Genomic DNA, 72,089 nt, shown 5'->3' on the forward strand with positions numbered 1-72,089 from the left:
AATGTATTGTTGTTCAGTCAATTGCTTGTGTGTGATTCTGCAACCCCATGAACTGCAGCATGCCAGGCTTCTTTGTCCTTCAGTATCCCCCAGGGTTTGCTCAAATTCATGTCCATTTAGTTCGTGATGCTATTTAACCATCTCATCCTCTGGCCACCTCTTTTTAATATCTTCTGCTTCTGTTAGATCCATACCATTTCTGTCCTTTATCGAGCCCATCTTTCCCTGAAATGTTCCCTTGGTATCTCTAATTTTCTTGAAGGGATCTCTAGTCTTTCCCATTCTATTGTTATCCTCTATTTCTTTGCATTGACAAAGGGGCATAGACTTGGATTACCATGATATGAATGGTTTGCCTTGGAAACGAACAGAGATCATTCTGATCTCCATTGCACTGATTGCTGAGGAAGGCTTTCTTATCTCTCTTTGCTATTCTTTGGAACTCTGCATTCAAATAGGTATATCTTTCCTTTTCTCCTTTGCTTCTCCCTTCTCTTCTTTCCACAGTTATTTGTAAGGCCTCCTCAGACAGCCATTTTGCTTTTTTGCATTCCTTTTTCTTGGGGATGGTCTTGATCCTTGTCTCCTGTACAATGTCACAAACCTCTGTCTGTAGTTCATCAGGCACTCTATCTATCAAATCTAGTCCCTTAAATCTGTTTCTCACTTCCACTGTATAATCAGAGGGATTTGATTTAGGTCATACCTGAATGGTCTAGTGGTTTTCCCCACTTTCTTCAATTTAAGTCTGAATTTGGCAATAAGGAGTTCATGATCTGAGCCACAGTCAGCTCCCGGTCTTGTGTTTCCTGACTGTATAGAGCTTCTCCATTTTTGGCTGCAAAGAATATAATCAATCTGATTTCGGTGTTGACCATCTGGTGATGTCCATATGTAGAGTCTTCTCTTGTGTTGTTGGAAGAGGGTGTTTGCAATGACCAGTGTGTTCTCTTGGCAAAACTCTATTAGCCTTTGCCCTGCTTCATTCCATACTCCAAGGCCAAATTTGCCTGTTACTCCAGGTGTTTCTTGACGTCATACTTTTGCCTTCCAGTCCCCTATAATGAAAAGGATATCTTTTTGGGGTGTTAGTTCTAAAAGGCCTTGTAGGTCTTCATAGAACTGTTCAACTTCAGCTTCTTCAGCGTTACTGGTCAGGGCATAGACTTGGATTACTGTGATATGAATAGTTTGCCTTGGAAATGAACAGAGATCCTTCTGATCTCCAGTAATATGATTAATATTAACAGAATTTTAAAATTTTGAATGGAGCTCAGGTTACCAAATTTTTATGTTACCTTTACCTAACCCAAGTTCATGAAGGCGTTTGCCTATTTCTTTTAGAAACTGTTTAGTTTTAGCTTTTAATTCACATACCCTTTTGTTGCAGCACTGGTTACTGAATCTCTTCTTTCTCTGTTGAATTACCATGGTTTCTTTTCTTTGTATAGGATTTTTACTCTGATCCATTGATCTTTCTATTCATAAATATCACTGTACTGGTCTGATTACTATTGCTTCATACTTAGATTTGAATTTAAGCAGTTAATATCTTCCTTCTTTATTCTTTTTTTTCAAGTCTGTTTTTGCTATTCAAGATCCTTTATATTTCCATATAAATTTTAGAAACAACTTTCAAAAGCATGTTAGAATTTTGATTCAAATTGCATTGAATCTACAAATCAATTTGGGGATAAACATATCTTCAAAAATTGATTTTTCTAACTCATAATGTGATACATATATTCATTAGTTACAGCTTTAATTTCACTTCAGCATTCTTTTGTAGTTTTAAATGTATAGGTTTTGTACTTAAATTTATCACTAAGTACTTTATGGTTTTAATGATAACTTTTTAAAATTTCAAGTTCTAATTATTTGCTGCTAGCATACATAAACACAAATGACTTTCATATCTTGACCTTGAGTCTTTTGACTTGCTAAATTTAAGCATGTTTTAGCAATTTTTTATATACTCAGGATTTTTCACATAAGAAATCATATTGCCTGTGAATAAAAACTATTTTACTTTCCTCTGTCCAATATGTATTTCTTTTAAAATTTTTATTGCTTTCGTTTGCTGGTTGTGACCTCTAGTACAATGATAAATATAACTAGTGAAAGAGGACACATTCATCTTTACCCCAGTCTTGGGAAAAAGCATTTAGAAATTTATTATTGAATGTGATGGCAGCTGCATAATTTTATAGATGTTCTTTATGAGGTTGAGAAAGTTGTCTTCTATTAATAATTTTATCTTGATAAGACTATGAAATGTGAAATTTCATTAGATGAGTTTTATAAATTTTTTGTTATAATTATAGGATTATTATGTTATTCTTTTCATTCATAGATAAACTGATCAGTTTCAAATATTTAACCAAACTTGCCTCTTCAAATAAATTCTACTTTGTGATAACATATTCTAAATTTTCATCTGTAAGATCTTTTGACATGTGTCTTGGAATGTAAATTCCTTGTCTCAAATTTCTAACTCTAGTTAAGCAATATCAACTGTGTTTTCCAAATTGGTTCCAGAGAGCATAAAACTTTGCTAAGTAGATAAGAAGGAATAATGCTCACCATATTCTATCTACTACCAACATAGCTTTCCCCAATACTGAAGTTAGGGAGGAGTGTCGTTGTTCAGTCACTCAGTCATGTATGACTCTTTGCAACCTCATGGACTGCAGCACACCAGGGTTCCCTGTCCTTTACCATCTCCTGGAGTTTGCTCAACTCATGTCCATCGAGTCAGTGATGCCATCAAACCATCTCATCCTCTGTCAGCTCCTTCTCCTCCTGCCTTCAATCTTTCCTAGCATGAGGCTCTTTATCAATGAGTTGGCTCTTCGCATCAGGTGACCAAAGTATTGGAGCTTCAGCTTAAGCATCGGTCCTTCCAATGAATATTCAGGGTTGATTTCCTTTAGGATTGACTGGCTTGATCTCCCTACTATCCAAGTGACTCTCAAGAGTCTTCTCCAGATCCACAGTTCAAAGGTATCAATGCTTCTGTACTCAGCCTTTTATATTATCCAGCTCTCTCATCAGTGAATGACTACTGGAAAAACTGTAGCTTTGGTCCATAGATGGACCTTTTTGGTAAGTAATGTCTCTGCTTTTCAACACTCTGTCTAGATTTTTCATAGCTTTTCTTCCAAGGAGCAAGTGTCTTTTAATTTCATGGCTGCAGTCACCATCCACAGTGATTTTGGAACTGAAGAAAATACAGTCTGTCACTGTTTCCATTGTTTCTCCATCTATTTGCCACGAACTAATGGGACCAATGCCATGATCTTCATTTTCTGAATGTTGAGTTTTAAGCCAGCTTTTTCATTCCCCTCTTTCACTTTCGTCAAGAGACTCTTTATCTTCTCTGCTTTCTACCATTAGGGTGGTGTCATCTCCATATCTGAGGTTATTGATATTTCTTCCCACAATCTTGATTTCACCTTATGCTTCATCCAGCTCAGCAGTTTGCTCTATGTAGTAGTCTATGTAGAAGTTAAGTAATCAGGGTGACAATATACAGCCTTAACATACTCTTTTCCCAATTTTGAACCAATCAATTGTTCCATGTGCAGTTCTAACTGTTGCCTCTTGACCTGCATACAGGTTTTGCAGGAGGCAGGTAGGGTGGTCTAGTATTCCCAACTCTTTAAGAATTTTCCACAATTTGTTGTGATCCACCCAGTCAAATGCTTTAGCATAGTCAGTGAAGCAGAAGCAGATGTTTTTCTGGAACTCTCTAGCTTTTTATATGATCCAGTGGATTCTGGCAATTTGATCTGTGGTTCTTCTGCTTTTTCTACTTTCAGCTTGTACATCTGGAAGTTCTCAGTTCACATACTGTTGAAGCCTAGCTTGAAGGATTTTGAGCCTTACTTTGCTAGCATGTGAAATGAGTGCAGTTGTGCAGTAGTTTCAACATTCATTGGCATTGCCCTTTGGGATTGGAATGAAAACTGACATTTTCCAATCCTGTGGAAACTGCTGAGTTTTTCAAATTTGCTGTCATATTGAGTGCAGCACTTTCACAGCAACATCTTTTAGGGAGGACTATATTATTAATTTTTGACCAATGGACTGGGAGGAGAAGACACCAGTGTCATTTTCAAGCCAAAGCATCAAGGAGCTTATGCATGACCTTCTAGCTCATTTACTCCTCCCCTACAAATGATGAACATGGAGTTCTCAAGCTCTAGAGGGTGCAGTTATAAGATAGTGGTGTTGTTCTTAGCCTGCTTTCCAAAAATCTGTATACAGCAACACCCCACCCCCAAATGGCTCACATTATGTATCTACCATCAATAGAAAACACTTTATTTGATGAAGTCACTCTAGCTTTAATATTGTTGATTACTAAAGTATAGGGCTGCCTATTCTGACTAATATTATTATGGAACTTGGGTATACAGCATTCATATATATCGTGAATGCAGCCATGAAATTAAAAGACACTTGCTCCTTGGAAGAAAAGCAATGACCAAACTAGACAGCACATTAAAAAGCGACAATGGTCCATCTAGTGAAAGCTATGGTTTTTCCAGAAGTCATGTACAGATGTGAGAGTTGGACTATAAAGAAAGCTGAGTGCCAAAGAATTGATGCTTTTGAACTGTGGTGTTTGAAAAAACTCCTGAGAGTCCCTTAGACTGCAAAGAGATCCAACCAGTCAATCCCAAAGGAAATCAGTCCTGAATATTCATTGGAAGGTCTGATGCTGAAGCTGAAACTCCAATACTTTGGTCACCTCATGCGAAGAACTGACTCATTGGAAAAGACCCTGTTGCTAGGAAAGATTGAAGGCAGGATAAGGGGATGACAGCGGATGAGATGGCTGGATGGCATCACTGACTCGATGGACGTGAGTCTGAGTGAACTCCGGGAGTTGGTGACGGACAGGGAGGCCTAGTGTGCTGCGATTCATGGGGTCGCAAAGAGTCAGACATGACTGAACTGAACTGATCACAAATGAAATTAAAATAATTGATCTTTGCATAGATTAGTGGAGGATTTTTGTAACACACCATTCAGAGATGCACACTGAATAAATATCAATAGCAGCAATGAGATCAAAGCATAATGATAGAAATAAAAGTCATATTTAATTGCTAACAATTGTGAAAGTTTATAGATCTTATATTTGATGCAGTAATAAACTATCTCCAAAAAAGAATTTTATTTATTATTTTATTCAGCATATATTTATCAGTTACTGACTACATTCTAGACTACTTTATTAACAAAATAAATGTTCTCACAACATACTTTGTGATATAAATATTAATACCTCTGTATTTCAGTGGAGCTCAGTAATCATGTATAGGGACAATATAAACACAAAAAATTAACCCACAACTGATCTCACTGTTTTCTTTCCCACCATATTTTTAAAGTTTTCATGGTTTTATTCCCTAAAGCCTTTCTATAAACAATAGTCCTAAGGCCCAGTGAACTTCAGTTCAGTTCAGTTCAGTTGCTCAGTCATGTCCAATTCTTTGCAACCCCATGAATTGCAGCACGCCAGGCCTCCCTGTCCATCACCAACTCCCGGAGTTCACTCAAACTCACGTCCATCAAGTCAGTGATGCCATCCAGCCATCTCATCCTCTGTCGTTCCCTCTGCTCCTGCCTCCAATCCCTCCCAGCATCAGGGTCTTTTCCAATGAGTCAGTTCTTCGCATGAGGTGGCCAAAGTACTGGAGTTTCAGCTTTAGCATCATTCCTGCCAATGAACACCCAGAACTGATCTCCTTTAGGATGGACTGGTTGGATCTCCTTGCAGTCCAAGGGACTCTCAAGAGTCTTCTCCAACACCACAGTTCAAAAGCATCAATTCTTCTGCACTCAGCTTTCTTCACAACTTTCACATCCATACCAAAGGATAAAGGGAAACAACAGTCATGAGTACTTCACTGTGTAATTGGTTCTTTAAAAAGACAAGGATTGACTGAAAATTATAAGCCTGCATTAAAATGACCTGCTGGGCTTCCCTATTTGGCTCAGTGGTAAAGAATCTGCCTGCCAGTGTGGGAGAATGGGCTCAATTCCTGGCCCAGGAACATGCCATGCAGTGACTAAGCCCTTGTACCACAACTACTGAGCATGTGCTCTAGAACCCATGAACTGCAACTACTGAGCCCACACACCACAACTGCTGAAGTTCATGTGCCCTAGAACCCATGCAGGGCTTGTGTTCTTCCACCACAAGAGGCCACCTCAGCAATGAGAAGCCTACATACCACAACTAGAGAATAGCCCCTACTTGCCGCTATAGGAGAAAAGCCAGTGCAGCAATGAAGACCCAGCATAGCCAAAAATACTTAAACAAATAATATGTTAAATGCATGCATGCTTAGTCACTTCAGTCCTGCCCAATTCTTTGCGACCCTATGGACTGTAGCCCACCTGTCCATGGGACAGCTCTTCTGTCCATGGGATTCTCTGGGCAAGAATACTGGAGTGGATTGCTATGCCCTCCTCCAGTGGATCTTCCTGACTCAGGGATCGAACCGGTGTCTCCTGTGTCTCCCTCATGACAGGCAGATTCTTTACCACTGAGCCACTGGGGAAGTCTCAAAGGTTCAATACTTATTTTTAAAAATGACTTGCAATTCAGAGGCAAACATTGTAGCCACTGTGAAAAATAAAAACAATAGGTATAAACTTCCATAAATTTTTCCTTCTTTAATGACCTTCACATGAATTAAACTACTTCACCAGTTCCCTGGGGAGGAAATAAACATCTCTTGTTAATAACCAACTTGTGTCAATGTCTGGTTTTAGTTCTAGTTCTAATCTATTAGTGGATAAAGGAAGGCCCAAAGGTAACGATGACCCTTTCTTTATTATTGTTCTTAATTCATTTTACCTTTAATATAGTTTAAAGATAAATAAGATCACCTGGACCTGCCACTATGCTAGATAAACAATAGGGCTCAAAATATGGCAAATGTAAGATTGCTAAAGCTTCAAACATCCTTGCTTCCAGTTTTCAAATTATAGACATTGACTCTGCATGTGATTTTGTTAGTCGCCTGGGTAAACATACTCTGCATATATATGAAATCTATATTGCGCCTGTCTATCTGTGAGCTGTCAAATGATGTCAAACTTGCTAACTTCATGGACTATTTATCTTGATGTTTACATGCCAACAAAATGATGGCTGTTTAATTTTACTACAAATGAGTTTTGCCAGCCAATTGTATAGCAGATGTTATTTACTCCCAGAACAACTGTCAAAAGACCAAAGCAGCATATCTAACAAATCAAAATGTACTGTATTGAGTTACATTTCACTGGCAGCACCCTTTATCATCTAGCCACAAGGTTTGCATTATGATGGGATGGGTAGCATCATTGAGTATAATAGTCAGAAATCTGCTTGTCAAAGTAAGCGGGATTAAAAGAGATGTAACTGAGTATACCCTACCTGGAGTGGAAACAGGGAACTGGTAATAAACATTTATAAAATCCTTCTAAATTTGTGTATTAGAGCTAAATGTTATGTATTAGAGCATTCACCAAGTAATTCCATGATGGCAGATGGGAAGAGGAAACACTCATCTTCTCTATTTATATGGTAACTGAACTGTAGTCAATGAAACATATTTTTCCCACCAAATTTATGATCCTATAAAGGTAGAGAAAATGCTAAAGGCATCTAGATAAAGGCTGGATGATACTACAACTTGAATTTAGGAAGTGTGCTACAATAAACTTGTTCTATGTATTGTTTAAACTTTTCTAAGCTTGTGGGAGCATTTAATTATGTGTAACACTTGCTTCAAATATAACTTGACAGAGAGCTCTGCTGTGGCCCTCTTTTATACAGTATGCTGGTATCATGCCAAGGTTTTTAATAAGGAGAGAAAATAAGAACTCTTAAAAGTTTAAAGCCCAATAATCTAGGAACTAAAATCTGATTAAGTAAAAAATAAACTTTCTACAATTAAATGATTCAGTGGCAGATAAAATGGAAGCAGAGCCCAAGAAGTAACTCTTACCAATTTAATTTTGCACACTTCAACAAATTGGGATGATGTCTCTTTGCTTAGCACAGAAGTATTGAGGCAAAAATGGGCCCTCATTTCTTTCAGCCAGAATTTATTCTACTGAAAAAGGTCAATGACTTGCCTTTCTTACTGGAGGCAATGCAAAAGGTCTTTCTTTAGGACCACTGTCCATAGCTCATTTCTATATAACATACTTGTTTTATGAAGAAAGAAGTGATTTATAGACCACTGATGTATTTTCATATATCTAACCTATCATATTTCTAGTTTCTGCTAAGTTTTCCTAACTTTGGAAACAGACAAAAAAAAAAAAAAAGCCTTGTTTAGCCAGGAGACATAGGTAGCCTACGATTTTGTCTCTGCTGGTATTTCTTGCAAGGTTCCTCATGTCTCAGACACAAGCATCTGCCAACTTAGAAAAACAGTCTGGCAGGAAAATGGAACATCTAATACTAGAGATGAGGAAAGCTGTCAGATTTTCAGGCATTTATTTTTAAATTCCAAATTAAAATGATGAAAATGTATTCCAGTCAAACTCTTACCTTGGCATCCTTATCCTCTTTTTTCTCATACATGTCTCTCATATATTATTATTTTATGACAAGAGCATAATTTGCTAGCTACTAATTTTTATAACCTGAAATTATTCTGGGATTACATGAAAAAGAAGTTACTTTTTTAACTTCATTGAGGTGCAAGGTACTACTTGAGTGAATATTAATAAAAACATTAATTATTTTCCTGATAATACTGATGAATAAAACTGACATTTATAAATCATGTTCTTGCCATAAAAAAATCACACCTTCATAAGCATCTTACATAGACCACTGTATTTCTCTGAATTTATGAACCCATCTAAGTCTTTTCCTATCAGATAGTAGATTTCTTGGTCAACTTTAGTTCACTTAAACATGAAATTATCAATAGCTACGATCCCCTTTTCCTTTTCATTCTTTCCCCCTCCTCCTATTGTTGTAAAAACAATAATAAATATGTATAAATATTTTATTATGACCATGAACTCTAGCATAAGGCAATTACCATAAGACAGCTGCTTAAACTTGGAGGTAAATGATAAAATCTATAGTCTTAGCCAATTATTAGATTCAGGACACTCTACCAACCACTCTTAATCTATCTTTGACTCACCTGATATTGATTCACCTAATATTGACTCACCTAAGAGGCTACATGGTAGCACCATACACAGGAATTTATAGAGAGTAAGTACAATCTCTACCACTGAATACTTCACAGCTAAAAACTTTAAATATTAAGATATAATCTAAGCATTGAGTCAAACAGTGTGTATATTCCTGAAGCACAAGCTTTCTCAAATTAAAAATATTATGGCTCAAATTGGGAAATTAAATAATTTCAGTACTGAATATTTTAGGATATTTTTATATTAAAAAATCTGTTTTATATTAAAAATTTTTATATAAAAAATTTATATTAAAAATTAAAAATGTTTTAGTGTAAGAAAAAGGCTCTTAATGAAATGCATTATCTAGAAGTGAGACAGAGACATTATTTTTGTAAAGCTCCATCTATTATTTTGATGCACAATCTAGTGTAGAATATAAAATCCATATGAACATTTATGATCAAATGTAAAAATAAGAGATTAACCATTGATGGAGAGCTGACCATGATCTTACACTGCCAGTAGAACTGTCCTGTTGGAGATGTTTGAGGAGAATTTACTATTGAACACATTTCAAAATGCATCTACTAGCATGCATTTGATCCAGTTAAATAAATTCCTCAAGACGGAACACTTAGGAAAACTGGTAGAGTTAGAAGAGTTCAGACCTTTCAAACCTAGGTCTGAAGAGTTCGGACCTAGGTTTAAATGTTTCCTTCTGATCTACTGGTTGAATAGCATTAATTAAATTATTAAGACCTTCTAAGCCTTAGCTTCCTTATCTTTAAAATTGGAATATATTGCCTACTTCAAAAAGTTGTAAATGATAATTGAATAAGATAGTGTTAAGTGGTCTGTTCAGAGAAGGCAATGGCACCCTACTGCAGTACTCTTGCCTGGAAAATCCCATGGACAGAGGAGCCTGGTAGGCTGCAGTCCATGGGGTTGTTAAGAGTCGGACACGGCTGAGCAAATTCACTTTCACTTTTCACTTTCATGCATTGGAGAAGGAAATGGCAACCCACTCCAGTGTTCTTGCCTGGAGAATCCCAGGGACGAGGGAGCCTCGTAGGCTGCCATCTGTGGGGTCGCACAGAGTCAGACACGACTGAAGTGACTTAGCAGCAGCAGCAGCAAGTGGTCTGTTACTCTAAAATGGTTCAACATATACAGTGTGATAAAACATTTTCTGTATTAGTTTTAATCTGTATCTTAGGGGTTGTTAGACATCCTAATCAGGTATATTTTGTTTAGCAAACATTTGATCAAAGGTTTCTGGAGGATTTTCATTCAACAGAGTGACATTGTGATGAGGTTTTCTTTCCTTACTAACTTTTCCATAGTTTATGCCTGTCTACAGACGTGTTTAGCAACATAGGGTGACTTAGAAATAAAATTCCTGATTATGACCTTCAATGGGATTAAATAAAAATCACAGAAGATCTAATTCCAAAATCAGCTAAATAGTAAATCATTATGTGCTGGAATAATATGGTTGGGATGAAAATAGCACAAATAGGATGTAAGGATTCTTACTCAGATTCAACACTTTTGCTTAATTGTGTTTTCCAAGCTTTCTTTAAGTGAAATCAACCCTGTGTTTTGGAAGTTTTACCATTTTGTTAATTGACATAAGACAATATGTATTTTAAAAGTTGTTTTTTTACTCTTAATATGTCTGTTTGTATATATAGCACATTCTTCTACATATGTGAGGTGTAATGGACTCATATAACACAAATTTATCTAAGGTCAAATAGTAGAAACATAACCAGAAACTCCAAGTATCAGGAACTAAAAGCTTGTTTTTATTATATTGTTAAATTTATAATACTCAGAGCTGTTTCAATGGGTCATCAAGAAAAAAAGGCAAAATATCTTTTCATGGCCATTAAATAGAGACTATTTTCAAAGGATATACAACAATAAGCTGCAAATATAGATTAAATCACTTTTATATATTTCTAATATTTTTCTCAAAATTCCCACCCATTAGTAAGAGATGGGATCCATCAGGAAACACAGACAAAAAGGGGAAAAAAAATAGAAACAGTCACTCCTCTTAATTTGACATTGGTCTACTTCCAATTAAGGACAGAAATGGTATGGACCTAACAGAAGCAGAAGATATTAAGAAAAGGTGGCAAGAACACACAGAAGAATTGTACAAAAAAGATCTTCATGACCGAGATAATCACGATGGTGTGATCACTCACCTAGAGCCAGACATCCTGGAATGTAAAGTCAAGTGAGCCTTAGAAAGCATCACTACGAGAGGGAGAGGGTGGGAAGATTTGGGAGAATGGCATTGAAACATGTAAAATATCATGTATGAAACGAGTTGCCAGTCCAGGTTCGATGCACGATACTGGATGCTTGGGGCTGGTGCACTGGGACAACCCAGAGGGACGGAATGGGGAGGGAGGAGGGAGGAGGGTTCAGGATGGGGAACACATGTATACCTGTGGCGGATTCATTTTAATATTTGGCAAAACTAATACAATTATGTAAAGTTTAAAAATAAAATAAAATTAAAAAAAAAAAAAAGAAAGCATCACTACAAACAAAGCTAGTGCAGGTGATGGAATTCCAGTTGAGCTATTTCAAATCCTGAAAGATGATGCTGTGAAAGTGCTGCACTCAATATGCCAGCAAATTTGGAAAACTCAGCAGTGGCCACAGGATTGGAAAAGGTTAGTTTTCATTCTAATCCTAAAGAAAAGCAATGCCAAAGAATGCTCAAACTACCGCACAATTGCACTCATCTCCCACGCTAGTAAAGTAATGCTCAAAATCCTCCAAGCCAGCTTCAGCAATACGTGAACCATAAACTTCCAGATGCTCAAGCTCATTTTAGAAAAGGCAGAGGAACCAGAGATAAATTGCCAACATCTGCTGGATCACCGAAAAAGCAAGAGAGTTCCAGAAAAACATCTATTTCTGCTTTATTGACCTATGCCAAAGCCTTTGACTGTGTGGATCACAATAAAGTGTGGAAAATTCTGAAGGATATGGGAATACCAGACTACCTTGGAGAAGGAAATGGCAACCCACTCCAGTGTTCTTTCTTGGAGAATTCCAGGGATGGGGAGCCTGGTGGGCTGGCATCTATGGGGTCGCACAGAGTCAGACACGACTGAAGTGACTTAGCAGCTTACCTGCTTCTTGAGAAACCTGTATGCAGGTGAGGAAGCAACAGTTAGAACTGGACATGGAACAACAGACTGGTTCCAAATAGGAAAAGGAGTACATCAAGGCTGATTATTGTCACCCTGCTTATTTAACTTATATGCAGAGTACATCATGAGAAATGCTGGGCTGGATGAAGCACAAGCTGGAATCAAGATTGCTGGGGGAAATATCAGTAACCTCAGATATGCAGAAGACACCACCCTTATGACAGAAAGTGAAGAGGAACTAAAGAGCCTCTTGATGAAAGTGAAAGAGGAGAGAGAAAAAGTTGGCTTAAAGCTCAACATTCAGAAAACTAAGATCATGGCATCCAGTCCCATCACTTCATGGGAAATAGATGGGGAAACAGTGGAAACAGTGTTAGACTGGGGCTCCAAAATCACTGAAAATGGTGATTGCAGCCATGAAAGTAAAAGATGTGTACTCCTTGGAAGGAAGGTTATGACCATCCTAGACAGCATAGTAAAAAGCAGAGACATTATTTTGTCAAAAAAGGACCATCTAGTCAAGGCTATGGTTTTTCCAGTAGTTATGTATGGATGTGAGAGTTGGACTGTAAAGAAAGCTGAGCACCGAAGAATTGATGCTTTTGAACTGTGGTGTTGGAGAAGACTCTTGAGAGTCCCTTGGACTGCAAGGAGATCCAACCAGTCCGTCCTAAAGGAGATCAGTCCTGAATATTCATTGGAAGGACTGATGCTGAAGCTGAAACTCCAATACTTTGGCCACCTGACGTGAAGAGCTGATTCATTTGAAAAGACCCTGATGCTGGGAAAGATTGAGGGCAGGAAGAGAAGGTTGGATGGGGATGAGATGGTTGGATGGCATCACTGACTCAATGGACATGGGTTTGGGTAGACTCCGGAATTTGGTGATGGATAGGGAGGCCTGGCATGGTGCAGTTCATGGGGTCGCAAAGAGTCGGACACGACTGAGCACCTGAACTGAACTGAACTGAACTTCCAAATGTCTCTTTGCTATTTACTTTTGAAGTCCCCAGGCAATCTCATACTAAAAAGGTCCGAAAAGAAAATCCACTCTCTTAGTCCTGCAGCCCTGAACCTAGGATTCATCTTAGACTCCCTTTTAAAATCTCTAAATCTCGGTCCATCTTGTGTGTCTCACAGTCCCCAGGCCCTGTGGGTAAGGCAGTTTTACATTTCTGGCATTTTGTTGTTGTTGCTCTCTGCCTTACCCCACCTTGCCACTATTTTCTCAGACCTTGGTTGGATTATTATATGTTTCCTAACTTACCTCTCTGCCTCAGTCCTGCCATCCATACTCCATTCTTTAACCTATTGCAAGAGGCCTTAAATCCTTTCATATTACCCTGAGTTTGACTTCCTGTTAACAAAGAGAAATATATCTGGCTGTCTTCAACTATAACAATTAAAGGTGTTATCAACAACTGTGGGATAACCTCATAATATAATGCAATAAAACTACTGGTAGTTTCCTTACCAAAAATATATAACTAAAACCTAATCAGGAAGAAACAATCTTTCAAGTTCAAAATAGGGTACCCATGCACTTCCCAGGAAGTACCAGTGATAAAGAACCCACCTGCCAGTGTAGGAGACATAAGAGATGAGGGTTCAATCACTGGGTCGGGAAGATCCCTTGGAAGAGGGCATGGCAACCCACTCCAGTATTCTTGCCTGAAAAATCCCATAGACAGAGGAGCCTAGCAGGTTACAGTCCATAGGGTCGCAAAGAGTCAGACATATCTAAAGCAACTTAGCATGCACGGAAGAAAATCAGCTTTTCTTTCTCCTCCAAAAATCAATAGCAGGAAAAAGTCTAATCATTATAATGAAATCTGGTTGTTTGCCAAGAAAAGGGGACATACAATTTGTTTCCCTTTTTTTATTCCTTAGTCTTCAAACTACTGAATGTGAATTTTATTTTGTGAAAGGTATTGGGTTAAAAATGTTCAGAGATATGCTGAGTTTTTGGCACGCAGTACTTGTCTGGAAGAAATGCATCACTGGTAGCTTCTCACGAGCAGAATGCACTGCAAACATTACCCACAATGAATGTTCTGTCGCAGAGGGGACTGGGCAGGAGCATCTGTTAGACTCTTTTATGACAGATCAGTATATAGGCAATGTTGCCAGCAAGGGTTTTTCTCCATTATAAAACAACAATCTTCAGTAGAATCAGAGTCCCTAAAAGCAGGAAAACAGCTTGCTTTATGAAAGATGCTACCTTTTCTGCAGCCAAGAAATCACCGATCTGATGTTAAGTTCCTGCTATTAGTCTTTCTTCAGCTGCACAGGTGGCAACCGTTCCATGTTCCAGTTCAGCTCCCCAAGGTTACAGCTGTGAAACTGGGTAATGGCTGTGTTTATTCTCTGCCAGCCTTAAAAGTCTTCAGGGTAATGCTTTTTTTTTTTTTTTTTTGCTTTTTCTTGCTGCTCATTGAAAATCCCTTCTGGAGCAGATGTGCCTCTCCTCATCTTCTATGGTTTCTGTGTTTTGGGTTAAGTTGAACATTTTGGTTTTGTTTGTGGTCTTATTTTTTAACTGCTAATGGCATAGCCAGTTTTGAAGTTTGTTTCTGTATATCTGATGCTTCATCTCTTGTCCCTAATAAAAAACATTCATAGTAATCTTTTTTTTTTTTTTGTAGTAATCTTGATGTCAAATAGCTTATGCCCCAAGCGTTCTAAACCATTGTTGTTGTTTACATTGTAGTCTCTGCTACTGCCACAGCAGCCTGGGTTTTAAAACCTGGATTACAGGGGCTAAAATAACACTTACCTGCACTGCTTTGTATACTTTTCTGGTATGTGTTTCAGGCCCTCCAGCTCCTGTGAAGCAGCCTTCTCTAACGTAGTCATTTCTGGGAGGCTGTAAGCGGTGTCTCATAGTTGCTCTTGCATTAAGCCCTGTCGTTATATGAGCGGCATCATTTCTTTTCTCTCTAATTTTGGTCTGCCTCAGGTACAACAGGCATCTTCATTTTTGAAGATCCTACCCTCTGAGATTCTATGACCCCCGCAGATCTCTAACTAATTACAATATATTGTCTGGAGTCCAAATGCACCAAAGCCAAGCTGTCGACATAAAGAATATTTCCCTCATTTACTCCTCTCTACCTTCATTTCTACCTGCAGTTACTAACCCATCACCACTACTAGAAGCTTAGCATTGTGCTAACACTGGAGATAGAATAATTTACAAGAATGACACAGTCATGGATTCATGCATTTGATCTAAAACAAACTGTGTTATAGTTGAAGGATTATAACATGCCTTTGTTACACCAAATACCAAACAAATTGTTTGGTAATTAAAAAGTTACAGGGTGTGATGAAAGCAAGTACATTGACTCAAGGGTCAATGGCCCAGAAAAGGCTTCCCTGAGGAAACGGAGAACACAGAGAATATATGGTAGCTAGGTGAAGAGGAAGGGTAAAGTATTCCAAATAGAAAAAAAGGTACAAGGCCAACCTATCACTGCATCTGCGCAAAGTTTGTAGCCAGCTTTTTAATGCAGTGAGGTACACGTGCCAATATTTCATAGATATTTTTTAGTAAATGCTTTGTTAAATTTCTGTTTGCAATAAGGGAAAGAGTTATAAAATGAACCCCTACACGTATATGACCCATTTGTCAGTCTGATCTATTAAATACTGACTATAGTCCATTAAAATCTCTACTTATAATGGTGGAAATATCCTTTTATTTTATAGTAATTCCCATGTTGTAAAGCTGTGTTACACGAATTCAAGTTTGAATATTTATGCAATTCTAGTGAAATTAGTCCTGTGCTTATTCAGTAATGTTTTAACCTAAATTCTCTCTTTCTAAACAAATATAGCTACATCAAATTTTAATTTTGACCTTTTGGAGTCTTTATATTTCAGATGCACCAAATGTAAAGAGTATATTGGCAAATCTCCTTTCTTAAATTAGTCTGGAAAATAACTGTCTTTTCCAATGTCATGTTTAGTGTCATGATTATAACTGTTGATAGACACATACAAATTTCTACTGTTCTATTTTGGGGATTTTTCTTATGTCATCTTTTCTATATATGTTTAATTTTTCCTTTGCTGCTTTCTTTTGAATCTTTTCACATTTTTTATTCTATTTTGTTTTCTATTGTCACTTTTGGTAGTACCTTCTCTATTCTATTTATTTGGTGTTAACCTTAGAAAACTTTTTATACACACTTAATTCAATAAAAAAGATCTTATATCTCTCTTTTCTATTAGGTACCCTTAAAATTGCAAGAATGTTAGAGTTCTTTAACCTGATAATCCTACACCCCATTTAATGACATTGTTAAGAATTTTAATTTTTATTTATACATAATTAAATTATAATAATAAAAATATATTATTATTGTGATATTACATGGTAAAGTTTGTTTTTTACCAACATATTAATTTTTTTCTTCACTATTTCTCTTTGCAATTTAGAATTTCAATCTGAGAATCCTTTTTGTTCTGCCTTAAGCTTAGTTTTCATAATTTGTTACCAAGAATCTATGAGAAGCCAGAAGCTTTTATATTCTAAAAAAAAGTTTTAATTATGCCCTCATTTTTAAAAGGTATTTTATGAGGTATATAATTCTAAAGTTGAATATGAGATTTTCTCAATATACTTAGAGTATTTTATTAGGTTAGAAAGAAATTAACTATCAATATAATTTTTCTATTATGTAGACTCTTCTTTTCTCTTTAGTTGGTTTTGTGGCCTTTCAATCTTGATTTGTCTAAATATGGATTTCTTTTTATTTGCTATGATGCTAATATACTGGGTTTTCTGGACTGAAGATTAGTGTCTTGCCACAATACTGCAAAAATCACAGCCATTATCTCATTAAATTTTGTTTGTATTCCACTTTGTCTATCATCCTGTATTATGATAAGATAAATGTTCACCTGGCTCACTCCATGGTGTAGGTGTTTTAATTTTTCCTTCATATTTTTCTTCTTTTTTCTTTGGATATATTCTAGATAATTGCCTCAGATCACAACTCCAGTTTACTAATGTTCTTTTCAACTTTGAATACTCTGCCATTTAATATATCCTTTGATTTTTAATCTTTGTATCTTCTCATTTCTATACTTTTCATTTGGTCAGATATATTGGTCATATTTATAGCATCTTAGTTCATGCTTTTTTATTTTACTTTATTCCAAAGAATTTTAAAAATTTTATTCCAAATAATATAAAATGAATATGCTTTATAATCTAAATTTTATCATAATCCAAAATACATTCATTTTATATTCTTTGGATAATCTCAGTGCAAGGAGCATTTTGCATGTCTGATTCTTCTATTTGTTTTCCTGTTGGCTCAGGTTTATAAGGTTTTGCTTCCTTTTATAATCCAGTAAGTGATGATTCTCATCATTCATGGATCCTTAAATGTGAATATGTCTACTGAATAATAAATTTTATTCAGTAAATAAATTTGTAACCCTAAATTCAATCCTCAAGGCACTTTCATGGTCATAGGTGGACATGCACAGCATGGCAAAAATTTTGAGTCACCTAATGAATATATTCCCAGCTGAGGTCCAACAAGTTGATTCTCTGCCTTCTTATGTCAGCTGTCCTACTAAAAACAAGTGACCAGTTTGTAGTCTGTTTAGTGCCAAACTCTTGCATTTTTGTTCTTGTATCTGTGTATATGTTTTCACACTTTAAAATGGCCCTCAAACACAGTATTAAAGTGTTTAGTATGTTTAAATGCAAGAAGACGTTGGTGTGCCAATAAAAATAATTACATATATTAGATTACTTTCATTCAGCCTTGAATGACAGTCCTGTTGGTTATGAGTTTAATGTCAATGAATTAGCTATATATAAAATACGGTGTCTTTAAACAGAAACTTACATGACAAAAAAAAATAATGTATTGATTGGTTAATGAAACATTGTGACTAGAGTCTCACAGAAACCAAACCCATCCCATTATTCCCCTAGAAGCAATAGGTCATTATTTGCTAATTCAGTGTTCACAGGTAACTTTATAGACCAAAAATATCATAAATAATGAGAATCTATTTTATTTATCTATTTATATTTTTCTGTGACTTCATATTTGTTGGGCTTTATCTGCTGAATTGTTCCATGGAAAAGTTATATTCCTCCAGAAATGGTTTGTATTTTCTTCTTCTAGTTGCCTGGTAGCAATACAATCCCAGCATGACTTTAAATAAAGCTATCTTCTTGAGGTTTTATTACTAAACATTTTAAATGAATTCAGGCTACACAACTTTGCAAATAACTATTTATGTTTACAAATTCTCAAGAGATTTTTTTGTTTTACTTTTTACTATGGATCATGTTGGGGAATTCATCTTTCCTTTTATTAACATTTGCTCAGAAGGTGTAGAACATTGGAGGTCCCAGATTTTTGTGGCAGCTTACTTCCTGGTTTAGCCAACAGATTTATCATCTTCCACAATCTGCATAACTGCATGACTATTGAAATTGAATCTCAAACTTATCAACTTTGGCAGAATCCCTTCAGAAACATTCTGACTTGGTAGTTGTCTCTATCTCAGGATTCTCATTTTTGCTTCTTTTTTTTTTTTCTTTCTAGATGTGCTACTAAGTATAATATTAGGGACTACTGTTAAAAAAATACAATTTTTTAGCTTTTGTATTTCTTTTTCTCAGAAGATGCACTCAATATGGTAGAAACACAGTTCCTCTTCTCTGGGAAGTTCATAATTCCAAGTTAGGGCCAAAATTTTAGATTCAAAAGAACTGTCAGCATAGAACATATCTCCCAGCAAATCCTGTCCCTAATGCTGTCTTGCTTAAGACAATTTGACTTAAGGCAATTTCTAAATTCATTTATTTCCTTTATTTATTCACAATGGTAGGGTAGGGATCAGCATACTATGTGAGCTGTAATGGGCCATCAAATGAGATAATTCATGTGAAAATATATATCATCATGTTCCTATATGCTTGCATATTAATTGAAGGAGGGGGTGTGATCCAATAAATTCCTGAGATTTAGACCAAGAAATACCTGATTTTTATGCTGCTGCTGCTGCTAAGTCACTTCAGTTGTGTCCAACTCTGTGCGACCCCATAGACGGCAGCCCACCAGGCTTCCTGTCCCTGGGATTCTCCAGGCAAGAACACTGGAGTGGGCTGCCATTTCCTTCTCCAATGCATGAAAGTGAAAAGTGAAAGTGAAGTTGCTCAGTCATGTCCGACTTTAGCGACCCCATGGACTGCAGCCTACCAGGCTCCTCCATCCATGGGATTTTCCAGGAAAAAGTACTGGAGTGGGGTGCCATTGCCTTCTCCCCTGATTTTTATATCATCTTGTAAAACAACAAAGAATAAGGTGAGTGTCATTTGCTTAGTTCAAAAAAGATAAAAATCTCACTTCTTTGAAAGACTTATATACAATCAAACACTTTATACCTAATTTGTTTGTAAAGTAAGGAGAATCAAATTATGAATATTTTCTGCTCACCTTGTATGAATGCTGCTAATTCAGTACTTAAACTTGAATACCTTTCTGTTGGCTGTGATGGTGACTCAAGTTTTTGTTAGGTTAACAGTAGCAGTAATTGTTATAGTAAATCTTATGTTTACTAAAATAATGATAGTGAATATCACTGCCAAGTTCACATTCATTATTCAATTTTTATAGTTGAATACAAAATAATAAATGTTACACTTCTGTAGGCTATAGTATATTTAGAACCAGGTGTGTAAAATGACTTGAAGTTATATCATAAACATATTACCATCCAGTATGAATTTCCCCACTTGGAAGACTTTCCTCCATATTGTGATTCAAGGAATCAGATCCTTTCTATCTTGTGGTTTTAACAGCTTTCAGAGACTTGATATTCAAACCAGTAAAGAAGACAGTAGTCAGTAGGCATACCTTCTTAAATCTTCTAAACTGTTTTTACTCACAACATTTCTGACTCTAAATGCGTAGCATTATTCCCACCACCAGAAAATTCTCAAATCCTTCGGTCACCATCAAAGTGTACAATTAAATTCAATTCTGTCACTATTGGGAATTAGTGTGGATCCTACAGGTTAACGGTTCAGTCCGACAGGACTCTGCAACTTTAGATGACCATTGCAAGTCCAAGGTTGTCAACTACACTTCTGATCAACCATCTAAAAATCAGGGGTTCCCATGATCCTCTCATCAGGTTTGATAATTTGCCAGAATGGTTTCCAAGTACATATTTTCCATTACTGGTTAATTACAAAGGACACAACTCAGAAAAAGCCAGTTGAAAGAGATGCTTAGGGCAAAGTATGGGGAAATGACACAGAGCTTCCATGCAGTCTCCAGCACCTTGATATGTTCACCAATCAGGAGGCTCACCATATCCCATCATTTATATGCTTTATGGAGATTTCATTAAGAAGGCAAGTTCAATTAAATCACTGATCATTGGTGATTCACTGAAACCCCAGCCACTCTCAGGCTAGGGGCTCAAAGTTCAGGGATCCGGGGTTGGAATGGAAAGATCCAGTCCTCTGACATGGCTTGGTCTTTCTGGTAAGCAGTTCCATCCTCAAGCTAAGCACCCTGCACGAGTTAACTCATTAGAACAAAAGATTCTCTTAGTATCCTACCACTTAGAAAATTCCAAGTGATTTAGGAACTCCATTAAGAACCGAGGACACAAACCAAATACAGGTATCCTCCACTATACTCAGCATCTCATCAAGCCACCAAAGCTTTGAACTGTGCCAGTGAGAATCTGCATTTATCTCTATCCCTTAGATGTGTCTTTAGGTATAGTCTTTGCTTTACAACACTTATGGCTTACAAACGGCTTCACAGAACTGCTCTATTTTTGGATAGTGGGGGATGCTTATGTCTATTTCTTATTGTAACACAAAGTCCTTGAACCAAAAATGGTGCATGTAATGTCTACTCATATTTTTGGTTAGAACCCAGTGATATGGCCAAACCAAAACACAAAAGAGTTTGGTAATTTTACCCTATCTGTGTATCTCAAAAGAAAAAAAATCATATCTTTTGGATCAGCTGATATTTTCTGCCAAACCAATGACAGGTAATAGTAACTAGAGTTAGCAAAGTATCTTTTGCTACAATATCTGAAATAGCACTAAACCACTTCTCTATATAACCCAAAGTTAATATTAATGTATAATATATACTGATTATTAGAAAAATATATTACAGTAAAAAGTATTCTTTATGGTACTTAAATTTCTGCTTTAGGTAGCATGTGAATAGTGAGTTTAGTTTATATAATTTGTATATTATAGCCTTGATTTTGAATAATCTTAATACTTTTATAAGTGATTATAACTTCTTAAAGAAAAACTGCTTCATTGATGGCGTTCCCTGATCCTGGATGTATGTGAATAAAACACTTAAAACGGTTCTAATGCTTGATAGCAGAAATCGAAATAAAATTCCATTTTTTGGAAGGGTTTTTAAATTAAAATTCCATTTAAATCAAATGCCCAGCACCATACTTGGGCACAAACAGATGCTATACGTCAGCTAAAGGAACATGTTTTAACAATAGCATGTCATTTTGTCAGGGATATCTTAGTAATCACTAAGAAGCAGGTTAATAGGTGATTAGACAGAAAGCTAAATATGACAAAATTACAAAGCACTTTCCTAATGTCATTCCTGAGATATGTGCATGGCAAATACTATCTCTGTTTGGTAGACTGAAAAATGAAATAGTTTGTGTATTCAGAAACATTTTATCAGTATTCTAAAACTCATTTTTGGCCCCTTTGTAATTGGAACCCAAACTGGTACCTGATTTTTTACCATCTGAATTTTTCAGCTATTGATAATTGCAAAAATACTCAAATATATCATTTTTACTTATTATAATAGAATAGAAAATGGAAAACACATTATTTGAAGTTACATGTTAGTACTGCATACTTCTGCATAAAATTAATGGAATTCAAAGAGCTTTACCAACCTAAAACCACAGTGCTCAAAGGTCAAATTTATGTAAGTAACACATTCTAATAGCAAGGATTGTCTTTCTGTCAAGTGATGGGCTGAGGTTTGGGGATCCTACTAGTCTCATTTCTGATCACTGTAATCTTCTCTTGGACCCCTCTTAAGGCTGTACTCTTCTACATTTTGTCACCTAACCAAATTATTTTACTCTGTATCTAAAATTTATGAATATTAGTAACAATCTTCTGAGTTGGGAAGAGAGCTAGAATACATTTTTATAAGTGCTATATGATACATATATTTACTATTCTAATTGGGGCTTTATTCTATACTCTGCTTCTGTGATTTGCTGAAGGTTTACCAAATTTCTGTGAAACCCAAACAAATTTACATGAGTAGCCAAAATGTCATTTGCTCCTATCAGCACCTCTAGGAAAATAGAAAGGAATTTTATCAAAAGTGATTATTTTACTCTCACTTTTAGGAATCAAGTACATGACTACAAAAGTACAACAACAAAAAATGTGTGTTAATAGCAACTTATATAAGGCAATTTTAAAATGAATTTAATTAAAACCAAATTATATTATCTTTGCTAGCCTTCATATCCCTTCTGAAACAATTAGTAATCATCCATCTTTACTTAAGAAATAATGCAATTTGGGTTTATAATAGTTTCTGTCAAATGCAGTTTGTAAATCTGACATAATTTTAATAATAATAAATTATGCATTGCTTTGTATAGAATGGAAATTGTCAAAATGAAAACTTGTTCATATGTGTGATAAATATTCAGTCTTCAATATTAGTTACATCTGCTTAAAGCTATTAATTATCAATTAAACTATTTTCAAAAGCAAATGAATCTTTAATACACATAGCCTTCTGGATTCCATAACTACTTTTTTCCAAGCAATATTTATTTCCTTCCTTTGTCCATTGTAATTAACTTTAATGACTTGAAGATTTAGTTATTGCAAACTTTGGATTTTCTCTCTCCTTGGATTACATTAGCAACACTTGTGTCTTAGATATTTGTGCTAATTTTATAATTTGTGTTAGAATTCTCTGTCAGTTGCACATGAAAAACTAGCCAGTTATCATTAATTGGTTAATGCCCATATGTCGAGAATGATTCAAAACTAATTTTAAGTGGATTTATAAGTCTTGTTTACCTTTTGGTCTTTTCCATCATCATCACAGGAGTTGACTGTCACAGATTCCGTGCAGAATTTGAGGTAAACGGCCCCCTAAAAATATAAAAGAGATACAATTTGATTTTATATTTCTATGTTTTATCTTCATTTCTCTCCTTGATTAAATCTCTAAACTCATTACCACAATCCACTTAATCTAGATTTGCCAACCATCTTCTTACCCTCTTTATCCAGAATGTGCACAGTCACTCTTTCTAACTACAGCTAGAGATACTGCTAAACTGGATAAGATCATAGAATAGTTGGTTTGCAAACTTCATAGCTCAGTCACAAAGGAGGACTAACAGTTAATAAATGGAGAGTAGGAAGATGAACATCACCTCAGTGAGATATAGAAATAAGTTTAGCATTTCCTTTACAGTAGATTTAGGATTGGAATGCAAAAGTAGGAAGTCAGGAAACACATGGAGATTCAGGAAAATTTGGCCTTGGAATATGGAACAAAGCAGGGCAAAGACTAATAGAGTTTTGCCAGGAAAATGTACTGGTCATAACAAACACCTTCTTCCAACAACAAAAGAGAAGACTCTACACATGGACATCACCAGAGGGTCTGACTTAAATTGAAGAAAGTAGGGAAAACCACTAGACCATTCAGGTATGACCTAAATCAAATCCCTTATGATTATACAGTGGAAGTGAGAAATAGATTTAAGGGACTACATCTGATTGAGAGAGTGCCTGATGAACTATGGATGGAGGTTCATGGCCTTGTACAGGAGACAGGGATCAAGACCATCCCCATGGAAAAGAAATGTAAAAAAGCAAAATGGCTGTCTGGAGAGGCCTTACAAATAGCTGTGAAAAGAAGAGAAGCGAAAAGCAAAGGAGAAAAGGAAAGATATAAACATCTGAATGCAGACTTCCAAAGAATAGCAAGAAAAGAAAAGAAAGCCTTCCTCAGCGATCAATGCAAAGAAATAGAGGAAAACAACAGAATGGGAAAGACTAGAGATCTCTTCAAGGAAATTAGAGATACCAAGGGAACATTTCATGCAAGATGGGCTCGATAAAGGACAAAAATGGTATGGACCTAACAGAAGCAGAAGATATTAAGAAAAGGTGGTAAGAATACACAGAAGAACTGTACAAAAAAGATCTTCACGATCCAGATAATCACGATGGTGTGATCACTTACCTAGAGCCAGACATCCTGGAATGTGAAGTCAAGTGGGCCTTAGAAAGCATCACTACGAACAAAGCTAGGGGAGGTGATGGAATTCCAGTTGAGCTATTTCAAATTCTGAAAGATGATGCTGTGAAAGTGCTGCACTCAATATGCCAGCAAATTTGGAAAACTCAGCAGTGGCCACAGGACTGGAAAAGGTCAGTTTTCATTCCAATCCCAAAGAAAGACAATGCCAAAGAATGCCCAAACTACTTCACAATTGCACTCATCTCACACACTAGTAAAGTAATGCTCAAAATTCTTCAAGCCAGGCTTCAGCAATACATGAACTGTGAACTTCCAGATGTTCAAGCTGGTTTTAGAAAAGGCAGAGGAACCAGAGATCACATTGCCAACATCCACTGGATCATGAAAAAAGCAAGAGAGTTCCATAAAAACATCTATTTCTGCTTTATTGACTATGCCAAAGCCTTTGACTGTGGGAATCACAATCAACTATGGAAAATTCTGAAAGAGATGGGAATACCAGACCACCTGATCTGCCTCTTGAGAAATCTGTATGCAGGTCAGGAAGCAACAGTTAGAACTGGACATGGAACAACAGACTGGTTCCAAATAGGAAAAGGAGTTTGTCAAGGCTGTATATTGTCACCCTGTTCATTTAACTTATATGCAGAGTACATCATGAGAAACGCTGGATTGCAAGAAACACAAGCTGGAATCAAGATTGCCAGGAGAAATATCAATAACCTCAGATATGCAGACGACATCACCCTTATGGCAGAAAGTGAAGAGGAACTAGAAAGCCTCTTGATGAAAGCGAAAGTGGAGAGTGAAAAAGTTGGCTTAAAGCTCAACATTCAGAAAAAACGAAGATCATGGCATCTGGTCCCATCACTTCATGGGAAATAGATGAGAAACAGTGGAAACAGTGTCAGACTTTATTTTGGGGGGATCCAAAATCACTGCAGATGGTGACTGCAGCCATGAAATTAGAAGACGCTTACTCCTTGGAAGGCAAGTTATGACAAACCTAGATAGCATATTCAAAAGAAGAGACATTATTTTGCCAACAAAGGTCTGTCTAGTCAAGGCTATGGTTTTTCCAGTGGTCATGTATGGTTGTGAGAGTTGGACTGTGAAGATAGCTGAGCACCAAAGAATTGATACTTTTGAACTGTGGTGTTGGAGAAGACTCTTGAGAGTCCCTTGGACTGCAAGGAGATCCAACCAGTCCATTCTGAAGATCAGCCCTGGGATTTCTTTGGAAGGAACGATGTTAAAGCTGAAACTCCAGTAGTTTGGCCACCTGATGCAAAGAGTTGACTCATTGGAAAAGACTCTGATTATGGGAGGGATTGGGGGAAGGAGGAGAAGGGGATGACAGAGGATGAGATGGCTGGATGGCATCACTGACTCGATGGACGTGAGTCTGAGTGAACTCCGGGAGTTGGTGATGGACAGGGAGGCCTGGAGTGCTGTGATTCATGGGGTCGCAAAGAGTCGGACACAACTGTGTGACTGAACTGGACTAAATTTAGGGTAGATTTAGTATTGATGAACTTTTAGTTTTGGCTTGTTTGAGAATTTTTGTAATCTCTCCTTTTCTAAATAACAGTCTGGCTGGTTAGAGTATCTAGATTGCTTTTTCTCTTTCAGCACTTTGAATATATTCTTCTTCTTTCAATTTTTGAACCCTTAAGTATAATATAAGAAATTTGTTTTTGATGAATTAATTTGTGATGTAGAAATCATATAATTAAACTTTAGCATACTCCTCTCAGATATTTGATTGTCAAAATTATATTTTCTTTGATTAATTTGAAAGGAAGTCAACATATCTATGGCTGCCTTAAATGATATATAGTAAGAATAAGAAAGGTTATGATTATGACCAAATGTCTAAAAATGGTAAATGCTTGTCTTCAGGAAAAGTAAAACTTGACTGCTTTGCAAGCAGATATTGAAGTTTATAGCACAGAAGCCCTGCAATACAGAAATTGGTTAGTTATAAATATTTTATTATTGTAGGGCAAAGATAGAATGGGCTAATATTTTTAACCATATCGTTTATTCTTGACCTTGTGTTGAGTTTTTTTTTAGTTCTTTGTATTTTAATCCATATTTTTCAGGAGAGAAACATGAGATTTAGTGAGCATTAAACATCACAAATAGTGACAGAATCAGTTTAATTTAAAGTTTCTCACTTATCACACCTAGTAATATAAAGAGGAAGAGTAATGAACAGATACTTATTCTCTGTAATGAACACAACAATTTTGTAAATAAGGTCATAGATTGCGAACATAGAAAATGGCATGCTAAAGCACCATTCCAAAACCTGATCAATGCAAGAAGCTCCATGGTTTCCTAACAAGTCTGTATTTCTGCATATATTCATTTTTTTAGTACTGCTGCCCGAGACACCATAGTGGTCTCTACAATACATAAAAATATTATCAGGTGATGTGATTGAATGTTAATCCACTACTATAAAGCATAGTTATATGTTTTCAAGGATTTATAGAAACCTGATTAAAGCAGAAATATATGTATTTAAAATAATTATCTCATATGAAACATTTTCTCAAGCATTTAAGTAATACAATTCAAAATCTATTCATTCCCTGGTATTAATTAAAGTTATTTAGCTTTCCTCTAAAATAGTTCCCAGAAATCTGGAAACTTACTCTTACACAGACACTGAAATATTTCACTATTAAGAGGGAACATTTCCATTGTCATTACCAGAAAAGCATGGTAATATTTGGGCAGAATATGTTCTGTGATAGTAAGCTTATACATGATTAGAACACAAAAACAATATTTAACTTTCATCTCTAAGTTTAGTGAAGTGGAAACCATGGAATTTTTTCTGTCAGTGCTTACTAGCTTTCTTAACTAACATTGGAGTAGTCTTCCATAAAATGGGTCAGATAACTATAAGGGGACCCATTAGAAGATAGGAGAAAAACTAGACAATTGAGCCATAACATTTTCTTTAGAAGGCTTATTTTTTTAGAAAAGATTTCTTTTGAAACCTAAAATAAATGTGTGCCGATGAATATTAATGTGCATAAGTATCTAGTAATTTTAAAAATGTGTCACTATTCAGAACTTTGTATAGGAAGCTACTTCTTAAAGCAAGAACTTTTACTCTTGAATTTTAAAAACATCAGTGTATTAATCAGAACAAATACATTTCTTTTAAAATTTAGTCCCCAAATATTTTTAAGTTTTTCTCCTTCTTGAGGAAGCTATTAAAAATATATATATATATATATATATATATATATTTATAAGAATAAATATCATTTGACACCAATATTGACTGGTGATATATAAATAAGTACTACAAGTAAATTGTAATGTTAATGGTCATAAAGTAATGAAAGCATAGCCACATTAATGTGCAGACAAACAACTTTCCTATTTTTTACCTCATCACTATCAGTTAAGATGAATATTATACAGTATAAGGATACATATAACCCACAAGAATGAAATAGGATTCTAGGAAATTGATGGCAATCATGTCATAGTTTTTAATATTCCTGAATTCAAAGATAAAAATAGACTGAACAACTCAATAGAAAACCAGAATCTCATTGACAAACTTTATAATGAAATTGGGCAATGATATATCACTATAAACCACAAATAAAATGAATAGGAAAAAAATCACTAGCTAGAAGTCCTACAGAAGTATCAATATCTTTGGTGCAGAAAGAAAAGAAAACAATAGAGAATATAATAGATCTGAGAACAATAGAAGCACAAATAGCCTATATACTAAAAGCCATAATATAACAATTTATATGCAGGGACTAAAATTAAGAGGACGTTTACATACTGCAAAATGTGTAAGTGATCATGAGATGCCATGAAGGGTTTGGAGCAGCCTCACAAAATTGAACATTCAGGGTTCACTGCACAATAGCAAAATACTTCAGCAAATGATTTAAAACATGAAAGTACAGAAACCAGGATTACAAAAATTCTAAAATGAGATGATACGTGTATACCCGTGGCAGATTCATGTTGATGTATGGAAAAAACAGTACAATATTGTAAACTAATTAGCCTCCAATTAAAATAAATAAATTTATATTTAAAAAAATAAAATAAAATGAGATGATAGACCACAGGACATAATTAGAAATAAAAAATCATTTCAGATATGCAAACCAAATTAAAGGGAATGTAAGAACAAATAAATAAAACAGATTAGAGTTCTAAAATAAGTAAATAGTGAAAAAGATGAAGTTTTGAAAATAAAAAGATTGAGAAAAACTTTTAAGAAATGTTTTGGAATAAATGAAATTGCTAAAAAGTATTTTTAAAAAAAAGAAAAGAGAGACAGAGAGAAGAGAAGAAAAGAAGAAAGAAAGTCCAAAATGGATAATAGCAGTATCTAAGGACAAATACCAAAACAAAGGAACAGAATAAATATCAACTCAACTATAATTCAAGTACCTTTTCTGAACAATTAGAAAAAATTAAAGTGTCATAAGTGAAAATGACAAGGTAGGGAACTCCCAAAATCTGACATTCCACAGAAGTGGATTAGTTGGTGAGGATTGTCAGGAGTACCTTTATTGGAACTTAGGAACTAATCGAAGATTTCCAGCAACCAGGTGATTGTTTAATGGAGAAAAATAAGAAACAGTCTAGTCTGAGTAAAAAAGATTAGTGGAGTTTTAATTTGAACTGTCCTCATCATTCACTCTCCAGCTGTGCAGCAGTCTTGAAGACAATAGCCTCTATTCTTTGTGAAGATTATTCGTTTCCTAGGAAAAAAAGGAGGGAGCAAGATGAACTTTACTCTAAAAGAATTGTGGCTCTTTGTATTGAAATATCTTGTGGTTACCTGAAGAGTCAGCTCAAAGGACTTGGCTTTAATTCGCTTACCTCTGAACTTTCCTAAGACTGAGATGGCTATTTGGGAATGTGTTTGTCAAAACATTTAAAGGCAAATGCTTAGCCATTGCCACTTGGGGTAACTGATAAATAGTTGGGGCAAATAATAGACATAACTGAAAGCATAGTAATAAAGTTTAGGGAATGAGATATTTCTGGGAATAAGGACTATGACAAGCTCCCACATACTACTGAGAATAAGAAGACAACAGAATGCCCATGGCTGATGTACAAAAAATGTGCTCAAACAATCAGATCATAGCTGCAAATATTTGGATTTTTTTGTTCTTTCTTTTTTCCAGGTATTTAGGGAAATTGCTGTCAAATCACAAGCTGACCACTAGAATAATGAAACAAGAACTTTAAGGACTATACAAAACCAAAAATATAGACTTTACAAAATTTATGTGGAAATTCCACTAAACAAATAATCAAGTGAAAACGTACAGCAAGCAGAAGAGCAACAACAACAAAAAATTCCTGGGGAAAAGAGGAATACAATTTTCAACACAAAAATTAGGAGAAATACTAAGAAACAAGAATGTATGACCCATATGCAGGGGGGAAAAAGAAATTAGCATAAATTATCCTTGAAGAAACCCATGAGATAAAGATTTTGTCAACTATTTTACAGATACTCATATTGCTAAAGAAAAGCATGTGAAAGACACTAAAGGAAATAATGAAAACAATGGCTCACCAAATAAAACCAACCTGTGTGTGTGTTAGTCACTCAGTCGTGTCCGACTCTTGTGACCCCATGGACTGTAGCCCACTTGGCTCCTCCATCTGTGGGATTTTCCAGGCAAGAATACTGGCGAGGGTTGCCATTTCCTTCTCCACATAGAACCAATGCAGGGATAGAAATTATAAAAAAGGAACCAAATTGCAATTCAAATTAAATAAATTATTAAGGATAGAGGACAGAAAAGGTATGGAAATTAATAGAAGCAGAAGATATTAAGAAAAGATGGCAAGAATACACAGAAGAATTGTACAAAAAAGAGCTTCACGATCCAGATAATCATGATGGTGTGATCACTCACCTAGAGCCAGACATCCTGGAATGTGAAGTCAAGTGGGCCTTACTTAGGAAGCATCACTACGAACAAAGCTAGTGGAGGTGAAGGAATTCCAGTTGAACTATTTCAAATCCGGAAAGATGATGCTGTGAAAGTGCTGCACTCAATATGCCAGCAAACTTGGAAAACTCAGCAGTGGCCACAGGACTGGAAAAGGTCAGTTTTCATTCCAATCCCAAAGAAAGGCAAAGCCAAAGAATGCTCAAACTACCGCACAATTGCACTCATCTCACACGCTAGTAAAGTAATGCTCAAAATTCTCCAAGCCAGGCTTCAGCAATATGTGAACCGTGAACTTCCAGATGTTCAAGCTGGTTTTAGAAAAGACAGAGGAACCAGAGATCAAATTGCCAACATCCACTGGATCATGGAAAAAGCAAGAGAGTTCCATAAAAACATCTATTTCTGCTTTATTGACTATGCCAAAGCCTTTGACTGTGGGGATCACAACAAACTGTGGAATATTCTGAAAGAGATGGGAATACCAGACCACCTGACCTGCCTCTTGAGAAACCTATATGCAGGTCAGGAAGCAACACTTAGAACTGGACATGGAACAACAGACTGGTTCCAAATAGGAAAAGGAGAACGTCAAGGCTGTATATTGTCACCCTGCTTGTTTAACTTATATGCAGAGTACATCATGAGAAATGCTGGGCTGGAAGAAGCACAAGTTGGAATCAAAATTGCCAGAAGAAATATCAATAACCTCAGATATGCAGACGACACCACCCTTATGGCAGAAAGTGAAGAGGAACTAAAAAGCCTCTTGATGAAAGTGTAAGAGGAGAGTGAAAAGTTGGTTTAAAGCTCAACGTTCAGAAAACGAAGATCATGGCATCTGGTCCCATCACTTCATGGGAAATAAATGGGGAAACAGTGGAAATAGTGGCTGACTTTATTTTTCTGGGCTGCAAAATCACTGCAGATGGTGATTGCAGCCATGAAATTAAAAGACGCTTACTCATTGGAAGGAAAGTTATGACCAAGCTAGATAGCATATTGAAAAGCAGAGACATTACTTTGCCAACAAAGGTCCATCTAGTCAAGGCTATGGTTTTTCCAGTGGTCATGTATGGATGTGAGAGTTGGACTATGCAGAAAGCTGAGCGCTGAAGAATTGATGCTTTTGAACTGTGGTGTTGGAGAAGACTCTTGAGAGTCCCTTGGACTGCAAGGAGATCCAACCAGCCTCTCCTAAAGGAGATCAGTCCTGGGTGTTCATTGGAAGGACTGATGCTGAAGCTGAAACTCCAATACTTTGGCCACCTCATGCAAAAAGTTGACTCACTGGAAAAGACCCTGATGCTGGGAGGGATTGGGGGCAGGAGGAGAAGGGGATGACAGAGGATGAGATGGCTGGATGGCATCACCAACTCGATGGACATGAGTTTGAATAAACTCTGGGAGTTGGTGATGGACAGGGAGGCCTGGTGTGGTGCAGTTCATGGGGTCACAAAGAGCCAGACGCTACTGAGCAACTAAACTAAACTGAACTGAAAATGCAAAATTCACTAGAGAAATTCAGGAGTAGATTTGAGAAGTCAAGAAAATTTCAGCTAACTTGAGGATAAATAAAATGAGATTCGGAAATCATAGGACCATAAAGAAAACAGAATGAAATAAATAAATAGAGCCTAAGAGACCTGTGGGACACCATGATACATGTCAACATACTCATAGTAAGAATTCCTGAAAGAAGAGAGAAAGAGAAAGAAAGGAACTGAAAGGTTGTCTGAAAAAGTAATGACTGATTTCCCCAAATTTGATGAAATATTCAATACATGAATCTGCATATCCAGTAAACTCAATGTATTTAAACTAGGACAAACTAAAAGAGATCAAAATTGAGATACATATAATAAATTGCAAAAGCAAACACAAAGGAAGAATTATGAAAATAGCAGGGACCCCCCATAAGAATAAAGCTGATTGCTCATCAAAATCCAATGAGGCTAGAATTTGTAGGGAGGCATATTCAAATTTCAGTTCAGTTCAGTTCAGTCACTCAGCCGTGTCTGACTCTTTGCGACGCCACGAATCGCAGCACGTCAGGCCTCCCTGTCCATCACCAACTCCCGGAGTTCACTCAGACTCACCTCCATCGAGTCCATGATGCCATTCAGCCATCTCATCCTCTGTCATCCCCTTCTCCTCCTGTCCCCAATCCCTCCCAGCATCAGAGTCTTTTCCAATGAGTCAACTCTTCGCATGAGGTGGCCAAAGTACTGGAGTTTCAGCTTCAGCATCATTCCTTCCAAAGAAATCCCAGGGCTGATCTCCTTTAGGATGGACTGGTTGGATCTCCTTGCAGTCCAAGGGACTCTCAAGAGTCTTCTCCAACACCACAGTTCAAAAGCATCAATTCTTTGGCGCTCAGCTTTCTTCACAGTCCAACTCTCACATCCATACATGACCACTGGAAAAACCATAGCCTTGACTAGCTGGACCTTTGTTGGCAAAGTAATGTCTCTGCTTTTGAATATGCTATCTAGGTTGGTCAGAACTTTCCTTCCAAGGAGTAAGCATCTTTTAATTTCATGGCTGCAGTCACCATCTGCAGTGATTTTCGAGCCCCAAAAAATAAATTCTGACACTGTTTCCACTGTTTCCCCATCTATTTCCCACGAAGTAAAATAAACAACAAAACCTGTCAACAAAAAATATATATATCGGACAAAATTACCTTTCAAAAATGAAGAAGACATTTCCCTGCAAACAAAAACCTAAAAGACATGCGATACAGGAATGCTAAAAGGAAATGAAAGTACACTAGGCAGTAGCTCAAATCCACTCAAAGAAATAAGAACATCAGTAAAGGTAATTATATGAGTAAATATGGAATTTAGCATGTGTAATTTTGGTTTTTAATTTCTCTTTGTTCCTTATTGATTGAAAAAATAAAACAATAGTTATAACTATTTTTTGATTGTTTAGTCACTAAGTCATGTCTGACTCTTTTGCAGCCCCATGGACTGTAACCTGCCAGGCTCATCTGTCCATGGGATTTCCCAGGCAAGAATACTGGAGTGGGTTGCCATTTCCTTCTCCAAGGGATCTTTTCAACTAGGGGATCAATTCAAATCTCCTGCACTGGCAGGCAGATTCTTTACCACTGAGCCACCAGGGAAAAACAATTGTTGATAGCAACAAAATACATAAAGATATAATTTGCAACAATAGCAACATAAAGAGGAGGCAGCTGGATAGGAAAATAGTTACTAAGAATACTGTTATAATTTAAGATGGTATTTGTAATCTCCACAGGAACCACTAAGAATGTAACTATAAATCATTTAGTGCAAGATGAGTAAAAGAATCAAAGCCACAACTAGAAAATATTTAATAACACCAAAGAAGGTAGTAAAGGAGGCAATGTGGGACCAAAAAAGAAAAATACAAGACATATAGAAAGCAAAATGGCAAAATTAAGTTATTTGTAATCTTATTAAATATAAATTGTTTAAACTCTATAATTAAAAGATAGACTGCCAGAAAGGAGTTTTTAAATTCAATTATAGCCCTGGGTGTTCTTTGGAAGGAATGATGCTAAAGCTGAAACTCCAGTACTTTGGCCACCTCATGCGAAGAGTTGACTCATTGGAAAAGACTCTGATGCTGGGAGGGATTGGGGGCAGGAGGAAAAGGGGATGACAGAGGATGAGATGGCTGGATGGCATCACCAACTCGATGGACGTGAATTTTCTTTTTTTAATTTAATTTTATTTTTAAACTTTACATAACTGTATTAGTTTTGCCAAATATCAAAATGAATCCGCCACAGGTATACATGTGTTCCCCATCCTGAACCCTCCTCCCTCCTCCCTCCCCATTCCATCCCTCTGGACGTGAGTTTGAGTGAACTCCGGGAGATGGTGATGGACAGGGAGGCCTGGCGTGCTGCGATTCGTGGGGTCACAGAGTCGGACATGACAGAGCTGAACTGAACTGAAAATAGACTCACTGCAAATTCCATGACACAAGTATACTGAACATCAAAGAATGAAAAAATATATTTAATGTAAAACAATAACCAAAAATTATATTCCATGTAAAACAAAAACCAAAAGAATGAAAAGATATATTTCATGTTAAATAACCAAAGTCTGGAGTGCCTACACTCAGCTGGAGTGAGTTGCTAATATAAGGTGATTTATATTTTAAGTCAAAAATTGCTACAGGATATTACATAATAATAAAAGTATCAATCCATTATAAATATGTTATAATTATAAGCATGTATGTAATAATAACAGGGCTTCAAATATATGAAGCAAAGACTGCCAAAACTAAAGGAAAAAATAGCTCAACAATAATTCTTATAGAATAAAAATGTAGATGAAAGATAACCAAAGAAATATAGGCTATGACCACTATAAAACAATCATATCTAACAGATATTTGGTAAACCCCTCACCCAACAATGGCATAATACACACTCTTCTTAAGTACACAAGGAACATTCTTCAGAATAGACCATATTTTAGGCCATAAAAAAAGCCTCAGTTAATTTAACAAGAATGAAACCGTATAAAGTACCTTTGTGATAATAATGAAATTAAATTAGTAATAAATAATAGAAAGAAATCTGGAAAAGTCACAAATATGTGGAAATTAAATAGCATATTCTCTACCACTGGGTCAAAGAAGATATCAAAATAGAAATGAGAATATACTTTGAGATGAGCTAAAATTAAAACACAAAATATTAAAACTTATGAGATAGCGTGAAAGCAGTTCTTGAAGGCAAATTTATATCAGAACACCTTTATTAAAATCAAAGAAAGATCTGAAATCATTAACCTAAACTACTACCTTGGTGGTGGTGGTTTAGTCAGTAAGTCATGTCCTACTCTTGTGATCCCATGGACTGTGGTCTGCCAGTTTCCTCTGTCCATGGGATTCTCCAGGCAAGAATACTGGAGTGGGTTGTCATTTCCTTCTCCAAAACTATGACCTTAAGGAACTGAATAAAGAAGAGGAGAGTACATTAGAAAAGGAAACTACAGACCAATATAGCTTATGAATATGGATATAAAAATCCCTAATAAAATACTAGCAAGCTGAATTCAGTAGTATTTGAAAGAATTTTATTCTATGATCCAATGCAATCCATTGGATCCAGTATGTGACCCATTATGATCCAATCATCCTAGGAATGAAAGGGTGGTTCAGTATTAAAAAGTCAGTTAATCTAATACACCACATTAATAGAATAAAATTTCTAAAAACCCACAAAATTATCACAACTAATGCAGAAAAAGCATTTGACAAAATAAAAAACTATTTAATAACAAAAAATGTTATATATATATATACAATATGATTAAAAATACAGTAAGTCCCTTACATACAAACCTTCAAAGATGAAAACATGCATGTGCATGTCCAATCATGTAAGTCAGTTCACATGTCTGGTGCACAGTGTCACATGCATGCATCCTCCACAAGTGGTTGTGCTTTTGTGTATTTTACTATACAGTACACAATCAACTGTGGAAAATTCTGAAAGAGATGGGAATTCCAGACCACCTGACCTGCCTCTTGAGAAATCTGTATGCAGGTCAGGAAGCAACAGTTAGAACTGGACAAAAAACAACAGACTGGTTCCAAATAGGCTGTATATTATCACCCTGCTTATTTAACTTCTATGCAGAGTACATCATGAGAAACACTGGACTGGAAGAAGCACAAGCTGGAATCAAGATTGCCAGGAGAAATCTAAATAACCTCAGATATGCAGATGACACGACCCGTATGGCAGAAAGTGAAGAGGAACTAAAAAGCCTCTTGATGAAAGCGAAAGTGGAGAGTGAAAAAGTTGTCTTAAAGCTCAACATTTAGAAAACAAAGATCATGGCATCTGGTCCCATCACTTCATGGGAAATAGATGGGGAAACAGTGGAAACAGTGTCAGACTTATTTTGGGGGGCTCCAAAATCACTGCAGATGGTGACTGCAGCCATGAAATTTAAAGACACTTACTCCTTGGAAGGAAAGTTATGACCAACCTAGATAGCATATTCAAAAGCAGAGACATTACTTTGCCAACAAAGGTCCAGCTAGTCAAGGCTATGGTTTTTCCAGTGGTCATGTATGGATGTGAGAGTTGGACTGTGAAGAAGGCTGAGCGCCGAAGAATTGATGCTTTTGAGCTGTGGTGTTGGAGAAGACTCTTGAGAGTCCCTTGGACTGCAAGGAGATCCAACCAGTCCATTCTGAAGGAGATCAACCCTGGGATTTCTTTGGAAGGAATGATGCTAAAGCTGAAACTCCAGTAGTTTGGCCACCTCATGCGAAGAGTTGACTCATTGGAAAAGACTCTGATGCTGGGAGGGATTGGGGGCAGGAGGAGAAGGGGACGACAGAGGATGAGATGGCTGGATGGCATCACTGACTCGATGGATGTGAGTGTGAGTGAACTCCAGGAGTTGGTGATGGACAGGGAGGCCTGACGTGCTGTGATGCATGGGGTCGCAAAGAGTCAGACACGGCTGAGCGACTGAACTGAACTGAACTGAACTGTATAAAGCAGTACAGTATCTTCATTTCCAGCTCAGAATGTCTGAAAGCAAACATAAAAGCAGGGGTGGTGCAGCTGGTACCGCTGAGAAGTGCCAAGCAATAACAATGGAAACAAAGGTGAAAATAATTGAGAGAGTGGAGCATGGCAAAAAGATGGTGGACATCACTCATTCTTATAACATGAATTATTCAACCATCAGCACAAGTCTAGAAAATAAGGACAAGATCATGAAACATGTGAAGTCTGCTATGCAGATGATGTCAACAGTAATATCAAAGAAAGTGTGAACAAGTGATTGAGGACATGGAGAAATTTCTCAGTGTGTAAATTTAGGATTAGCACCTAAATTTACAAGTGTCAAGTCCCTCTCAGCTTAATGCTGATTTAAGAGAAAGCTAAAACCTTTATGAAGACTTACAGAAGAAACACAGAGAAGAATCAGAGGATGAATCTTTTAAGGTCAGCCACACCTGGTTTCATCAATTCAAGGCTAGAACCAACTTTCACAACATAAAAATTAGTGGTGAGGCAGTGAGTGCAGGTAATGTAGCTGCCAGGGAATTTCTGAAACACTTGAAGAAATTACTAATGAAAGCACATATTTATCCAAACAGGCTTTTAATGTGGATGAGACAGAACTGTACTGGAAGAGGATGCCAGACTGAAATTATATCAGTAAGGAGGAAAAGTTGATGCCAGGCTGTAAAGCAGCAAAGACTAGACTAAGTCTGTTGTTTGGTGGCAATGCTTCTGGCATTATGAAGCTAAAGCTTCTTTTAGTTCATCTTTGAAAGAACCCAAGAGCTGTTAAAAATATAGTCAAAGTCTCTCTTCCTGTTGTGTGGAAGAACAACCCTAAAATCTGGGTTACACAGGCCATCTTCCAGGACTGGCTTTTCTACCACTTTATACTGGAAGCAGAGAAATATTACTTGGGGAAGGACATCCCATTCAACATTCTTTGCTGTTCAACAATGCTCCACGCCACCAGAGCATCTGCCACTGAATACTAAGTTGTTCATACAATCTGTGGACCAAGGACTCAAAGTGACTTTCAAGAAATATTATTTCAGGAAGTAAATGCAAGTAATGGATGAGGCATAACATTTGGAAGGACTATAACATCTACAAGGCCATAAAATAATTGACTTTTCTTGGTGTAAGGTTACAGGTATCGCCATGAATGGGGTTTGTAATAATCTTTGCCCACAGTTTGTTCACAACTGTCATGGATTTGAGAAGTCCAAAGAAGTCTTCAGCAACTTAGTAATGCTCAGCAAGAAGCTGAAGCTAGATCTGAAAGAGGATGACTTCATTGAATTCTTTGCAGCGTGACATGAAGAGCTTACTAATGAAGACCTGGTGGAACTAGAGGCCTGGAGAAAGGACAGACTAGAGGTAAGAAGTAACTGAACAACCATACAGATTTAGGGTGCAGGAAATGACAAGGGGATTTTCTTTATTTGAGGAGGCACTGTTAGCTTTTTAGGCATAGGACCTGAACACAGACCAGTAAATGAAGGCTGCAACAGCCGTTCAGAATGCAGTCCATTACTATCATGTCATCTATGATGAGAAAATAGAGCTACTACCCAAACATCACTGGATCATTTTTTCCACAGGGTAGATAGAATTGAATGCAGCAAGGAATCAGAACCTGTGCCATCAACATCAGGCATGAGTGAAAAAATTATAACCTTGCCCGCCATCTCCTATTGTTGAACATCTTTCAGCTCTGTCATCTCCCACTTCTTTCCCTCTTCCAGTCAGTAACTCTTCTTGTCTATTCTCCTGATGCCAGCCCCTATATGCCAGCTGTTAGGTACTATACTATAAGATTAAAAATATTTTCTTTATTTTTTGTGTTTATTTTTTATTTGTATGAAAAGTATTAGGAACCTATTACAGTACAGTACTATAGAGCCAGTTGTATTAGTTGGGTACCTAGGAAAATCCCATGGATGGAGAAGTCTGGTGGGCTGCAGTCCATGGGGTCACTAAGAGTCGGACACGACTGAGCAACTTCACTTTCAGTTTTCACTTTCACGCATTGGAGAAGGAAATGGCAACCCACTCCAGTGTTCTTGCCTGGAGAATCCCAGGGACGGCAGAGCCTGGTAGGCTGCCGTCTCTGGGGTCGCACAGAGTCGGACACGACTGAAGCGACTTAGCAGCAGCAGGCTAACTTTATTGGACTTATAAACAAATTGGATTTAAGAACCCACATTGAGAATGGAACTTGCTGGTATGTAGGGGACATACTGTAATGAAATACAGTGGACTCTGGAAGATCACAGGTTTGAAGTGAGCAAGTCCACTTATAAGTGGGTTTTTTATAATAAATACATACTACAATACAACATGATCTAAGGTTAGTTGAATCCATAGATACAGAATCTCAGATATAGAGGGCACACTAAAATTATAGGCAGATTTTCCACAGTAAAGAAAGTTGTCACTCTTAATCCCCATGTTGTTCAAGGGTCAACAGTATTTAGGAATAAATTTAACCAAGAAATTGCAAAATTTGTAGACTGAGAACTACAAAACATTGCTGGAATAAATTTTAAAACATCTAAATAAATAGAAGGAGACCACACATGTTGACGGATTTGGAATATTTAATATTGTTAGGATAGCTATTCTAAATTGATGTACCAATTCAGTGCATTCCATATCAAAATTGCAACTGCAATTTTGATTTTATATTTTATAGATATGGACAAGCTAATCCTAAAAGTAATATGAAATTACAAAGGCCACAAATTAGCAAAACACTCTTGAAAAAGATCTAACTTGAAAGATTCACACGTTCAGATTTCAAAATGTACTCTAAATCAACAATAATCACATCTGTGGTATTAGCATAAGAATAGATACATAGATCAATGGAATAGAATTTAAAATACAAGAAATTGGCATCTATGGCCAACTTCTTTTTGACAAAGATGCCAAGGGATGCCATTCCATTTTGAAAGAATAAAATTTTCAACAAATGGTGCTGGGAAACCTGGATATCCACATGGATACACACCTCATGCCATATACAAAAATGAACCCAGTGTACGAGCTGAAATTATAAAACTCTTGGAAGAAAACACAGGGCAAATATTCATGAGTTTGATTAGACAATGGACTCTTAGATATGACTCCAAAGACAAAACCAACAAAAAAGAACTAGAATATTTGGATTTCAATAGAACTAACTTTTGTGCATCAAAAGACACTATCAAAAAGTGAAAAAAGACAACCTTCAGGATGAAAGACAATATTTGCGAAAATCCAGAATACATTAAGAACTCTTACAATTCAACAAGAAAAGAGAAAACAACTAGATTTTATTTTATTTTTTTTAATTCTATTTTATTTTTAAACTTTATATAATTGTATTAGTTTTGCCAAATATCAAAATGAATCTGCCACAGGTATACATGTGTTCCCCATCCTGAACCCTCCTCCCTCCTCCCTCCCCATTCCATCCCTCTGGGTCGTCCCAGTGCACCAGCCCCAAGCATCCAGTATCGTGCATCGAACCTGGAACTTGAATAGATATTTTTCCAAAGAAGATATACAAATGGCCAATAAAAATATGAAAAAAAAATCTCAATATCATTAGCCATGTAGGGAATAGCAAAATAAAACCACAATAAGATGTCACTTCATATCCACTAGGATGCTATAATCTTTTTAAAAAAGGAAGTAGGTGTTAGTGGGAATACAGAGAAATGAGAAACCTCTCACATTGCTAGTGGAGTGCAAAATACTACAACTGTTAAGAAAAACACCTTGGAAATTCCTCAGAAAACATATACACAAATATTTAGGTATTTATGATAGACAAAAAGTGAAAATGACTCATTTATCAACTGATGAACAAATATAGAAAACATTGTATGTATATATAATGGAATATCATTCAGTCATAAAAAGAAATGAACTAGTGATACACATTCTATCATGTGTGAACCTTGAGACATTATGCTAAATGAAAGACATCAGACATAAAATTTCACACATTGTGCAATTGCCTTTTTAAGAAAGTGCAGATTAGTCAAAACCATAGAGACAGCAGATTAACGTTTACAGGTGCTATGAGGAGAGTGAATTGAAGAGTGACTGCTTAAATGCCCATCAGTTTTAGCGGGGGGTGAGAAAAATATTCTGGAATTAGGTGGTAGAGAAGATTATACAACTTCAGGAATTTACTAACAATCACTGAATTGTATGCTTTAAAATGGCTAAGATGATGAATTCTATGTTAAGTGAATTTTATCTCAAAAATTTTTAATTGCACATTAAAAGTACACAGTGGCATATCTGAAAATACCAACCAACACTGAGAAAAAGCATAGTAAAATTAGTTGACTTGAAAAGAAAATTATTTTGGACATATAAATAAGAAGAACAAGTTAAGGAAAATAAAAAATAGATTATCATCAGATTTTTTAATAACAACATTTTATGTTAGAATAAAATTGACTGAGGTATTTAAGTATCAAGAAAAGAAAATGTGAGGCCAAAATTTTGTAACTAGCAATACTGACTTTCAAGTAAAAGGCACAAACTGTTTTCAACACTCAAGAACTTAGGAATTGTTCCTGTGAACTCTTCTTGAGTAATCTATCTATACTTTAGAATAAGCTTCAGACAACAGAAAAAATCAAAAGATACTAACATAAGATCTGTTGATGAGCACTACATATATTTATTATAGGACTAAAATGGAATAAGATTTAAGAATGTATACACATTATATATTGTACACATGTATCACACATTATATAATGTATAATCTATATTCTCTAACAATGCATATATAGAATAATTATAAAAATTGAGTCAATTTGGGTGGTTTATGCTTTACCAGAAATTTGCCCATTCCCACTTAAGTTTTCAAATTTACTGACTTGAATCAGTAGTACTAATCTCATATATTTTAATGGTTGTTGAATATTTAGTTTCATCTCCTTTTTAATACTTAATATTATTCACTTGACTTCCATTTTCTTTCCTTATCACTTGCACAAAGTTTATCATTTTTATTAGTCTTAGCAAGAAACCAACATTTACCTTTGATGACACCCTGTTTATTTGTCCTCACTAATTTCAACTCTATATTATTTCATTTCTTGTACTTTCATTGTCTTTGTTCTTAGGCATTTTTTAAAATTTCTTGAGTTCAATGACAATTTTTAGCATTTCTCTTATTCCAATAAACATTGAAGTCTATAAATTTCCCTCAAAAATCCTTTATCTCCTTCTCAAGAAATTGATAGGTATTATTTAACCATCAGTAATTTTCCATTGTGAGTTCTTATTTGGGCCTGGTCAGGCTCCAGACATTTTCCCCGTGTGATGAGCATGTGGATATTTAGACCCTGCCTCTAGGTTTCCATGGGTAATTGACATCTCCAGAGATAAAGCTGATTCCTGCATTGTCTTAGTTCCATATATTATTTCTTGCCATTTGTGTCCTTTGAGGATTTCCCTTGCATTCTGCCACATATTTGAAAATATTATATTGCATTACATTTCACAGGTTTATCATCCATACAATTACCAACAGCAGTTGTTTCTACAAATATCTTTACTACTCTGCATTTCTAAAGGGCAAATGTTGCCCCTAAACTTTTTCCTCAGTTTGAAGACCTAACACAGTACAATATATTTTGAATTGTGAATAAGTGAATGAAGAGTGTCCATTTGGAAAAGCTTAGCAAGTAACTAGAAATTAAACCAAGAAAAATCTATATGTTATTAACTTCACATATTTTATAATATAAACACATGATTTAAATTCTCTAGCATCATTTTAAACAAAAATTCTAGAATCAGATTTTATTACAAATATTTTACATAGTAAAAGAGCAAGTCTGTCTAATTACTTAAAATGCTTTGAAGAGGGCAATATTCACTCTAGTTTCAGTAGCTTTTCCAAAGGAACTAGAGACAAATATCACAAAAAGATTGAAGATTATTCTTTAGAGGTGTAATTTTAGCTGTGAATTTCTGCCTTTATCAATAATAAAACATCCAAAAGAGAAGAAAAATACCCTGGCCAGTCAAGAAAATAAAGCAGGATCTTTTCCCATGGCTTCAAAACAAAATTTATTTAAAACACACACACACACACACATCATGTAGGACATAGACATAATTTTTTTTGTTGGAATCTGCCCAAAGTACAAATTTAACTCCTTTATGTTAACCTAAATACCACGGGATTTTTAATGACCATGAATCTTTATGTCTAATCTAAGAGATGGGACCTCCAACCAGCTCAATTCACTAATATCCCGCTGAGGCTGTGAATCACCACTGACTCAGATGCATACCCCCTAGTGAATCCCTCACAACATACTTCCCTTAGCTTTTAAAATCCAGCAGATCAATTTGGTACAATTGCACAGGTAGAATATTTAGGCTTAAGTTCTTTTTTCATGTTCTCGCAGTCATTCTCCCCTTCATCACAGAGTCATTTTCCATGCTAAGAGAGTTTTTTTTTTTTAATCTTTAATTTCATTCTCATATCCTTTCTTGCTTTCTATCCCTTTATTTCTCCTTTATCTTTTCCTTGTCTCATTACTTCAAAATACTGTATCTCTTTTTTACTTTCTCTATTTTTACCCTCTCTGCTACTCTTTGCAGAGGTGTGGTGTTTGTACTGAACTTTTAGCCTTTTTCGCTTATCAAGGTTCAATTTAATCGACATGGTGAGAGGATGTACAAGTAAGATGTCCTTCTAAATCTTGCTTCCTGTTGTCAGGCTGAAGGAGAAAAACAGGATAAATTTCAGCTGCAGTTGTTAAAAGGTGTAAATTTCCTTAGGAACTTGAATTTGATCACTTCAAATTTTGTCCTACAGCACATTCATTTCACTTCTAATTGATAAGTCTCCTTGTTGGTCAGAGTTCAATTCTTCCTAGAGCCCAGAATAACTTCTCTACCTGATGCTGTCTTTGGTCGCTATTTATGCTCTCTGTTGTCAAAGTCACAATGTACTTGCTTCCATTTACCACATTTGTTCTCTCTTCTCTTCTAGGTTTCCATACTGAGTAACATTTTCTGGATAGTACAAATCCTTTTTTTTTTTTTCCTCCTGTAAGTATAGACACTAAAGATCCAATTAAGGTAGTCACAGCTCCTCTTCTTTTTGAGAGTGATGTATAATGTTTCTAGGAGTCTTCAGAGAGAACTGAATTACCAGCTCTGTTCTGCCACTGTTATTGTTTGGGTGTCACATCTCTGCAGCTGTTCTAAAGAGAGTGTGTTCTAGTTGTATGATTTAGTGTTTTAAAATATATTTTCATATATATCATCATTATCCAACACTATTTGAACATCTACCATGTACCAGGTATTATTCTAAATACCTTACAATATTACAGCATTTAATCTCTGTGAAATTGGTAAACGTGTCCATCTGCAGATGTAGAAGCACAGGGAGAAGTCTGAGGTCACATATTATCTGAAGCCTGTTTATTCTAACCCCAAGTTCTCACTTCTAATCATTATTCCACAGCTGCCTGCTTGGATAATCATGATAAGCTTGATTCTGGGAATTTTACATTTAAATAGCGTGCCAAGTGCTTTATTATTTGGTTAGTTGCCCTTCTTATCAGCCCTGAGGAATACAAAAAATATTGTCAGTTAATTTTATGGCTGGTGAAAATTAAACAGTCTGATTTAAGATTTCTTGATGTTCCCCAATAATGACTTCCAATCTGTTCCACAGACCAGCAAACATTTTAATTCTCCAAATAGCATGAGGAAGGTGAAAGAAATGAGCATTCATGGCATTGTTAACAGAGTATTTTAAAAATTTGAAGGAAAGGTAAAAAATAGGAAAGTCTAAGGAAAAATAGATGTAGTTATTCAGTCTTACAAACTTACAAATATAACCGTAAATAAAAACAAAGAGTGAAATATTCTTTGTGTCGAGAATTTCAAAATATATTTAACTAGCACTTACAGAGCACCTACTGTTTGCTGAGTGTTATGTAAATTACAATGAGAAGACTGGCACTGATTATAAAGGAACTCCTTTCAGATGGAGTGCTTTGGGAATGTGACTTGTGTATATACCTGGTCATGTTCAATCCCCTCTCAGGGGTGTGGTTGATGACAAAAGAGAACTCAAAGTATCATCACAGAATGTCATTTAATAATAGACCAGACTATCCTCTTGAATGTTAATTTCTGTCCCAGTAGCTTCACAAATGGAAATGGAAGAAACACAAAAATATGGATAGAATAGAAAGGAAAGCAGTTAAATAAAAATGGAAATTGCTATGGTAGCCAAAGCAAATATAAAGAAGGTCAGATTCATTAAGCCTTCCATTAACCAGCTCTGCCAGAGCTGCTCCCACTTCCCCACTGTCTTTCCTGTTCAACACTAAGAATAGACCTTTTGACAAGAGATATCATCGGCATCCTCCAAATCCTTGAAATACTGTCTATTTTAAGACTTAGAAAGTAAGAAAGGCAGATATTTAAATCTCAGAATTATTTAGAATTAGCAGTTAAGAAGACAATTTTCAAATTTTCCTCTCAAGATCCCTCACTCCTATTTGCTGCCATCCTGGACCTTATAATGACTGATTAAGAAATGACTCACAAGGTCCCTTATTACCAGACACTCAAAGGGCAGTGCAGAAAAAATGCTACTATCCCCATTAAGCCAACCACAAAGTTCCTGGAAAGCTTACTGACAGCTTAATCAAGTGGTTCTGGCAGTTTTAATTCCTCAGACTGTTTCAGGCTTGCCCTTCTGTAAGGAAATGGAACTTGGACAAGCTTGAATTTGCAGTATCAATTTTGGCAAAGGGAAAGCCAGTAGATTCATTAGTCCAGAAGAATTAAAACTTCCTGAATGCAGTTCATCATCTACATCTACACAAAGAGGCAGATGGAGAATGGAAGAGATTTGAAGTTGAGAGAAGTGGACAATTTTTTGTCTTAAAGAAACAAAACAAAAATCTGAGTTTAAAACTCAGTCAACCAGGAGTTGATCATTTTATGTTGCCTTCCTTGCTTCTGGAAACAGAGAATTTAAGACACACACTGTTATCCAGTCCAGTTATTGACACAGGGCTGTTATTCCGCAACAGCCCTGGTAGGCGATTTATCTAGACTTTATATGAACATGTCCAATGATAGCAAAATCCATCATGGAAAAGAGCTACTCATTTTACTGCCTTGTAGATCAAACAGTTTAAAAACTAAAAAAGGGCTTTTTTACTTTGAGAAACTTCTGTCTTAGTAGTGACCCTCATACCTGAGACTGACCCTCACATATTTTGAGACAGCAGTCAGTCAAACTCTACTATTCCACTTCTCTGCAGTGAAAATCTTCAATTCTCTATATTAAATAACATTTATTTATTGGCAAGATATCGCTCTGAAAACTTTAACTACTTCGGTTGTTTCTCAGACATGATTTTAATGGTTAATGGCTCATAAAAATGCAGGATTCTGCAAAGTAAAAAGATATAAGCAACGTCTCCCAGCCAAAAGCAGGCATGTAACTACCAGACAGGTCTTGGTGTTGCCAGAAACTGGCCTAGAACTCACAGCAAGCCTATGGTGTTGTTCTGTTGAACAGAAGCAATTTCACAGAACATCAATATAAGACAAGGCTACTCTGACCATGATAGATTAAGCCAAAAATAAGGCCACTTTGTAGATTTTACATAGAAAACACCATACATCTTCTATCCTAATTAATATGGGTCCCTATTATTGGATTTTTTTCTTCTTTACCAAGCTCTAGTCTCACTTCATTCCTTCCAGCTTCTCAATAAAAGTAAGATACCCAATCATAATGTTGACAACAGAACAAAAGCAAGGCAAAAAAAAAATTGATATTGGATCAGAGAAATGAAAATAAGGCAACAACAGTATTGTACTATCACTACCTCTATTATTAACATTACTAATAATTACAACATAAGCTTAGAGTTAATATTCACTAAGTTTTTGGTCTGGATTATGAAAGACCTTGTGCTAAACAATTTACCTATGTTATTTCTTCAAAGTGCACAATTTATTAAATTTGCAGTTATACTCATTTTGCAGAGTAGAGAAAAAGTGAGACTTGTCAAAGTAATTATCACAGATCACTAAGCTAATAATTAAACATTGAAACCAAGATCCAAAATCTACATGCCAAGATTTTATTCACTCAGCTGATGGCAGTGAGTAGGGCTGATATTTTTGAAGTGATTGTGTCTAACCAAAAGATAGATGCCTTTTGAAATTTGTCTGACCAGAGGATGTGCTTATTACAAATGTTCAAAAGGTAAGTGTGTGCCAACTATGAATCTTCTTAATACAGGAAAAATCCATGCCAGTCTTGGCTTAAGCATCCATTTTTTGAAAAATTTCTGTGAAGTTTGGATAATTTTTATTTCTATTAACTCTCAGTTCCAAGTGCATCTGCCAGTTCTTATATGCCAAGTACCAACTAAAAGGTTATTATGTATCAGCCAAATTATCATTTTGTTCCACCACTCACTAAGCTCCCACTGCCTCATCAAAAGTTGGAAATATTGGTACTCAAGTTCTACTGGATAATCAGGGTTATTATTTGTCCCTATGATCTTACTTTGACAAGGAAGATGACGCTATTTAATAAAATATTTTCCAGATAACTTTTGGAAATTCAAATAATCTGCTTGGTAATTTGTACTAACTAAAAAACAAAGATCACAATCCAGTCATGCTCATTAGCAAAAGCACTTATCAATTACACATTTTCCAACTTAAAACTTCACATAATTATAAATATTACAAAATTATAAAAATAATTAGCAACTCTTCAATGAACCAAAGACACAGGGTGAAACTCCAAAACTAGTGTTAATAGAGGTCCCCACGTCTTTCCAGAAAAACAAAAAGAGGCAATGTATGTAGTTTGCCCTTTCCAAAACAAGTCAATAAACTCTGTTAGTAAATTCAGAAAACAGCTAATACAAACAATGCTGATTTGTGAGGAAAAGAAAGAATTTAGTTGTTTAGTTATCAAGACACTAACAATTGCTTGCTCCAGTTTCATTCTAAATGATACCAGGATGAAAGCTTCGGGAATTAAAATAATTTCTCTGCATAGTTCTTGTAGTTTGCTGCCACTGCTAAGTCACTTCAGTTGTGTCCGACTCTGTGCGACCCTATAGATGGCAGCCCACCAGGCTCCCCCATCCCTAGGATTCTCCAGGCAAGAACACTGGAGTGGGTTGCCATTTCCTTCTCCAATGCATGAAAGTGAAAAGTGAAAGTGAAGTCGCTCAGTCATGTCAAACTCTTAGCGACCCCATGGACTGCAGCCAATCAGGCTCCTCTGCCCATGGGATTCTCCAGGCAAGAGTACTGGAGTGGGGATAGTTCTTGTAGTTTAGTTGCTAAGTATTGTTTGACTCTTTTGCAACCCCATGGACTCTAGCCCACCAAGCTCCTCTATCCATGGGATTTATAAGGTAAGAATACAGAGGTGGGTTGCCTTTCCTTCTCAGGGGATCTTCCAGACCCAGGAATCAAACCCTAATCTCCTGCATCAGCAGGTGGATTCTTTACCACTGAGATTACATATAATAGAGGGCAGCTTCAAGGCAAATGACTCCACCCACTGTCTGAAAACAGTACTGTAAATTAGCATGGCCCACAGACCAATGATCTATAAGAAATAATGCTATAGGCAATTGAGATGTGATTTTGTTAAATGGTGAAAAGAACACCATGCTAAATGTCATAGATTAAGAGAGAGAAAGAATCTTACATATAATTACTTGGCTTTATAAATTTTTTTTACTATAGCTCTCATCCATTTACCATATCTCTCATCCATTTACTGTAAGATGGATGAAGACAGACAGCATGTCAGCCTTGATCATAAGGAAGATAATTAAAGAATGAAAATCTACCAGGCCTTTTGCAATGTATACCTGTTATATTGTGTTCCCAGCAATCACCCACATTTATTTCACAGAAGGACTTCTATTCCAAGGCACACACAGACTTTCTACTCCCAGCCTATATGTTTTGGGTTAGACTATCAACACCAACCCCTCATGGTTAATTAAAGGCATGTTATGTGATACAGTGCAAACTCATCAACATACTTCTCCCTAGCTGTAGTAATTTATTCAGGAAAAGGCACAGGACCCCAACAAGTTAGTAAAACAAAATTCCAAAGATGTGCAGGGGGACTTTTAGGCTAGGAGTCTTGGTTATAAGAAAGTCTATATATTTTTAAGACTACCAAATGATAAGTTCCTACCTGGGAATGAAGTTAACATAAACTAATAAAGAGCACTAGAAACAGACAGAGGTTACTTATACACATACATACACACCCACCCACACATACACACACACACACCACATGCACACCCATGAAAGAAAATGATGGGAGAGTATCTGTTAATATTTATTTATTTTGACCATTCTTGAAGCTTGGCTTCCCAAACAGGTAAATTACCTTTTTGTGCTCAAATAATTTTGAATTGGGCTACTTTCATTTATAACTAAAAGAATTAATAATATGTTCTTCCTTGTACATATGGAAAAACTAAAATTCAAAGAAGAGAAATACCTCATACTTCCTTAGGTTTAATGCCTTGCAGTGAAAGAAATGTGACTAGAATCATGGTTTCTAACTTCCAGATCTTTCCACCATGCCAGTCTCCCTTTATTAAATAATTTATTACATTTATTAAAGGCTTGGGAGATTAAGAACACTGATACCTATGATTTTATATTTCAATTAATACAAACATTTTCTTGGGAGAAGAACTGAAAACCTACTTCTATAAGACATACCCTCTTTTCTCAATTATGTTTCTCCAAGTTGAAGACAGAATTTTAATCTCTGATTTCATTTGGCCATTTAGCTTTCTGCTGAGACTCCCTGAAGAGGAGCCAATTGTGCCCAAAGGGCACTCTAAGAAATAAACTATGTAAAATTATTCATTGAAATTTGTATTACCAAAAACAGTACTTTTTTGGTAATACAAATTACCAAAAATACAAATTACCATTCAGCAGATAATTTGCAGTAATGTTCAGTAACTGATAGCTATCAATTTCTTCACTTAACATTGGTTTCTCTTAGTGAGCCCAGTACTAAGAAAAGAAATTAGTGGTCAATGGCCATGGCTGGTATTTAAATGTTTTACTAAGCAGAGAAAGGATAGAGTTTAGGAAGTAGTGGCTAATGTACACGGTTAGATTGCCTAAGTGGTTTCATACTGAAGTAAATTTCTCAGATTATATGATTAACAAACACTGGGATTTGAAAAGGAAAAGAATACATATTTGGAATGCATTGGGCCTTCCTACATTCACTAGTGGTGAAGAACTTGCCTACCAATGAAGGAGACTAAAGAGATGTGGGATCAATCCCTGGTTAGGAAAATGCCCTGGAGGAGGGCATGGCAACCTACTCCAGTACTCTTGTCTAGAGAATCCCAATGAGAGAGGAGCCTAGTGGATTACAGTCCATAAGGTTGCAAAAACTCGTACATGACTGAAATGACTTAGCACCCATGGGGCTTTAATTAATATGAATTTCCATTTAACTTATTGTCTTTTAGGTTAACTCCAAATTCTCTACATTTTCTAGAGGGATAAAATAATTTAAACCTATTGGAAAGTTTTGTGAAGGATATTTAAACCCATTACACTAATTATCATTGTGATAATTAATGGTCATAGATCAGAATTAAATTTCTCTTACTAGAATGGAATCTCCTTGGCAATGTATTTTCATTTTGCTAGACCAAAGAGTAAAGTCATAGCCAGGATTATATCTATGATGTATTGAATGTTACCCAGTTGTTAAAGGGTTCTATATAGTCGCTGAATTGACTTAATTATAAGCTCTAATTGGCTTTAAATATCATTAATTTATTCCACATAAATGTAGAAAACTTCAGTAATAAGTTTAAATTGAAGGTTTGCACATATATACGTCACAGTCAGGTATTCAAGGTCAGGTATTTTATTTTCTCTTTGCAGTGCTGACCCTGGACTTACCTTCACCTCTGTTTCTACCTGCTTGATTTATCCCTCATTTTCTGCTCCTTTCCAGTATATCTGGCAACTGTAGTATCTCATGGGATATTGTTTATTGTTGTTTCATGACCCTCTTTACAGACTTTTTCTTTTTTTGCAAAAACCCTTTGAAACCCTATAGATCTAAAAATTTAAGTACTGTAATGCTCAATAACCAATACCTCATCTTAAGACATATATATGATCCCAGAATAACAATTTCCAGCATTCATTCCTTCTATATAAACAATAAGAAATTTGTATATTAGCAATTTAAAATCTCAAATATTTTAAAGCACATTGAAATGAAGTGAGCACTATAAAATACCAAGTGTGAGAACTATTTTGACTTATTGGGTTGGTCAAAGAGTTAGTGAAAGTTTTTCCATGAGGTGGTATGGAAAAACTTGAACGAACATCTTTGCCAATGCAATAATAATTACCTTTTTCTTTTAGATTTTTTTCATAATGAGTATGTGTGGTTTGGGTAAATCATTGCAGTTGTCAATCTAATTTCATTCAATCTCTAAGTATCTGAAAGAAGATAATATTTTGGCACTATCAGTAAACTGGGATGACTCTGACAGACAACCAAGGGAGGAGAGCTTCTTTCCTAAACCCTTGACCTCTTGAATCCTCCCGGGTTACTGATTTATTTAAATGCGTAGCAGTTGAGCTATCATCAAAATGTAATGACCTCTCTGTCATATACAGTTGAAACCAAGCAACTATATTTAGTACATAAGAAATCCACTTACATAAGTACCTTGAAATTAAAAAAAAAGATTGTATATGTCATTAAAAGTAGTTAGTTCTACTAAAAGTATGAAGCAAGGGACTCTAGCTTCTGCCTACTTTACACTTGGTCTTTCACAACTCTTTCCTTTCCTCCAGTAGCTCAGAGTATCTACATGGCTTTAACCCAGCTAGCTCCCTCTCACATTACTGTCTTAGAAAAATGATGTATTTTAATCTATTACTCCTTTCTCTTTACAGCAAATAATTTGTAATAATGTTTCATAATTTGATAGCAATTCCTAATAGCAATAGATAATTGTGGTGAACAAAAACAGACATTATGGATAGACATTCAGAAACCTGGTCTAAGGTCTGCTAACTAAGTGACCTGGGCAAATAATCGCCAACTTTTTGAGATTCAGTTTCTTTCTTCCTTTCTTTCCCATCTTTCCTTTCTTCCTTCCTTTTTCTTTCTTACTGTAAAATGAAGATAAGATTCATCATTTTTGATGTCGCCTTGAGGTAAAAGTGAGATTAAATCTGCAAAAGTGTTGTACTCAGCTAATGTGACCTAATCTTCACATTTGTTTGTATTCAGCTAGGTATAAGTTAAGGAAAAACTGAACTAGTAACACTAGGGAATATTTATTGAGAGCTCACTACATATCAGGGATCCTTCATGGCCTATTTTAAATGCTGCCTCCTTTCTAAAAAATTTAATAACATCCCCACTTAGTATCATCACTTTTTCCTTTGATAACTTTAATATCTTTTGTGTGTTGTGACTTTATCCACACTTGTATTTGTATATCTTCCTGTTCTTACAAGAACATAATTTCCTGAAAATAATACTCCTTTTTAGACATCTTTTTATGTCCTGTCTAATCACACTTTAATGTAGGTTGTATTAAGTCAAAATAAAACAAATAAAGTCAAATTTAAAGAGATTAATAAACAACCTCATGCTGAAGTATAACTTCTTTCACTCACATACACTAACACATGTGAATATATCTTATGATGGTGAAATTTAAGAATCAAATATTGTTAGTTACTGAAGGGGATGTTTTGGATAAATCTAATTGGTGGAGCAGTGTTCTCATTTACATTCCACAAATTACTTCTGAAATTATTACAATTTAGACTCTTCAATTCACATTATAATATGTCAACTTTGGTCATTATGCTCTTTTTGTTTTTAAAGCACATGAATCTTCTTTCAATTAGCACAATAAATACATTTCAAAAATTTAATGAAAGAATTATAGGTGGAAAAGCTTTGCCATGGTTATAAAACTGTTATCAAAGTTATGATCCAGAATATTGTCCAGAGCATTTCATGACGACTTTCATAATACTATCTTAGATTTCACAGTCAGGAAAACATTAGTTTTCCAGGAAAAAGGTCATATTGTTATTTTTAGCTAGTAAAAATCATGCAAGACTTTGTGTTTCTCTGCTTTCTTTTGCTGAGAAGAAAGCTAGAACTATGGTTCACACTCAAGTAATTTACCTCCCTGTCCTCACCTGATCTGGTAGTTCTTTTTCTTTTACTACTGTTTTAACATTTTGTAATTTCTTCACCCTCTAGTAGAGTATATAAAATCCCTTTGTGGAGGTAAGCAGAATAAAGATAATAAATAAGTGAATGCAGTGCTTACTCTTCCATATGCCCAACTTCACTGTTAGATTGAGTACTTTTAAACTACTGTGGTAGAGCCTGTTATGAAGGATTTGTTGCCCATCTCATAGGAACACTTGGCAAACAGAACTTTTTCTGTCTGCCTCTTCCATAATTGCCTTACTGGCAGAAAACCCCCATTATCCAAGGTTACCCTTCTTCCTAGAGCAACCCACAAATGATGACTGATCATTGAGAGTCTAAAGTCCAGTTCTTTCAAGTACAATCTGGAATAAGTCTGAAGGAACATTCTTAAGCTTCTCAGTTGCTACAAGGAATAGGCCAAAAAAGCAGGATCTAAGATTCAGGCTGGCACCATCAATGGTGGTTCATGGTACATATAGGTACTGGAATGAGGTGCCTATCTAATTGTTAAACTTTCATTGGCATTAAATTGGAACAATGTGCTACTGTAAGGGAATGAATTAGCTGGTTCAATGTATTAAGAGTTTTGAGAAATATGGGTGAAAAGTAATTATAAAACAATGGCTTGGGATAACTATTCTGTTCTATTGATGTTCTGAATAAGAAAACAAAAACCTAAGAATCATTAATCTAATAGAAAGCTACATGTGAAACCAGAGAGAGCTTTCTTGATAGCATGCAAAGAAGGTCTCATTTTCTACAGAATGAAGGAAGATAAAGTTGAGTTCTACATCAGAAACTCCCAGTCAGGGACTTCCCTTGTGGTCCAGTGGTTGAAAACCTACCTTCCAGTCCAGGGGACATGGATTCAAGTCCTGGGAAGGAAGTTGGAATCCCACAGGCTGCAGGGCAGCTAAGCCCACACACCACAGCAACTGGGCCTGTGTGTTCTGGAGCCCAGATGCTACAACTAGAGAGAAGCCTAAGCACCACAGCAAAGAGACAGCATGAAGGATGGGGAAGATCCCCACCTTCCTCAGCTATTAGTAAGACCTGATGCAGTCAAGAAAAGAAAAAAAAAAATATATATATATATGCTTTCCTGTTGGATCAGTGGTAAATAATCCAACTGCCAATGCAGGAGATGCAGAAGACAATGATAGCTTACGGTGAACGATGTCGGATTCGTGATCTCTGAACAAGATTTAGCTTCAGGGCCAGGGACAAGGCTTGATCACGCAAGAGGTTCTGTGTAGCTGAGTTTTATTAAAGTAAGAAAAGGGACAGAGAAAGTTTCTGACATAGACATCAGAAGGAGGATGAAGAGTGCCCCCCTCACTAATGTTAGCAAGAGTTATATACTTTAGTTAGCTGTTACAATAAATCAAAAGAATGTCTCAAGATCGTAAAAATTTTACCAGACTCACTCCCACAATTGACATTTTAGGATAACAGGATCAGCCAGAAGCTTTTCAGGAAGGAGAAACTGTCCTCAAGCAGGATACAGTGTTGTTATATAATCCCTAGTACAGAGCTTAAACTGACTTGTTTGTTGTGTAATCATCAGTTCTGGGCTTAAAGGAAAAAATAAAAGTTTTATGTGACAGAGCCAGACATCCTGGAATGTGAAGTCAAGTGGGCCTTAGAAAGCATCACTACGAACAAAGCTAGTGGAGGGGATGGAATTCCAGCTGAGCTCTTTCAAATCCTGAAAGATGATGCCATGAAAGTGCTGCACTCAATATGCTAGCAAATTTGGAAAACTCAGCAGTGGCCACAGGACTGGAAAAGCTCACTTTTCATTCCAATCCCAAAGAAAGGCAATGCCAAAGAATGCTCAAACTACCGCACAAGTGCACTCATCTCACATGCTAGTAAAGTAATGCTCAAAATTCTCCAAGCCAGGTTTCAGCAATACATGAACCATGAACTTCCTGATGTTCAAGCTGGTTTTAGAAAAGGCAGAGGAACCAGAGATCAAATTGCCAACATCTGCTGGATCATGGAAAAAGCAAAAGAGTTCCAGAAAAACATCTATTTCTGTTTTATTGACTATGCCAAAGCCTTTGACTGTGTGGATCACAATAAACTGTGGAAACTTCTGAAAGAGATGGGAATACCAGACCACCTGACCTGCCTCTTGAGAAATCTGTATGCAGGTCAGGAAGCAACAGTTAGAACTGGACATGGAACAACAGACTGGTTCCAAATAGGAAAAGGAGGACGTCAAGGCTGTATATTGTCACCCTGCTTATTTAACTTATATGCAGAGCACATCATGAGAAACGCTGGGCTGGAGGAAGCACAATCTGGAATCAAGATGGCCAGGAGAAATATCAGTCACTTCAGATATGCAGATGACACCACCCTTATGGCAGAAAGTGAAGAGAAACTAAAAAGCCTCTTGATGAAAGTGAAAGAGGAGAGTGAAAAAAGTTGGCTTAAAGTTCAACATTCAGAAAACTAAGATCATGGCATCCGGTCCCATCACTTCATGGGAAATAGATGGGGAAATAGTGGAAACAGTGTCAGACTTTATTTTTTTGGGCTCCAAAATCACTGCAGATGGTGACTGCAGCCATGAAATTAAAAGATGCTTACTCCTTGGAAGGCAAGTTATGACCAACCTAGATAGCATATTGAAAAGCAGAGCATTACTTTGCCAACAAAGGTCCGTCTAGTCAAGGCTATGGTTTTTCCTGTGGTCATGTATGGATGTGAGAGTTGGACTGTGAAGAAGGCTGAGCGCCGAAGAATTGATGCTTTTGAACTGTGGTGTTGGAGAAGACTCTTGAGAGTCCCTTGGACTGCAAGGAGATCCAACCCGTCCATTCTGAAGGAGATCCGAAGCTGAAACTCCAGTACTTTGGCCACCTCATGAGAAGAGTTGACTCATTGGAAAAGACTCCGATGCTAGGAGGGATTGGGGGCAGGAGGAGAAGGGGACGACGAGGATGAGATGTCTGGATAGCATCACTGACTCGATGGATGTGAGTCTGAGTGAACTCTGGGAGTTGGTGATGGACAGGGAGGCCTGGCATGCTGTGATTCATGGGGTCACAAAGAGTCGGACACAACTGAGCGACTGAACTGAACTGAAGACAAAGGAATGTAGAGAAAAAAAGATGCTGGTCCTTTCCTTCTCCTTGATAATTCCAGACCCATATCTCCTCCTCGGAACCCCAGGCCCCTATTTCCTCCTCAGGGACACCAAACTTCTTATCAACCTGCCTAGGAATTGACTCTCTCAACAAGGGTTCAATCTCTGGGTCAGGAAGATCCCCTAGTGGAGGAAATGGAAACCCACTCCAGTAGCCTTGCCTGGAGAACCCCAAGGACAGAGGAGCCTGGCGAGCTACAGTCCAGGGAATTTCAAGAGTCAGACATGATTTAGTGACTAAACCACCACTATATATATGTGTGTGTGTGTGTGTGTGTGTATTTAAAAACTTCTTATCTTTAAAAAAAAAAAAAAGCTCCCAATCAAAGACTTGCTTTGCCAATGTCAGGATCCTGGTCGGCAGAGTATGAGATATCATCAGATAAGCTAGAGACATTTAGAATGATGCCCATGAATATCTATAATCTTCAGATTCCCCCAAACCTTCTGAGTCTGTGGAAGCAGCCTAAAAAACCTCTATTTAAACCTAGTATTCCCATCCTTCTTAAAGATGATTTAGAGAACATTCAAGACAACATGTGTCCCCACTCTCCCTTCTTGGCCAGTGGTCTACAGCCAGAGTTAAGTCACAGTATAAGCCAGGTAGGGGTGTGATGAGAGTCACATAGCTAGTGATTCTATCACTTGGCATTACAAGTGGAAGGCGTTCAAGACATCAGTGATGATAAAAGATGTCATGTAGAGATTATGACAGGTACCAATGAGAGAATCACAACATAGATTGCTGGGGGTCTGGAGCAAGGTCATGTCATCAGAATTATGTGTCTTTTTTAAAGAACTATTGACATACCAATGAACCTGGTATAGACAGCATGGATGACCATGGGACACCAAATGATAGTTAAGCCACAGCTGTTGATCATGAGCTATGTACTGTCAAACCCACTAAGCTGTAAGGTCAGAAGGCTTCTCAACTATCATTGAAGGTTTTAAGAGGTATATCCAATATTCAACTGAAGCAGGATCGGGGGTCCATAAAAACTACACAAATATATTGCCACAGCCCCTGTTTAATCCACCAGTGTCGTTCCAGCACACAGATCTTTCCCATCTCATAGCTATAACAATATAGTGGACTCTTATATCCAACATATGGAGGAAGACAAAGAGCAAGATTTGTTCATGAAAGTATCAGTTCAGTATATGAGTACAGTCTGAACCTGTGGCGGATTCATTTCGATATTTGGCAAAACCAATACAATATTGTAAAGTTTAAAAATAAAATAAAATTTAAAAAAAGAAGGAAATATAAAAAAAAAAAAAAAGAAAATGGACAGCAGCTGCATTATAGCTTCTTTAATTACACTGACAGGGAATAGTGAGGGAAAATCTTCCCAATGAACAGAGTCTCATATGGGGAACCTGGTTATACATTTTCTGTAGAAATAAAACTGACCAATGTTTGAATGTATATGGATTCAAAGACAGTAGCAAATGGCTTGGCTAGCTGATCATGGGCCCAGAAAAAAAAAAAAAAAAAAAAAAAAAAAAAAAAAACAGAAGAAAATAAAACAAAAGGAGTTCTGGGGCAGAAAGAAAACACGGAAGAGAGCATGAAGTATGAAGATTTTTGCATCAGATGATAATGCTCACTGGAGAGCAACCATCATGGAAGAAGTACTGAACAACCAAGAATATATAACAATTTGGCCACTGGGGCCAGGATCTGTCATTGGCTACCCCATTGTTGGCACTTTGTTCTCAAAATGGCCAAGGGTGCAAGGATGGAGGTTTCATATAAGTTCAACATCTTAGAATTTACTTAGCATACCAATGTTGATCTATACTGACAATACCAAATATTCAACTGTGATCAATAGAGTCCAATGCCAAGTCTTCAGTATAGCAACATCCCTCAAGAAGACTAGTTGAAATGTTGGTGATCAATTATTGAAAGGATAAGTAACTTATTTTGATATAAATAAATGTATCTTTTAGGTATGAGTTTGCATTTTCAGCCAATTTCACTATCTGAATATTTAAAGAATGTACATTATACATTGTACATTATACATTTTTTATTGTACATTGCACCTTCTAATTTAAAGTTTAGAGAGTTCAAGTACTTTTCCAATGTGACCAGAAAATGATAAAGCTAGAATATGAATCAAAGCAGTCTAACTACAACTTCTAGCTGCTCTACCACTTCCTGTTTGAGACATGGTAATATCAATAGTATTTATCATACAACCCAATGCACATTGGGTAAGTTTTATTAAATTATTGAATAACTAAAAAATATATATACATAATATGGTGGAAAAGACTCTAGAAGAATAGTAAGAATGAAAGAAATAAGAGAGAGTAGGGAAAGGAAGAGAACAGTTTTTTACATAGCACTCACTAAGATTTAGCACAGGGGTAGCCAACAGGTTTCAAAAATCATTTGACAGTTACTGTCTGGCTGTCCAAGCTGAAGATTCTGAAGTCTCACTAAAGCTTCATTTCAGTTCAGTCACTCAGTCGTGTCTGACTCTTTGTGACTCCATGGACTGCAGCATGCCAGGCTTCCCTGTCCATCACCAACTCCCAGAGCTTGCTCAAAATCATGTTCATTGAGTCGGTGATGCCATCCAACCACTAAAGCTTAGGAAGAAAGAATTCTTGCTATAATCCAGGTGAGCAGGGTCCAGGGAATCACAGTAGCACATATTCCATGCAGGTGCTATATTCTTGCTAAGAATGATGTATTAGAAATTTTTACAAACATTATTAATACTTTTAAAAATTACATAAGGAACCTGAGAGATTTGATTATTCCTATTCTTCAGATGAGGAAATTTACTGAAGTCAATGAAGCTTGGTCTCTACTTATAGTCTAATGACTGAATGAGGAAATAGTGACAAACCAATCAGAACACTTCTAATTACTCTTTCAATGGCAACAAATGACTGGAAGACTGTCCTAGAGGTTCCAAATGATTACACTATCTAATGATTATTTTGTTGTCATTGTCTTTTTGTGGCTGTCCCTCTTCTTAACCCTAACTCACATCCTTGGTTCCAGGCAAATAAGTTAAAGTTCAGACAGATCCTTTTCAGTTTCCAGGAAAGCACGGAGAGAATTAAAATGAAAATATTTTCTGCTTCTTCCTCTCACAAAGGAAAGAAAGTTTTCTAGAAAGTAAATCTTGTCAATGGTTACAGCTTTTCTAACAACCACCCACTAGTGTGCAGTTTTAGGATAAAATAGTAGTATTTCCACAGTCACCTAGGCATCTAGATCCAGGTACTTTATATAAGTTTACATATATACAAACATATTCTTATCTGTGCCCCATGAACCTCAGAAGTATTTTCTAGTACCTACAGAAATCGCCTTTCAATTTTTTGAGAAATAGATAGTCAACTGTTTCAGGGTAATTATCTCCTTGCTAGTAGCACAAAGTTTAAGGAGGTAACTTTTGCAAGAATGGAGTACCTTTGTTCTCTACCACTATCCCTAATACTCAGTAATCCTGGGCATGAGGAGCATAGCAAAGCAATTAACTTTTGACAATGGTATAAATGTAGGCTTGTTAAAACAAGGATTATTAATACTCCCTTGGGTTATCACACTGACCTAACTTACCCAACCATACAGTACAATAAGACACAGACCTATAGTTTTGTGGTCACATAAAATGCCCAAGGAAAGAGACAAAAAAAAAAAGAGAGAGAAAGAGTAAGAAGCACAAGAACATAGTATAAGAGACTAAGAAAGTGAAACAGATTAATCACATTTTAAAGAGCAGGGACTTTGCATTTTATTTTAAAACCAATAACTACAACAATACTATAATGATTGCGATAACTTCTTAGAGTCTGTGATGACATTGTGCTCATAATATATTGGTCATTAAAATGCCAGAAGCCTCAGGTCAAGCTTATCTCTGACTTTTTAAAAATAACCCTCTCTGGGCTTCTCTGATAGGAAAGAAAAACCCAAAAGCATTAAATTGTATCATTGCAACTTAGTACACATATCAGGCTCAGAGGTAGTGTTAAAGATAAAGAACTATTGTTCTCTTACAGGTACTTTATAAGAAGCAAGATAAATCTTACAAGTCAAGCAGAGAAATGGAGATGTATTGGAAAGAATATCAGCTTTTGAGACTTGAGTTCAAACTAAGTTTTGCCCCTGATGTGCTATGGGACTTCAAGTCTCAACTTCTCTACACTTCTTTGTCTCCTCATCTGTAAATTAGAAGAGGAGGCCTACATCATAAGTTATGTGTCTTTACCCCAGAGCATGGTATACAGTAACTAACACATTTGATAGAGCAATTATATAAGGCAATTGTACAAGGTATATTAAGTATCCAGTGCATAGTAGGAACAGAATAAATGGTTGCTGCATGGTTGCTGCTATCTTTATTCAGAGAAGGCAATGGCAACCCACTCCAGTACTCTTGCCTGGAAAATCCCATGGACGGAGGGGGCCTGGTAGGCTGCAGTCCATGAGGTCGCTAGGAGTCGGACATGACTTAGCGACTTCACTTTCACTTCTCACTTTCATGCATTGGAGAAGGAAATGGCAACCCACTCCAGTGTTCTTGCCTGGAGAATCCCAGGGACGGAGAGCCTGATGGGCTGCCGTCTATGAGGTCGCACAGAGTTGGATACGACTGAAGCGACTTAGCAGTAGCAGCAGCAGCAGCTATCTTTATTATGTATCATTTACTACAGTTTACTGATATTGAATGTCAGCAACGTTTTTGTGAGGCAGTGAGTAAAGTTCTTCAAAGGGTCAAACCATGCACACAAAGGAAAAAATGAGAGGAAAGATCAGGTCAAAATCACTCGCTTTGTGTGTATATTGCTATAAGCTAATTGTTTAACTCACAGTTTTACCCCACTTCATATTTTTTTCCACCACAGGATCAGACTGTTAATACACTTAATGAGGCAAAGAAGAATAACAGTATATCTGAGCAATTAAAGCCCATTTGTTCAGATAGCAATAAAACCTACAATAGTCTCCTTTCTGCCTGGAAGAACAACTTTATAGTTTATTGAACAAGGGAGATTGTGATTCAGCTCTATCTCTTCTCCTCAAAAGTCTCTGCACTTTACTACCCTCATCTAATTCTCTGAAAAGATTTTTTATTAAATGGGAAGGACTACAAATCAATATTATCAGGACATATCAAGGCTCAGTACATTCTCCAAGCATAAGTGTTATTTGCAACAGCAGTCTCAATGAAACAAACTTTCCTCTATGCTCTTCACCAAATTTTTGCTCTTCATCAAAAATTCTTTTGTCTTTCTAAATATGAAACAAATAGGGTAGAATCCAGGGACAGCCTTTTTTTTTTTTTTTTTACTTTATTCAAATGTTGCATTCTTGCAGACAGGAAGTGCTCAGAGACTAGCACCAGATTCTCAGAATAGCAAATCCTACCCTCCACCAAGCATACTCTACCTGGCATATGTGCTAATAGAAGAATGGAGAATATAAATTGGCCACCTTTTATTTTGAACTTTATCATTTATTGTTTACTTGTACCAGGTCTATAATACCTTTTGTAATGCATGTGGAGTTCTACATTCTCTGATCAAAATACTGACCAGTATTTTGGTCATCTGATGAGAACAGTTGACTCATTGGAAAAGTCCATGATGCTGGGAAAGATTGAGGGCAGAAAGAGAAGAGGGCGTCAGAAGATAAAATGGCTGGACAGCATCACCGATGTAATGAACATGAATTTGAGCAAACTCCGGGAGATGGTGAGGGACAGGAAGACCTGGAGTGCTGCAGTCCAAGACATCTCCAAGAGTAGAACATGCCTGGGTGACTGAACAACATTCTCTGACTTAAAGGAGGTCTGGAAAACTGCAAAGGGAGCTCACAAGTGTTCCATAAATTGATTAAAAGTTTAGGGATTAAATTAGTTAAGCTAGAATTCTGCTTCCAATTAAACAGGCTGAAGGAGTGATTTTGCATTTTGACTAAGGGATATTTCAGGAAATGATGACAAATTCCTTGTGTTCTCTAAGTACATAATAAAGGAAACAGGTTTAAATGGCAAGATAAAGGACTTGGTAAATGTTGTTGATAATGAAATGGGCTCTATATCGATGGATTCTGAAGTTACTTGTAAGTGAACTGTTAATGGGTTCTACACAGAGATTTGAGTAGATGGGTACATACTGTTACCGTCTCAGTTTACTTTTTTATTCTGTGATACAATGTCAGTGAGACTTCCCAGGTGGCGCTAGAGGTAAAGAACCCATCTGTCAATGCAGGAGACATGAGATGCAGGTCAGATCCCTGGACGGGGAAGATCCCCTGGAGAAGGGCGTGACAACCCACTCCAGTATTCTTGCCTGGAGAATCCCATGGACAGAGGAGCTTGGCGGGCTATTGTCCACAGGGTCGCAAAGAGTCAGACACGACTGAAGTGACTTAGCAAGTAGCACAGTATCCATACAGCAAAGAATAAGAACAAGAAGAATATGGAAGGAAAGAGAGGGGAGAAAGAAGAGAAATTGAACCCAGATTCTTCTGGATTTAAAAAAGTCTGCCTCTTCCTGTGGCATGATGAAAAAGACAACAAACCATATTGAACTCTCTCTCTCTCTCTGATGCACTAGCTGAAGTCTTACTATCTTCAGTAAGCAAAGCATGTTAGACATCCCATCTCAGTCCATTTATAGCACATGTTCAGGTCTCCAGAAAACAAGCATCCCAACACACTGTGATATAAAACACCACACACTAAGAAGAAAATGAAACTCATCATCACTCCTCAGGTTGAAAACAGCTGTGGCACAGAAAATTATATGAACATTAAAACACACAGAGAATGTTTACACACACATCAGTTAATTTCAGTTCTGGACAGGGGCTATGCCTCTAGAAAGCAGAAGTGCCTAAAGTTACCAATGAAAAAGTAGCATCATTGAAACCTCTCTCTCCTTCTAGAGATAAACAAACAATTCAATACCAGCTTCGTAATGACCACATATTTTCAGCCACAGCAGGTTGCTGCCTAGTCCCCACAGGAAAATGACAAATGAATGCTGTTTAATATTTTGCTTGAACAGTTTTTTCTTTCAGAAAACTATTTGCAATACGATAATGAGAAGAGCATAGCTGCAGAGAGTAGCATTTTGTAAGGATGACTACCTTTCTGGGGCATATCATCTGATACACACTTTGTTTATCCAGAGTGAATTCAGTGGTTAAAATGATTAATTGAAACCATTTTGTGTTACTCATACTAGTTCTTGCAAAGGAGGTGATTGCTATTTTTTTCTTAGTGACTCATACAAAGATGCCAGCAGTACACAGGCAATAGCAAAATGACATTTCTAAATTTAGCAGTTCATAAATCTTATAAGATGCCAGTAACATCCCATCCCCTCTCCACCATGCTCTTCTTCCACAACTTGCTCATATGTGCAGAAGTCCTAAATGTGCATGGAGACAGGATGGAGACTTCCTCAGGGCACATCTCTCTGTTCCTTTCTTAGTGCCTACCAACACCTCTGTGCACTCTGGGAGAAGCAATATGTATATTTCACAAATGATAGCTTTTATTATTCCATTAAGATGCTAAATTTGTCTGGCAAAAAAATATATAGAATATGTGCATGTTTCCAAAGATTCCAATTCAATGATTTATTTTCAAGGAGCAATGTGGAAATGAGCAAATTTCCTCCATCCTCCTATGTTATCTGTTACGTGATATGAAATATGCAGTAATTTCACAGTCTCAAGAAAATTTTTTGCTTCTATCATTTTCTCTGGTTTATACAAGGCATTTACCAAATGTATCATGCTCTCCTGATGTCATTTTGCCTGTTCTAAGATGTCAGGGCTACAAATGCCCTCCAGAAATTTTACCAACATATGACTCACACAGTATGCAAAAAAAAAAGAGAATATAATAGAATTATAGTTGGTGCACTGAACATATGGCTAAAAGAGAGATTCCTGAGCAAAGTGACATACAGGTATGGACCTAGAGATTGTCATACTGAGTGAAGTAAGTCAGACAGAGAAAGACAAATATCATATGCTATCTCTTATGTGTGGAATAGAAAAGCAGGGTACAAATGAACTTATCTACAAAACAGAAATAGAGTTACAGAATGTAGAAAACAAGCTTACGGCTGTTATTGTTGTTTTTGTTCAGTCTCCAAGTCGTGTATCACTTTTTGCGAACCCACAGACTACAGCACTCCAGGCTTCCCTGTTCCTCACCATCTCCCAGAGTTTGCCCAACTTCACGTCCATTGAATCAGTGATGACATCCAACCATCTCATCTTCTGTCACCCTCTTCTCCTTCTCCCTTCAATCTTTCCCAGCATCAGGCTCTTTTCCATTGAGTTGGCTGTTTGTATCAGGTAGCCAGAGTATGGGAGCTTCAGCTTCAGCATCAATCCTTTCAATGAGTATTCAGGGTTGATTCCCTTTAGGATTGACTGGTTTGATCTCCTTGCTGTCCAAGGGACTCTCAAGAGTCTTCTCCAGCACCACGGTTCAAAATCATCAATTCTTCGGCACTTTGCCTCCTTTTTGGTCCAACTCTCACATCCATACATGACTGCTGGAAAGACCATAGCCTTGACTATATGGACCTTTGTCAGCAAAGTGATGTCTCTGCTTTTCAATACACTGTCTAGGTTTGTCATAGCTTTCCTTCCAAGAGGCAATTGTCTTCTAATTTCTTGGCTGCAGTCACCATCCTCAGTGATTTTAGAGCTCAAGAAGAGGAAATCTGTCACTGCTTCCACCTTTTTCTTTTCTATTTGCTATGAAGTGATGGGACTGGATGCCATGATTTTAGTTTTTTATTGCGTTTTTAAAAATTAATTTACTTTTTATTGACGGATAATTGCTTTACAGAATTTTGTTGTTTTCTGTGAAACTCAACATGAATCAGCCATAGGAATACATATATCCTCTCCCTTTTGAACCTCCCTCCCGTCTCCCTCCTCATCCCACCCCTCTAGGTTGATACAGAGCCTCTGTTTGAGTTTTATGAGCCATACAGCAAATTTACATTGGCTATCTATTTCACATACAGTAATGTACAAGAGAAGAAAAAAGATCTACAAAATCAATCCCAAACAATTAAGAAAATGGCAATAGGAACACATGTATCAATAATTACTTTAAACGTAAATGGATTAAATGCTCCAACCAAAAGACACAGACTGGCTGAGTGGATACAAAAACAAGACCCATAAATATGCTGTCTACAAGAAACCCACTTCAGACCTAAAGACACATACAGACTGAAAGTGAAAGGATGGAAAAATATATTCCGTGCAAATGGGAAGCAAAAGAAAACTGGAGTAGCAATTCTCATATCAGACATAATATTGAGTTTTAAGCTGGCCTTTTCACTCTCCTCTTTCACCCTCATCAAGAGGATGTTTAGTTCCTCTTTGCTTTCTGCCATTAGAGTGGTATCATCTGCATATCTGAGATTGTTGATATTTGTCCCAGAAATCTTGATTTCAGCTTGTAACTCATCCAGCCGAGCATTTCACGTGATGTGCTCTGCATATAGGTTAAATAAACAGCGTGACAATATACAGCCTTGTGGTACTCCTTTCTCAAATTTGAATCAGTCAGTTGTTCCATATAAGGTTCTAACTGTTGCTTCTTGACCCACATACAGGAGATAAACTTATGGTTATCAGAGGGTAAGGGAGAGGGAGAGATGAATTGGGAGATTGGGATTGACATATACACACTACTATATATAGAAGGTATAACTAATAAGGACTTACTGTATAGTATATGGAACTCTAGTCAATGCCCTGTAATGACCTATATGAGAAAACAATAATAATTTTAAAAAAAGAGTGTATGTGTATATGTATAACTGATTCACTTTGCTGTTTACCTGAACCTAGCACAACATTGTAAATCAATGATACTTCAATAATTTTTTTTTAAATAGTTGCTTTTAATCCCTCATTAGCACAACCTCTTCACCATGGAAATCTTCCCATCAGTGAATGTAAGAGTCCATCATGTGGACTTCCATCTACTTGAAATGACTTTCTACAAATGGTTAAGTATATAATAAGCCTCTCTTCCATTTTTCTTCACATATCTTTTTAAAATACCCCATTCTTGAGGTCAATGACAACAACAAAATTGTCATTTAAGTGGGATGAGGTGGGAGGAAGGTTCAGAAGAGAGTGGACATATGAGTACCTATGGCTGATTCATGTTGATGTATGGCAGAAACCAACACGATATTGTAAAGTAATTATTCTTCCATTAAAAATTAATATTTTTTAAAAGAGAAAAGAATAAATGTATTCATCAGATGAACATACTAAAAGGCTGAAATCAATAAGATAATTCTTTACAAAATACCAGCTTAGTGGAAAAGCTGAAGTATAGAAACACAGAAATTACTTACAAGAAACAGCTTTATTCAAGGTAGGGAATGCACATTTTGTGACTATATAGAAGCTCAGACATTTCCAAACAACCTTCCTCCACTCACATTTGCTTTCTCTCTCTTTATTTAGTATTGTGCTTCTATCATTCTTCTTAGTTTATCTATTTCTGATTCCTCATCCCTCAACACTTTTTGTTGTTAGAACTTCTAGAAGGAAGCCAACTGGATTAATTTTCTTAGATAGTAATTGTATTCTCTAGTTTATAGAAGGCTTTCTTGAACACATAAAAAATTCTCTCTAGAGTAGAAATATCACTGTATTGAAAAATGTAAACATCTAGGATGCAAAATTTTGGTTAATATGTGACCAGATTAATCAAAACTTTCATCTTTCTTTGATATGTTATATATCTCCATTGGTAGAATTTATCCTTAAGCAAGGGATTCTCAGTTACTCTGTGTTGTCTGATGTACTTACCATTTATATTACAACAAATAGAATGTTCTATATTCGAAGCAATTGAACTGAACAAGCAATTCTTGACTTTGAATGTCTAAGATATAAATTTCAAAGACCCAGCGTGTGACATATTATGCCTAGTTACTGACTCAGCTAAGTATCTCTACAATGAAAACAAAGGCATCTGAGTCAAGAGTCCCCTCTGGCTTAAGAAAATAAAGTAATCAGCTTTCCAACTGGATTAAAGATAATGGTTACTCCTTGTTAGAAAGAAATGAGGTCAGCTTCTGTTTCTACAATCAGGTGACTTTTAGGCTCCCTCCTGAAGACCCGCTGAGGATAAACAGAACTTCCAATTATGTTTAAAGATAGGTTGTATGGAAGGACAGGTCCAAAGTTTACTTCTTCAAAATGATTATTTGTTGAAGTTTGTTACTAAATTTATACCAACAAGTAAACTAAAATTGGACTTCCCTGATAGCTCAGTTGGTAAAGAATCTGCCTACAATGAAGAAGCCCCTGGGTTGATTTCTGGATTGGGAAGATCTGCTGGAGAAGGGATAGGCTACCCACTCCAGTATTCTTGGGCTTACCTTGTGGTTCAGCTGGTAAAGAATCTGCCTGCAATGAGGGAGACCTGGGTTCAATCCCTGGATTGGGAAGATCCCCTGAAGAAGGAAAGGCTACCCACTCTAGTATTCTGGCCTAGAGAATTCCAAGGACTGTATAGGCCATGGAGTCACAGAGAGTCGGACACCACTGAGCAACTTTCACTTTTACTTTCACACTAAAATTAGCACCACTTTCATTTATTCCCATTTTCTTAATCTTTAAGCATGAAAAAAAGCAATACTACCCTGAATTTTTCTTTATTCTTTTTACAACTCAAGATGTACACATATATCCTATTTTTTATGTCTTTTAGATGCTGATGAGTTATTTAGAATGTAGGAACCATGGGATCCAATTCTTTGGTGACAGTTGGTTCACCCATCCCAATCTCAAAGCTATTTATAAAATAACAGTTTTGGTACTAGGAGGGCAGTAACTATGTGATTTTTTTTTTCTTCTTTCTTTCTGTTTTTAGTCTATGGTAGTTCCTATTGTGAAGTGATAATTCAGCTTTTCATTGAATTGTTGCTATTTTAGTCCCTAAATTGTGTCAGGTTCTTCTGCAACCCTATGGATTATTATTGCCCACCTGTCTACTCTGTCCATGGGATTTTTCAGGCAAGAATACTGGAGTGGCTTGCCATTTCCTACTCCAGGTGATCTTCCCAACCTAGGGATCTAACCCTCATCTCCTGCATTTCAGCCCTTTCTTTACTGCTAAATCACCAGGGAAGCCCATCTTTTCATTAATCAGTGGGAAAAAAAAAAAAAAAAAACAACCTTTCTTATTTCCCTTTCTTTCTCCCTTAGAGAGAAAAACTTTGGCTGGATGCTGGAGATATTATTACTAACAAAACATCTATATGGTCTCTTTATTAATACAGGACTTTAAAGGGAGGTAAACGTTTATTTAAGAGACTTCTGTATAAAGATGATAATCTGTCAGCTAGATGTGTATGGAACAGGGGGATGGAATCACTGACCCAGGTCTCAGGTGCAGAGGGAAAGCCAATGTCACAGGAAACAATGATATGACAAACAGGCCTACATTGATTAAGCTGGGCTATTTTCACAGCTAACTCCAGTAAATGCAGGCAGCAGAAAAACTAAGCTGTCAGTCCAATTCTACCCTTTCTCCCCAGATATCACACTTGGCTCTAGAATTCTAGGAAAAGCAGATGCTCACTCTGCCCCTTGTACAAAGTCACTATTTACTGGCATCAGGACAATTTATTTAGGCTACTCCAATCCCTTTAGACTCAAAGCTTTCAGAATAACTGAAGAAATAGACATGGCTTGTCATGACCACACTCCTCAATAAATAGGAAAGCAAAATGCTTTTCTACATAAACATCTGTTGCAAAGCAAATGAGTGAAAGCAGTGTAATTTTGTTTTCCCTTTCTTACTACCCATGGTGTATCCTCCTGTGTCACAGAATGTCTACACCTGCATAGTACAAAAAAATGAGGACTTTGATATACTATAGTTGTAATGCACATCACAAAATTTTCTTCCTCTTAAACAAGTTACAGTCATTTCATCTTAAAAAACATGAAATCAGAGGTAATTAAAAAGTAGCTGAAAGAGCTACTCAAACTCTAATCTCTTTCCTTTATAAGAAATGGGACCAACCAACTCCTCATTAAATTAACCATTAAGAAAAAAAAGATGAAAGCTCACTAAAAAATAAGACTTTAGTCAACCTCATGTCAATACATAGGCATCTAGAATGAGAATTAAGTTCATAGAATATCCTTGCTTTGTGTTGTGAAATAGAGGCTACCTGGTATGGATAGAGAAGATGGGAAATTATAAAGCTTTCTATTAAAAAAAAATAGACCTGGAAAAAATGTTAAAAATAATCTACAGCAGCAACTTACTTTTGTGATAAGCAAAGTGGAGTAGAGAGAAATTAGTGGTCTGCCTATGAGTAAACATTTACTTAGAAATAGAACTACAATTGAAAAATAAGACTTGGAAGAGCAAAGGCTCTGGAGTCAAACTTTCTTTGAATACCAGCTATGCCTTAAGAAATGTTACTTAGACTCTTTAGCATAAATCTTCTAACTGTGAAACAGAATTGTTTATTAACACCTATATTGTAAACTTAAATGGTTGCAGGATAAAATGAGATAATGCACTGTCTACAGAAGCTATTGGTAATGCAAATAAACTTGCCTTCTTCAAATTTAAATAATGAGAAAAATAATGGGTCATAGCTGAGAAAAGTGAAATCCTCATTCAGAAAGACCTGACCAGAGTTACCAATCACAGCTAAAAGTGAGAGCAATATTTGGTGGGTTCTAGGATGGTCAGTCTAAAGGCAAAGAAAAACAAGAGACTTAAGCAATTGTTAGCAGTGGCCATTCATGCAATACCCAGGAAAAGATTGCCTTGTCAGGCAGACCTGAAAATTTGATCCCCTGGATAAATAAATACATGTTATAGAAAAGGAAAGAGTAGGATCCTCAAAGCCTTATTTGTTAAGCATTTATATCTTACAACCAAATTCTCCTTTTCTGGTAGATTCTAAACAAACGTCAACTTATATGACTTCCCACTACAGTTTGATTATTGAGAAAAATATCCCAGGAAATTAACACATTGATACATTATCTTAATGAGAATTTTGTTAGCATGAGTATACATTCTTAATGTGATCAAATTGGGAATCTTAATGAAAATTTAGTTCAGGGATGAAAGCAAGTCCATCATTAATACACAACATTTGAGTTCACACTATATGTCTCCATAGCCTGCTGGTATTTTTCAGATGAATTCACTCAATTTTCATGTACCATACAGACTTTTGGGTAACTTCTCTAATAATAACTTTTTAAAGCTATGTTGGAATTATTAGGGATATATTATATTTAAAGTATCCAATGTAAAGCCTTGGCATATGTCTCCTTTACATTTTTAAGTCAATGCACTTTCCTCTATATCACTCTTATTCCAAGTTTCACCTTTGCACATAAAATTAATACAAATTAATTGGCGTATTTTAATTTTTAAAGCTCTAAAAATAATTCATTTTTCCAATAAAAATAATAAATACATTCAATATGTCAGACAATGCTATCTGTTAAAGATTCAATAAAAAATAGCATGTTCTAGATACAAACGTCCTCAACAAAATACTACCAAACCAAATTCAACAATACAGTAAAAAGAACATACACCATGATTGGTGGGATTTACCCCAGGGATGTAAGGATTCTTCAATATCCATAAATTAATCAATGTGATTGATTAACAAATTAATAAACTGAATAAATTAACAAATTGAATAATAAAAACCATATTATCTCAATAGATGCAGAAAAAGATTTTGATAAAATTCAATACCAATTTATGATAAAACATCTCCAAAAAGTAGGCACAGAGGGAACAAACTTCAAAATAATAAAGACCATATATGACAAACCAACAGCTAGCATCATACTCAATGATGAAAAGCTGAAAGCATTTCCTCTAAGATCAAGAATAAGACAATGATGCTCACTCTTGCCATTTTCATTCAACATAGTTTTGGAAGTCATAGTCATAGCAATTGTAAAAGAAAAACAAATAAAAGGAATCCAAACTGGAAAGGAAGAAGTAAAACTGTCATCATTGGCAGATGACATGATACTACACAGAAAATCCTGAAGACACCGCCAGAAAACTATGAGAGTTTTCAACAAATCTGGTAAAGTTGCTGGATACAAAGTTAATATACAGAAACCTACTGCATTTCTACACAACAACAAACTATGAGAAAGAGAAATTAAAAAACAAGCCCATTTATCATGAAGTAAGCCAGAAAGAAAAACACCAATACAATATACTAACGCATATATATGGAATTTAGAAAGATGGTAACAATAACCCTGTGTACGAGACAGCAAAAGAGACACTGATGTATAGATCAGTCTTATGGACTCTGTGGGAGAGGGACAGGGTGGGGAGATTTGGGAGAATGGCATTGAAACCTGTATA

The sequence above is a fragment of the Bubalus bubalis genome, chromosome 3, assembly GCF_019923935.1.
Source record: "Bubalus bubalis isolate 160015118507 breed Murrah chromosome 3, NDDB_SH_1, whole genome shotgun sequence".
Classification (NCBI taxonomy): domain Eukaryota; kingdom Metazoa; phylum Chordata; class Mammalia; order Artiodactyla; family Bovidae; genus Bubalus; species Bubalus bubalis.